Source organism: Aotus nancymaae, unplaced genomic scaffold (assembly GCF_030222135.1).
Source record: "Aotus nancymaae isolate 86718 unplaced genomic scaffold, 86718_ANA_hifiasm-v0.15.2.pri h1tg000008l, whole genome shotgun sequence".
Classification (NCBI taxonomy): Eukaryota; Metazoa; Chordata; class Mammalia; order Primates; family Aotidae; genus Aotus; species Aotus nancymaae.
The window spans coordinates 46064424-46135839 of record NW_026988419.1 but is presented as its reverse complement, the minus strand read 5'-3'; the positions used below and the strand labels follow the sequence as shown (position 1 = coordinate 46135839).

Sequence of the window (71416 nt, the reverse complement as noted above, 5' to 3'; positions counted from 1 at the left end):
AGATAGAATAGAAAGATAATCCAGTGTTTCGTCTAGTACGACTGCTCCAAATTTATTAGTGGTAACTGTGATTCATAAAGCATGATTTCAAACACATGTTCTCACACTTTGTAGTACTGATACTGGTTTATATTCTATCAACATGTGCATTCTGATAAATTCTATTAAACATTATTGCTGCCTGCTAATCCACAATCCACAATTCCCCAAAAGTAATGTGTTGATAAATGTATGCAAAGTATTTTTGAATGTATTCCTGAGAGAACACCTTCTGACTACCCACTGTTTAGGACAGAATCCTCTGTTTACAATTATGTATGGCTCAAAATTGGGGGAATTTTCCATGGAATAGCTTTTTGGCTTAGTATGTTTAAATTCTTTTGTTTCTTCCTCTAAACTTGTCCTTCTAATATGAGGCATAGAACAACAGATTCATACCACACTATCACCTCTGGATATGAACTTTGATGTCACAAACTTGGGTGAGTCAGCGCTGGGGTGTCTGGCAATACAACTGAACCTCCACTTACCTGGATCCCAAAAGTGCCCTCAACCACTCCAGTGCCTCTGACAGGTTAAGTATGATGAGTGAAAGTAAGAGTGGAGATAGTAGTCTTTACTACACTCAAAATATTCTTACATATTTTCTAAAATCTATTACTATGTGAACAGAACAGTGCCCTTCACAATCTTGGAAGGGGTTTCTGCAAATGGAGGGCCCTGAATCTACACATCATGTGCTTCACAGCAAACACCTTGAAGAGGGAAGGGATCAGGTAGGCAAGTCAAGACCATTTAGGAATCTGCTGAAATAGCCTAAGAAGTGATGCTAGGTTCCTAAAGGAATGCCAGTGACAATGGCAAAGGTAGATCCATTAAAATTTCCTCAGGAAGCTCCACCTTTCAGGACCGGATGTATCAAATGAAGTTAGTAGAGACAAGAGTCACAGATGACTTCCATTTTGTCCTTGAGGGTAACTGGGTGAATGGGAAAGGAGCTGATTGACTGTGGGGGGAGAGCTTTCACTTTCTTTTGGATATTTCAAGTTATAAGTTTGGTGAAGATTCTAGGAAATTTTCTCTGCATCTCTGAATCAATCTTGGGTTTAAATGCTTGTTAGATGTGATGCAGGCAATAGAGATTTGGGAAATTCCAGGCAGTTCTTGAGGTTACAGGTGAAGAGTATGTAAGGTGATAAACTATTTCTCCTGATGTCATTGTTAATAACTTAATATATAACTAAAATAGCAATTCTATTTAAGTATCAAGTTTTACAAACTGATGTGTATTTGAGTTGAAGGAAAAAAACAGTGACCTCGCTGTCTACTTTTAAATTTCATAAATATGACTTTTTCCACTTTACCTTTGAAGTTGAGTATACATTCAATTTTTTAAGTATAATCTTACCTAAAAATAAGTGGTAAATAATTTTATGTTAATTTCTTCCCTCATTATTCATTACTCAATTTTGATTTTTATTCTATATTGCATTTTCACAGCTTTAGCACAGTGTAGAGCTCAATAAATATTTGACAAACAGGGGAGCAAGTTAGTAGATGAGTCTAAATTGTGGCTATCTTTCTAGTAAACCTTAGTTTCCTCCTCTGCTGTATGGGTTTGACATTGGTCAAGTAACACTTCCTTTATATGTCTGATGTGATATGTAAGATGGTACAAAGTAAAAGCATCGGCTACATAAATGTTAGTGATTGTTCTATGATACTAAACTTGATTAAATTATAAGGAGTCACTCATGTGATTCAACATTATTAACCAATGGGGAAATCTTTAATTAGGATCTAATTATCATTATTGCTATCGAACATGTACACCAGTGACAGTTATTAGAGTACGGTCTCCAGATGCCAGATCACTCCTCACAGCCTCTTTTGTTACACTTTTTAATCAGAAAGGAGAACTATTACAAATGTTAGAGGATTTATCAGGATTGAGGTAAGTGTTGCTTAGCTGCTCTCATGCATAGATTGTCTCCCACCCTCACATTACATGTCATATAACAACAACTGCATGGTTTTCTAATGAGTTAGCAGCAACTGTATAAGAAGCATAAAAAAGAGGGCTTTACAACCTCTTATCCAGTGGTTCATAAATCAAAGGAAACAGTTATCCTTAAATCATGCCCCAGTAGCAGTTTTGCTCTGAATTTTTAAAATCTAAAGTTTTAAAAGTATACAATGTTATTTAGAAAAAAAAATGTTTCCAGAAAACTTTTCTTAATCTTTTCACTGATACTTCAGATGTAATTTAAAAAAAAACAAAAACTTGTAATGGAATGGACCAAAACATGAGTAGGAGCTTTCCTGTTATCTTGGAGACTTGAGTCCATGGAAGAGAAGTCTAGAGAACCTTCAATATCAGGACAGTCACCTCCTCAAAAAGTTTGCTGAGAGGTGCCTTTTCAGCAGAATTGGTGCTAATCACCCACAGCACCCTAACCCCATTAATGTAAGAGGGGGACTGGGAAGCAGATGATGTGCCCTCTGGAGAGGGGGTGTTGATGGAGGAAAGCTGTCACCTCCCCTCACTTCCGAAGGTGGTGGTGAAGAAATCGCTTTATTGGTATCACCTAGGAACTTGTAACAATTACAGACTCTTAACTGCTGCACTAGACATATTTAATTCACGTTTGCATTTTAAAAAGTTCCCCTAGGTGATTTGTAAGCATAGTAAGGTTTGAGAAGCACAACTCTCACAGTCCATCTCTGCTAAGATACCTTTTAGGATCTCAACTACATGCTATAGGAACTAGATTAAACATCTGGAAAAGGGATCTGCCTTTCCACATGTGCTCTATGGTCCTTTCTCTCCTTGGTGCATAAGAAAACCTTTCTTTCTACCACTGTTTCCTTCACTGGAACATTATTCTAGGCTAATTGTTCTTTTTTCTGTTCCTTGAAATTTCCAAGGCTGTTCTTACCTTGGGATGTTGCATTTTTGTGTGCTTCCCTTTCTTGCCATGCTCCTGTTTCTGGTCTTTGTTGAGTTCCTGAGACCTTCTCTCACCCCATCTAAATTGGCTTCTGATTCTCAATCCTTAGGTACTTTCTAATATGTTCTGTCTTTATTTTTTTCTGTTTTCTTTCACTATCTGAAATTAGCTTGTCTATTTATCACCCTTCCTCGGTGGTAAGGTCCTTGAGGATAACGATACCCCCCATCCCTTAGAATAGAGGTTTAATCGTGTGGTGAATAGCAAATTTGTTTCCTTAACATTTGTATCTTATTATTCCTGTAGTTACTTATTTACTTCTGTAATACTTTCCTGAGAGCCCAAGGAAAAGTTTTCAAAACATATGTGTATACACACACAGTCTCTTGAGTTAAAAGTGTCAGAAGCCTGGAACCTCAGTGTAATATACTCAGTGAAAATTATTTCAGAAAAGAAATAGTTCTTATTATATGAGGTACCTTTCCAAGAAAAAAAGAGAACATGTCTACAGAATAATATTCATGGAAATGAACTACTATGTAAACTTTCTGGAAATTTATAATAGGGCTCCAGCCACAACAAAGATCTTATAAAATTTAAACTAAAATAACTTTATACAATCCATTTCGTAATTTAAATAATCCTTTGAACTCATGTACAAAGACAAAGTTAATTTTTGGTGCATTGTGTGGAAAACTACTAGGAATCATACAGCTAAATTACCATAAAGTACATTAAAGGTATATTCCTTCATATTCCTCTGGTCACTTTTCCTCCAGACAATACTTTTTAAAAATTAAATTATGGCCAGGCGCGGTGGTTCATGCCTATAATCCCAGCACTTTGGGAGGCCGAGACGGGTGGATCACGAGGTCAAGAGATCGAGACCATCCTGGTCAACATGGTGAAACCCCGTCTCTACTAAAAATACAAAAATTATCTGGGCATGGTGGCGCTTGCCTGTAGTCCCAGCTACTCGGGAGGCTGAGGCAGGAGAATTGCTTGAACCCAGGAGACGGAGGTTGCGGTGAGCCAACATTGCACCATTGCACTCCAGCCTGGGTAACAAGAGCAAAACTCCATCTCAAAATAAATAAATAAATAAATTACATAATTGTCATTGAAGTGTAGGACTCTCTGGCTCCTGGTTAATTAGGTACTGTCAATTTTATATTATCCTATAAAATGATGAAGACATTTGGATAGCTAGAGAATAAATACAGATATGATGTATTTCAGATTTTATATACACATATATACACATACGCATATATATACATACATATATACACATATATTCATATATAGACATACACATGCATATATATTTTTTAATTTGTAGAGATGTGATCTTGCTATATTGCCTAGGATAGTCTCAAACTCATGAACTCAAAGAATCTTTCTGCTTCAGCTTCTCAAAGTGTTGGGATTACAGGCATGAGTTACCATAACCAGCCCAGATTTAATTTTAAAACATGTTAAACATCATATAAAAGACTAATTATCCAGAAGAAATTTGGGTGAATTTTACACTGTTTATAACATAAAGTAATATAATTTAAATCTTTCAATTATCAAAATAATCAATTGAAGTTTAAAAATATTATATATGAGAATTATCACTATCGTATTTTCCTATTTTTTGTTCATGATATCCACTCAGAGACCCAATCCAAAGGTCACTTACTACAAAGACCAAAGGTAGATAAATCCACAAAGATGGAAATAAACCAGTGCAAAAAAGATGAAAATCCCAAAAACCAGAATGCCTCTTCTCCTCCAAGAGATCACAACTCCTTGGCAGCAAGGGAACAAAACTGGACAGAGAATGAGTTTGATGAATTGACAGAACCAGGCTTCAGAAGGTGGGGAATAACAAACTTATCCGAGCTAAAGGAGCATGTTCTAACCCAATGCAAGGAAGCTAAGAACCTTGAAAAAAGGTTAGATGAAATGCTAACAAGAATAACCTGTTTAGAGAAGAACATAAATGACCTGATGGAGCTGAAAAACACAGCACAAGAACTTTGTGAAGCATACGCAAGTTTCAATAGCCAAACTGATCAAGCAGAAGAAAGGATATCAGAGATTGAAGATCAACTTAATGAAATAAAGCAAGAAGACAAGACTAGAGTGAAAAGAAATGAACAAAGCCTCCAAGAAATATGGGATTATGTGAAAAGACAAAATCTACATTTGATTGGTGTACCTGAAAGCAATGAGGAGAATGAAACCAAGTTGGAAAACACTCTTCAGGATATTATCCAGGAGAACTTCCCCAACCTAGCAAGGCAGGCCAACATTCAAGTCCAGGAAATACAGAGAACACCACAAAGATAATCCTCGAGAAGAGCAACCCCAAGACACATAATCATCAGATTCAGTAAGGTTGAAATGAAGGAAAAAATGCTAAGGGCAGCCAGAGAGAAAGGTCAAGTTACCCACAAAGGGAAGCCCATCAGACTAACAGTGGATCTCTCAGCAAAAACTCTACAAGCCAGAAGACAGTCGGGGGCAATATTCAACATCCTTAAAGAAAAGAATTTAAAACCCAGAATTTCACATCCAGCCAAACTAAGCTTCATAAGCAAAGGAGAAATAAAATCCTTTACAGACAAGCAAATGCTGAGAGATTTTGTCACCACCAGGCCTGCCTTACAAGAACTCCTGAAAAAAGCACTAAACATGTAAAGAAACAGGTACCAGCCACTGCAAAAACATACCAAATTGTAAAGACTATTGGCACTATGAAGAAACTGCATCAATTAACAGGCAAAACAACCAGCTAGCATCAAAATGGCAGGATCAAATTCACGCATAACAATATGAACCTTAAATGTAAATGGGCTAAATGCTCCAATTAAAAGACACAGACTGGCAAAGTGGATAAAGAGTCAAGACCCATTGATGTGCCCATTGATCTTTGCATGAGAGTAGACTCATCTCATGCAAAGATACACATAGGCTCAAAATAAAGGGATGGAGGAAGATTTACCAAGTAAATGGAAAGTAAAAAAAAAAAAAAAAAAAAAAAAAAAATCATGGGAGTTGCAATCCTAATCTCTGATAAAACAGTCTTTAAACCAACAAAGATCAAAAGAGACAAAGAAGGGCATTACATAATGGTAAAGGGATCAATTCAACAAGAAGAACTATCTATCCTGAATATATATGCACCCAAAGCAGGAGCACCCAGATTCATAAAGCAAGTTCTTAGAGAACTACAAAGAGACTTAGACTCCCACACAATAATAGTGGGAGACTTTAACACCCCATTGTCAATATTAGATCAACAAGACAGAAAATTAACAAGGACATCCAGGACTTGAACTCAGCTATGGACCAAGCGGATCTAATAGACATCTACAGAACTCTCCACCCCAAATCAACAGAATATACAGTCTTCTCAGCACCACAGCACACTTATTCTAAAATTAACTGTGTAATTAGAAGCACTCCTTAGCAAATGCAAAAGAACAGAAATCATAAACAGTTGTGCTCACAATTCCTTAGCACTCTACAGTAAAATCAGGAAGAGGAATTGTTAAAATTATGATTTTGGAAGAAGTTTTCTTACAAACAAAACATTATAAATCAGTGCTGGTGTCATATTTTCAAAAGTGATGCCACATTTATATGGTTTTATTTTATTTGAAAGTAACTACCTAATTATTTTGATACAGATTATTTCAGTATATTTGGTAGAACTATTATAATAATTTGCATTTTTTTCAAAATAACTTGTTTTATGAAATTTTGCATTTCAGAACCATGACCATTATATTCTTCTTCTGTTTCTTCTGTAATGGACGTTTAAAATTTTAGCATCTTCTAAATCATTAATTTTATTAACCATAATGAGAAAAAACTTATAAGAATCAAGCCATTATTTTAAAGAATTGGTGACATAGGTATGTAAAATTTCAAGGAAATTATATTTTTGTGGCTTTATAATGTGTAAAAGGAACCTATTATTCCTTGCTTGCACATTTCTCCTAAAATTTTAAATCATTGGAAGGAAAGAATGTTTGTCATTGTACCTTGATTATCTTGTTCATACATATTTTAGAGACAGAATCTTGCTCTGCCACTCAAGCTGGAGTGCAGCAGTGTGATCCTACTTCACTGCAGTCTTAAATTCCTGGACTCAAGGATCCTCTCACCTCAGCCACCCCAGTCTCTAGGACTACAAGTATGTGCCACCATGCCCAGATAATTTTTTCTATTTGTTTGTAGTGACAGGGTCTCGCTATGGTGCCCAGGCTGGTCTTGAACTTCTGGCTCTGATCCTCCCATCCCAGCCTCCCAAAATGTTGGGATAACATGCATGAGCCACAGTGTCTGGCCCAGATATTAATGAATTATCATTGAACATGCCTCAAGTCCATTACTGACAGTTTAAGTAAAAGCAACTATTCAAAACATTTAAATTTTCTTTGTCCTTTTGCTGTTTTGTACTACCAGAAGAATATACTAGCATAAAGCTACTATTAGAGCATCTAGGGCTCAAATTGATCTTTAGTGTTATATCCTACTATGCTTTCTCAGTAATTTAAGTGTTTGAATCATACATCTTGGAAATGTGTTTTTATTATGAAACAGATGGCCACAAAATAGAAAAGTTTATTTGCAAACTGAAATTAAACTTCAAAACATTAAGCCTCTTTAGTGATTTAAACCTGTGTCATGCCAAATTGTCTTTTATGTGAATCAATGTTTCCTACTTTTAGCTTGAAAAATGCTCTCTCCACCCAAGACAGATTATTCACTCACATAATAAGGACATTTCAATTTTACAGAAATTGGTCAACTTCTTCAAAGAACACATAAAAATAGAACTTGCTTCACAGTAGTCACTTTTTTTTTCTATAAAAGGAATTCCATTAGCTTTAAATCCTCTGATTGCTTTTGAAAATATTCCTGCATTTACCTCTAAATATTTCATTTAATGTTTTCTTTGAATAAAATTTATCATATGTATAAGCAACAAACATTACGTATGTAGTAATTAATCATATTAGTCATGAAGTATTTGCTAAATATATTATTGATTATAAGTTAACCATACCTCATACTAAGAACAGTGTTTTGCCTTTATGAGCTTCAGAAAACATTCTTTAGCAAACTTATCAACAAAAGATAAGTTTAAAAATGAGTTAGCACAATATTCCTTCAATTAAAAAGCTGAGAGTCAGACTAGGAGCAAGGAAGCACCAATTTTTCTGTACTTTTGGTTCCTCACTTGTTGTGTGACCACAGATGAGACAGTAAAACACTTTAAACCTCATTGTCATCACAAAGATAATATAATTATCTCCAAAATTTCTTTCAGCTCTTAAACCCCGTGACTCTGATGAAGGGCTAAGATAAATTCAGGAATTGTATCTAGCGTCTGTGCCTAGATTCTTCCCCACTCAGGAATGTTACCATTATCAATCATCACACACATCAGCTGTGTCTTAATGACATTTAAAAATGTTTGCCACCGCTTTGAAAAAAATCTCTGAAACAGACATTCCCGGTTCCAGCTACTTTCTCCCTCCCCTCATTCATAATCTTCCTTCTTGAATTATGAATACACCCTGCCTCACTTGCCATTCTCTCGCCAACCCAATCCAACTGGCCTTTGTCACTTAAACTCTCCTAGCTACAATCACTAATGCCTTCCTATTGCTAAAGCGAAACTGCATTCTCCATTCCCAAATTAGAACATTCCTCATTCTTTCTCAACCTCCTTTGCTGGCATCTTCTCCTAAGTTTAAATGTTGGAGTCTTCAGAGCTCTCTCTAATGTCCTGTATTTACTCAGGATGCAATCCTTGGTTGATATCAGCAATTCACATAGCTTTCGTCTACATGCTCATGACCCTTAAATATGTATTTGCACCTAACCTTCTCCTCTGAGGTCCCAACTTATATTTATAATTGCTTACCTCAAGGATGCAGGCTGATAAAGTCTCCATTATTTTGTTGATGTGCCACCTGAGATATGTGGCTTCCCAGTTACTGTGGCTGGGGAAGAGCGGCTGGATCGTGCAGCAGCTTCTCACCATCGCTGGCTGGAAGTAATGGTCTTCACTTTCGCCCACATTTCATTGGTCAGAGAGAGTCACAAGGCTCTGACTAACTCCAATAGTGCTGGGAAGTATAGTTTCCCAGACACCCAGAAAGGAACCAGATAGCGTGGGTGAGCACAACTAGTATGCACCACAAAAAAAAAAAAAAAGTTTTTTACTTCTTTTTCTCCCTCTTTCCATAACCATTAATTCCTAAATGTTTCTTTAGTATGTCTAATTTTCTCCATCTCTGTCTATGGCAGACGAGCAATGCACTACCCAGATCAGCCTTCAAGAAAGGGCTTTTTGCCTCAGCTGCTCACAATGCTTTCAGCAGACAGTCTGCAGCTGTCAGCTTTTTGAGGGTCTGCCTCAGCTGCACTGCCTCAGCTTAGGCACTATCTAGCTCAAGCGCACGCCCTTCCTGAGATGGCCTACATTTTATGATTTATTGTGGCAGAGTGTGACCAGTGCTTTCCAACTCTCCTCCCTCTGTCAAATCTTGTTTTCCTTCTTTGGGAAAGGGATTAGGGTGAGGAGAAATGAACAAACTATCAACACTTTAAATACAGATAAGATCAGGCCCCTTCTTTGCACATGTGTTAATGTTTAATACATAGCCTGCATAACAAATTCTATTTAAATGTCTCTTTTTGGAAGAAACAACCTATGCAAGTTGATAATGAGAAAGTCGGTGATGAGACAGGGTTTACAAGCCAGACCACTTTCAGCACAGTTGCAGTGGGGACCCTGTCTCTGGCAAGTGGAATATAGACATCTCTGGGCATAAGGTGGCTGGATGCTCTGTTATTAAAACTCTCTAGTGAGTCATGAAGGTATGCCATTGCGGGTGGGGAGAGCACATGCTAGCTGGTGTGAAGTATCAGACCTTTAAGAAGCACTGGAGAAATAGTTACCATAAGGACAACAAGAACAGATGGCTATTGCAAAGCTCATTACAACCCAAGAAAAAAAAATAATGAAAAACTATGGGCAATTGAATACAAAGCATGAAATCCAACGCACCTTTACAGTAGCTTACAAAAAAGCGCTTATACTGCAAGAAGGCAGAGGAAGCTGAGGACCAGGAGTAAATGGTGTAGTAGAGCTCCAGATAAGGTTAAATGCCCCACTGAGGCAGGTCGGTTATGACAATATCAAGACATGGCTGGAAAAAATAGGACCCTGACACTTGAGAACATCTGGTTGTGATCGTCCCTAGAAATTTTGAACTCCAGACTCTTCTGAACTCCAAAAATGCAGAAGTGGGCCACCCCTTCTTCATAAGGGCTGCCCGTCCACCTTACTTGAAGGTAATGAAGAGCCCTCACCCTCACAAAACCACACGTGCCTCCTGTTATGGCCACCAGGCATAAACACTCTGGTTAACTCATAGCATAAGCCAGCCAGAAATATGCTAGCTCTAATAGGGCTTAGTACCTTAAAGAAGCTGCAAGACCTAGCCATTGTGTATTGGCAGGTACTGGAGGAGAACCCGTGAGTTTGACTCCTGAGAGTACTCAATCAGGCATGCCTGAAAATAAAATTGGGCAGGGAAGAGTTTACTGATATGGGAGCATTCTTATGAAATAGGATTTAATGGACTCCAGGTGACGGTACATACAGATGACTTCTGGAAGCACAGAAAAAGCAATGACCAATGCTATGTAAAGTTGAAATATAGGCAATATTTGCAGATAGTAGATAAAAGGATTTGAAAACCCATGGAAATGGGCATGCTGAAGTAAATGTACTTTGTAAAGCCAGGAGCCCCACCTGATGGTAATGTTCCATGGGAAGGCCTATAAAAGACTCCAGTTACCAAGGTCACAAACAGTGTACTGGTGTGGGGGCACTGACATCAGTAAAAGTTCAGTGGTGGCTCTCTTCTATAACCCAGGGTCAATGTTAGGAGAGGCTCTTATTACTAAGTTCACTAATAGCAGTGGGTTGAACACCAAATAAAGGCCAGGTGGCAGTACTTAACTGCCAAATTCTAAGTGAACACAATTATTGTAGTAAGTGGCAGGGTCAGAGTAGCAGCTAGGAGGCCTGACCCACTGAGATGGAAATAGTTTATTAATTGTCACTAGGGGCAAAACAGATGGGACTACAACAAGGGTACTCTGTTTAGCTTACACTATCAGGAGAAATCAAGGATGAGTGACCAGGAGACCAAGGGCAACTGCCCTAGTTAAAAGTCATAGTCTAGTGCCAAGTTGCTGGACCTGAGGTAGTTTTCAGACCCAGAACCCACTGACTGAGGAGGCCAAGACTCTGGCAGGAAGGAAATTAAAATACCATAGCAAATATACTTAAAAATACATTTCCCACTCCTCCCACAAAAGTCATTTACTTGGGTGATTTTTTTGAATAATCAGCCATCCAGATTTGCCCAGAACTGAGGGACATCTTAGAACATGAGACTCTTGTTGTAAAATTAGAAATGTCCCAAGCAAACTGAGATGAGTTAATCACCCTAGTGCCATGCAGGAGACCTAGTGCCATGCATTAAAAGTGGGACAGCCAAACACTTCAAGGGTTGTTGGACACGTAAGAAATGACACTCATACTCAATACTTGAAGCATCATTATGGCCCCTCTAGAGTGGGGCCATATAGAGACCAGGTAGTAAATGGAATCCTGGGAAACATCTGGCTTTTTTTTTGGGCCCACTGTTTCTTCAGATCTATTCAGTAGTCCCTGAAAGTATAATTGAGAATAACATACTAAATAATTGGTATAAGCCTCACATTGGGTTCTTGGCCTGTGGCATAAAGGTAATCATAGAAGAGGGGGAAAGTGTAAATCTTTAAAATTGTTATACAAATTCAGCAAATACAATAAATCAAAACCAATATCACATCCCTAAGCTGATGGTGGAAATTAGTGTCACCCTCTTAAGAAGCTAGAAGATGTGAAATTGTTTGTCCCTATTAAGTGTCCATCAAATTCCCTAGTATGGCCCTTGCAAAAACTGGAAGAATCCTGGAAGATTAAAGCAGACTACTGCAAACTCAAAAAAAGTAGTAGTCCCAATTGCAGCAGTCATGCCAGATGTGGTATTTTCGCTAGAGGAGATCATTATGTTCTCAGGCACGTCATATAAATCCATTAATATGGTGAATATATTCTATTCTGCTAAGGTAAGAAGGGGCTGTTGTTCACACAGAATAGGCAATATTATATGTTTGCAGTTTTGCCCTAGCACTATGTCAACTCTCCCACCCTCCAAACTATTTGAACATCTTGCAGAACAGTACATTGATTTACTGCATCAATGCTGTTATCTCAATCGGGCCAGACGGGCAAGAAGTTGCTATCATAATCCTTGTTAAGATACAAGTGCTCCGCAGAATGAAAGGTAAACCCTATGAAGATTCAGGGGCCTTCACATTATTAAAATTACAGGGTTCCTGTGAACAGGGATATGCCAGGATATTCATTCCAAAATAAAAGACAACTTACCACATTTTACACTTCTCACCACAAAAAAAAAAAAAAAAAAAAAAGCTCAACATCTTTGAGTTATGTGGGTGGCATATTTCATTATTTTACATGTGGGATTACCACTGTGGCCCATATGTGGGATAATACCAATGGCTGTCAGATTTAGGGGAGCCCAGAACAGGAAAAACTCGGCTACAAGTCTAGACAGTGGTGTAAGCAATTCTGCTGCTCGGCCATGAAACCTGGTAGACTCTATAATATTAGAGGTATTGGTGGTAGGTAAAGATGACCTTTGGAGCTTCTGGAAAGCCCAACATGCAGAATCACATGTATATACCTGAGGCTTTGGAACAAGGCCATCTAATATGCCTTTGAAAAACAACTTATGGCATGCCCTGGTGGAGAGGAAGCACCTGACCATGGGCTATCAATTGATGGATTATTTATCCACAAATGCCCATCAGCAGCTGGGGTCTGTCAGATAGATCCATTGCATCATAAAGCTGGCAGCAAACCATCATAATACAGAATTGGCAAGTCAGAAGTTAAGATGCTTGCGCAGAGAGCCCAGACTCCCATCTTATCCACCAATGTTGGACAGTGTCCCTTCTTTGGCACCTATCTACAACAAGCTGACACAGAAAAAACTTGGGCTTGGTTTTTGAATGGGTCATCTGGATATGTGGGTGCAATATGAAAATGGATGGCAACTGCCATTGGTCAGAGCTAGTCCCCAAATCTGCCTAACTCCAATGATGCTGGGAAGTGTCGTTTCTCAAATGCCTGGAAAGGAGGCAGATAGTATTGGTGAGCACGAGTAATATCTAGCACAATAAGCATTTTTAGACTTGTTTTTCTTCTTTTCCTTACTGATCACTTTCTAAACGTTTCTTTAATTTGTCTAATTTTCTCTATCTCTCTTTGTGGTAGATGGGAGATACATTGCCCAGACTGGCGAGAGAAAATTTTTCCAATGGACAGAGCTTTTGGCAGTGCCTTCTCCCACATGTTCATCCACATGCCTTTACCCTAGACTTACTTGCCTACAATCTTTCAATTTCTCCTAGGCCCTGCCCAGCCTGTCAGATTATTCACCACTGCCCAGAAGTATGTTTTATGCTGATCTCAGGCCATTTCATCTTCCTCACAAATAAGATAAACTATTCTTAGAAATCAGAAAGGTTTTGTACAATTTATTTTGTCTAATTAAAATGAAAATTATTTAATTTCTCCTTGTTGAGTCACCTAATTTACATCTCCAACTCTGAGCAAAGCTTGCTTACGTGGTCAAGGAATCATTACTGTATTAGTTAATTTCTATTCTCCTTTAATAATCATTGATATTTGATATATTGTATATTACTGCAATAATAAAATTAAAATTGCAGAATGATTATTAACCAGTTTAACTAGTATAAGAATAGTATCATGTTATATCTTTCTCATAACTGAAAAACGAATTTTATAGCATTGTTTGTCTCAACTAGCATTCTAACTTTTTACTGTTGATAGCCATATATGTTTTGTTTTCTAAAACATTATCTATCCTTTTTGAAGAGTTATTTTAAAAAGGAGAGTGAAAAACAAGCAATGGGGAAAGGATTCACTATTTAATAAGTGGGTTTGGGAGAACTGGATAACAATATGAAAAAATTGAAGCTGGACCCCTTCCTTCATACTTTATACAAAAAATAACTCAAGATGGATTAAAGACTTAAATAGAAAACCTAAAACCATAAAACCCTTAGAAGAAAACCTAGGCAATACCACTTAGGACATAGGCACGAGCAAATATTTCATAACAAAAACTCTGAAAGCAACTGCAACAAAAGCAAAAATTTACAAATGGGATGTAATTAAACTAAAGAGGTTTTGCACAGCAAAAGAAACTATCATTAGAATGAACAGACAACCTATAGAATAGGAGAACATTTTTGCAATCTATCTATCTGACAAAGGTCTAATATCCAGAGTTTATAAGGAGCTTAAATTTATAAGAAAAAATAACCCCATTAAAAAGTCAGCATAGGACCTGATCAGATACTTCTCAAAAGAAGACATTCATGTGGATAACAAATATATGAAGGAAAGCTCAACATCACTGATCGTTACAAAAACACAAATCAAAACCACAATGAGATATCATCTCATGCCAGTCAGAATGACAATTATTAAAAAGTCAAGAAACAACAGATGCTGGAGAGGTTGTGGAGAAAAAGAAATGCTTTTACACTGTTGGTGGGAGTGTAAATTAGTTCAACCATTGTGGAAGATATTATGGCGATTCCTCAAAGATCTAGAAGCAAAAATACCATTTGACTCAGCAATTCTACTAATGGGTACATATGCAAAGGAATATAAATCATTATATTATAAATGTACATGCATGTGTATGTTCATTGCAGCACTATTTGCAATGGCAAAGACATGGAATCAACCCAAATGCCCATCAGTGATAGACCGGAGAAAGAAAACATGGTATGTATACCCCTTGGACTACTATGCAACCATAAAAAGGAATGAGATCATGTCCTTTGCAGGGACATGGATGGAGCTGGAAGCCATTATCCTCAGGAAACTAACACAGGAACAGAAAACCAAACACTGCATGTTCTCACTTAAGTGGGAGCTGAATGATGAGAACACATGGACCCCTGGTAGGGACCAACACACACTGGGGCCTGTCTCAAGGGTGGAGGGAGGGAGAGTATCAGGAAAAATAGCTAGTAGATCCTGGGCTTAATACCTAGGTGATGGGTTGATCCGTGCAGCAAACCACTATGGAACATGTTTACCCATGTAACAAACCTGCACATCCTGCACATGTACCCTGGTACTTAAAATAAAAGTTCAAGAAAAAAACATAAATTAAAGAAAGGAGAGTGAAATATCTATGGGAATATAAATAATATTTGATTAATTGGAAAACTATTTTGCAGTTTCCTTAACTCTGTCTTTCAAGACAAATAGGCTGATAAAATTCTGAATAGCTGACAATTATATGTGGCCATCCATTTGTATATCAGAAGAAAGACAAACTTTCATTCAATTTTCAAATGCAGCTGATATTGTAATTAACTCAGTTATTGTTTCTGAACTACATTTGATTAATTACTTTCTGTTTGTGATTAACCTGAATTTAATGACTTCTTTAAATGAAAATGCTCTTTTCAAAGAATTTTGCTGGATATCTTCAAGATTTGTTTAATAGGCCTATGTATTCTATTATGACCATGATAAAAAAAAAAGTGATTTTTTTTGTTTGTGACAGATAATAAAAATCAATATAGCATTGTTGGGGTCCGTGAGATCGGCACGTCTGCCAGGGATCTCTTGACCAGCAAGAGGGTCCTAATACCTGGAAGAGAGAGTGCACGGAAGAAAAGAGAGATAGAGAAAAATGGATCTGGAGGTCTGATAAGAGCTATGCTCAGATCAGCGATTTATTCTTTGTGCACAGTTGCTTATATACGTTTTTTCATACAGTGTCTGATGTAGGTCCCATTACAAAAGTTTTATCAGGAGGGAACAGAAAATTACAAAGTAAGCATGGGAGGGGGTAGCATACAGGTTTGTCTAAAGATCGCGGAACCCAAAACAAACAAAAGATTCTAATCCTATTAAGATTCTTATCTTCTTATCAATGACTACAGTTACAGTTAATAACATCAAGGCGAGCAATAATTTGAGGGGTAGCATTTTTCTAGTAACATGTGAGCGATCACGGGATTTAGTGAATGCAGGTAGACAGAGTCATAAAACCAGCCCAGAATGGGAACTTCAAGAGACAATAGTCTCATAGATAGTCATGCAGGCCTCACCCAGACATGCTATTAGCTCAGTGGATCAAGAATAGGCTTCTGCAAACTCAGGCCTCTATCACTTCCTTCTTTTTTCCTCAGCTCGACTGCCCTCAGCGTGGGGAGAATATGTCCGGGCTCTAACTCCGTCATGGCAGAGACACGGAGGGGTCTCTACGCTGGTGGAGCGATCTCCATAACTCAGCAATCCCATTACTGGATATATACCCAAAAGATTATAAATCGTTCTATTAAAAAGACACATGCACATATATGTTCATTGCAGCACTGTTTACAATAGCAAAGACCTGGGACACACCCAAATGCCCATCAATGATAGACTGGACAGGGAAAATGTGGCATATATACAACATGGAATACTATGCAGTCATAAAAAATGAGAGTTCATGTCCTTTGTAGGGACATGGATGAATCTGGAAACCATCATTCTCAGCAAACTGACAAAAGAACAGAAAATCAAACACTGCATGTTCTCACTCATAGGCGGTGTTGAACAATGAGAACACATGGACACAGGGAGGGGAGCATCACACACTGGGGTCTGTTGGAGGGGACTAAAGGAGGGGCAGCTGATGGTAGGGAGGTTAGGGAGGAATAACATGGGGAGAAATGCCAAATATAGGTGATGGGGGAATGGAGGCAGCAAACAACCTTGCCATGTAAGTACCTATGCAACAACCTTGCATGATCTGTACATTTACCCCAGAACCTAAAGTAAAATTAAAAAAAAAAAAAGTATGAGATCATTTCCTTTAAGTGTAGTGAGCTGTTTATAGATAAGTAGGCAAATTCCAACGGAGAATTTTATATACATTTGTCAAGAGTATATGTGCTTTTTATGTTCTATACAGAACATTTTTTATATTCAACATTCAAATATTTTCTGATAGTAAACAAAAATACTTTTTCACAATTGAACTCCTTCTATTATTAAAGATAGCTCAGCACTTTTTATATTTACAGAATGAGACACAGGCTGTCTTAATAGATGATGACATTTTTGTCTAATTCTCCCCATACAGTTATTACATCTTTCAGACAAACTAAATTTAGCTGTGTCCCAATTGACAGTAAGATTGAAATCCTCTGGAAGTAAAGTTGATCTCTTGTTGTCCAATCTTATTTTAGTACCAGGGGTCTTCTTTAGGTTGTGGTTATTACATTTATAGCCTTTGGTCAGCTGGCTTTGACTAGTGTGGTATTTTCCACTGATGCATGGACTTTCCATTCCAGTGGGACACACAGTATTCTTATGAACAATAGGAGGAAGAAATGTTTGAGATGGTATTTTCCCAAATGATGCAGTGGGTAGATCTTGAAGATACCTAGGGAAATATTGGCTAATTTTATATTCATAGGTTAATTTTCTTGAATTATCTAATTTGTTGGAGCATAGATTATCGATTGTTATATTCTCATAGGCATCTTTTGGGCTTTGAAGTGTATTCAATTTATCAAAGTTACACTGAGGTATGCTAGGTAAAATTCCAAGTCTATTTTGTTTTAAGACTAATCCAGTACCAGGAATAAAAAGCTCTGGTTCTTCTTGCTTTGATAGATGAATGATGTCTCTGTTTGAAACAGACTGATGTGCTTGTCCATTCATTGCTGCATTTTTCCAAGTTAAAGGGTTATATATAACTTGTCCATCAATAGGGCATGAATTGCACTTGTGGAATAACCAATTGTCAATACATTTCCTGTGAAACTTTAAAAAAAGATAAGCTAATCAGAGCTATAATAATCTTGTTTATAATATTATTTAAATAAATTTCCACCAGTTTTATAATTGTGTGATTATTAAAAATATTTAGCAAAATTGAAAAATAATTATTTATCAGGTTTTATGAAAATATTTTGAAGAAGTTCACTTCTAAATATAACTGATGTAGGGACTGATTTCCATTTTTGATATTAAAATGCAAAGACTTTTATGGATAGCACTCTTGTATTTTTGTTAAAAACTACTTAAAGCTATTAATTTCACTGCTGTCTAATTATTTCTAAGGAAAATTATTTAAAAAGTCATAACTGGGAGGAAGGCAGCAAATCACGCTGCCATGTGTGTACCTATGCAACAATCTTGCACATTCTTCACATGTACCCCAAAACCTAAAATGCAATTAAAAAAAAAAGTTATAACCAACTGGAGTTGAAAATGGATCTGATGACAGTAAGATATAAAATAACCAGCTAAATTTTTGGAAATAAAATAATAGGCCATTTTAAGTAGGGATGACTCTAAAGCTTCATTACTGAAGCTTTATTTGCTAAAGCGACTTCATTCAGAAAAAAACTTGGTTATCAACCACTATATAGTTGATTATCAATTATATAGTGATCAAGTAGTAGTATGGTGATTCTAGTAAGTTCGGAAGAAGTAATAATTATATGAATTTAGGCATTTCTGTTTCATCTTAAGAATCATAAAAATACATAGCAAAATATTAGTATTCTATAAGCTTTTTCTTTCTACAGATAACTAAAGTAGATAAAAAGAATCTAACTTAAATTGCCATTTTATCTTTCCTAGCTAGTATATACAGAAATGAGTACTAATCACTATAAATACATCCTCAGGGAGCAAAGCTGCATTCTCAATAGTCTCTGCGGTAGTTCTTTCTACATGTGCTATGCAATGTGAACACCTCTGTACAGAGTTCAAAAGTAGAAGGGAAGACTTAAATTATCACTTCATTTGTGAAAATTGATCCTACAGGGAAAGTCAGACTAAAATGATGTGACTTTTACCTTGTGAGTACATGGTAGCAATCTTATATGTTGACCAGGATGAAATGCCTTCAAGCAAAGTAGACACTGGTAGCCTGGGGCAAGCAGCTTACTATTCTTAGTAATCAGTCGGAGAGGCAATGATCTTACAACGTGTTTTGGTGTGTAAACTTGGCTGAATGAGAGTAAGTAGAAACATAAGTGTTCACATGTTATTATAGATCAGGAAGTGATCAATAGCACAGGTAAATAACTTCTATATAAATAATGTAATCAAACCCTAGGTTTTCTTGAACTAAAGATAATAAATCTCATACATTATAAAGTTAAAAAAAAAACTATTTAATTGATCCTGAACAATATAGATCCAACTTCATAAAGAACAAAGTTTTTGGCCAGGCACAGTGGCTCACACCTCTAATCCCAGCACTTTGGGAGGCTGAGGTGGGTGGATTACCTATGGTCAGGTGTTTGAGAGCAGCCTGGCCAACATGGTAAACCCTATCTCTAATAAAAATACAGAAAAATTAGCTGGGCATGGTGGCAGGTGCCTGTAATCCCAGCTACTCAGGAAGCTGAGGCAGGAGAATCACCTGGACCTGGGAGGTGGAGGTTGGAGTGAGCCAAGATCACGCCACTGCACTCCAGCCTGGGTGACATAGTGAGACTCCATTTCAAAAAAAAAAAAAAAAAAAAGTTCTACATGGTCATATCAAATAAAAATGCTAACCTAGCTCTGGGCCAGCAAGGGGAGCTGTGGCAAGGAGGCAAGCCAAGAGATTACCGGACAAAGAAGGTCCCTCTGGAAAAACGGCTGAACCCGGGACGGTCCAGCTCTGTGGGGGAGGGGCGTCCTCCATCGGGAAACACCCTGCAGTTCCGGGGCAATTTTCCATAACCAAGACAACCCGCCACTACAGAGACTTCGTCACTACAGGGGCGGGCCAGCATAGCGGAAGCAGTTCTAACTACACTCACAGGACTGCAGGGAAGCTCACACGGAAGCTGGGCGGAGCCCACAGCAGCTCAGCGAAGCCTCTGCAGGCTGAGTGTGACTAGACTGCCACCTTGTGGGCAGGGAAAACGGTAGCAACACAGCTGAAAAACATAAAGTGCTAAACCCCTGGGCCAGAACACCTGGGGAGAAGAAAAGGGGGTTTATGAGTTCAGCTGCTGCAGACTTAAAATTACCAAAATCAGAAAGACAGCAACTACAAAGGCAATAGGCGGATAAATCCACAAAGATGGGAAGAAACCAGCGCAAAAAGGATGAAAACACCCAAAAACAGAACACCTCTCCCCCTACAAGGCAGCATAACTCCTCACCAGCACGGGAACAAGACTGGATGGAGAATGAGTGGGATGAAATGACAGAATCAGCTTTCAGAAAATGGATAATAAGAAACTTCTGTGAGCTAAAAGAACATGTTCTAACCCAATGCAAAGAAACTAAGAACCTTGAAAAAAGACTTGATGAAATGCTAACGAGAATGGACAACTTAGAGAGGAATATGAATGAATTGAGGGAGCTGAAAAACACAACACGAGAACTTCGCGAAGCATGTACAAGTTTCAACAGCAGAATTGACCAAGCAGAAGAAAGGATATCAGAAGTTGAAGATCAACTCAATGAAATAAAACGAGAAGGGAAGATTAGAGAAAACAAGGTAAAAAGGAATGAACAGAGTCAACAAGAAATATGGGACTACGTGAAAAGACCTAATCTACGTTTGATAGGTGTACCTGAATGTGACGAAGAGAATGCATCCAAGCTGGAAAATACTCTTCAGGATATTATCCAGGAAAACTTCCCCAACCTAGCAAGGCAGGCCAAGATTCAAGTCCAGGAAATACAGAGAACACCACAAAGATATTCCTCTAGAAGAGCAACCCCAAGGCACATAATCATCAGATTCACCAGGGTTGAAATGAAGGAGAAAATACTAAGGGCAGCCAGAGAGAAAGGTCGGGTTACCCACAAAGGGAAACCCATCAGACTCACAGCAGATATCTCAGCAGAAACCCTACAGGCCAGAAGAGAGTGGGGGCCGATATTCAACATCCTTAAAGAAAAGAACTTTCAACCCAGAATTTCATATCCAGCCAAACTAAGCTTCATAAGTGAAGGAAAATTAAAATCCTTTGTGAACAAGCAAGTACTCACAGATTTCATCACCACCAGACCAGCTTTACAAGAGCTCCTGAAGGAGACACTACACATAGAAAAAAACAACCAGCACCAGTCACTCCAAAAACGCACGAAATGGTAAAGAGCAGCAACACAATGAAGAATCTGCATCAACCAATGGGCAAAACAGCCAGCTAACATCAAAATGACAGGACTAAACTCACACATAACAATATTAACCCTAAATGTAAATGGACTAAATGCCCCAATCAAAAGACACAGACTGGCAAATTGGATAAAAAGCCAAAACCCATCAGTGTGCTGTATCCAGGAAACCCACCTCACATGCAAGGATACACAAAGGCTCAAAATAAAGGGATGGAGGAAGATTTACCAAGCAAATGGAGAGCAAAAAAAAGCAGGAGTTGCAATTCTCATCTCTGATAAAATAGACTTTAAAGCAACAAAGATCAAAAGAGACAAAGAAGGACATTACATAATGGTAAAAGGATCAATACAACAAGAAGAGCTAACGATCCTAAATATATATGCACCTAATACAGGAGCACCCAGATACATAAGGCAAGTTCTTAAAGACTTACAAAGAGACATAGACTCCCACACATTAATACTGGGAGACTTCAACACACCATTGTCAATATTAGACAGATCAACGAGACAGAAAATTAATAAGGATATCCAGGACTTGAACTCAGACCTGGAACAAGCAAACCTAATAGACATTTACAGAACTCTCCAGCCCAAATCCAGAGAATATACATTCTTCTCAGCACCACATCACACCTACTCTAAAATTGACCACATAATTGGAAGTAAATCACTCCTCAGCAAATGCAAAAGAACAGAAACCATAACAAACAGTCTCTCAGACCACAGTGCAATCAAGTTAGAACTCAGAATTCAGAAGCCAACCCAGAACCGCACATCCTCATGGAAATTGAACAACCTTCTCCTGAATGTTGACTGGATAAACACTGAAATGAAGGCAGAAATAAAGATGTTCTTCGAAACCAACGAGAATGAAGACACCACATACCAGAATCTCTGGGACACATTTAAAGCAGTCTCTAGAGGAAAATATATAGCAATAAGTGCCCACATGAGAAGAAAGGAGAGAACTAAAATTGACACCCTATCATCAAAATTGAAAGAGCTAGAGGAGCAAGATCAAAAAAACTCAAAACCTAGCAGAAGACAAGAAATAACTAAGATCAAAGCAGAAATGAAGGAGATAGAGACACGGAAAACCCTACAAAAAATCAATAAATCCAGGAGCTGGTTTTTTGAAAAGATCAACAAAATAGACAGACCACTAGCCAAACTAATAAAAAAGAAAAGAGAGAATAACCAAATAGATGCAATAAAAAATGATAAAGGGGATATCACCACAGATGCCACAGAAATTCAAACCATCATCAGAGATTATTACAAACAACTCTATGCACATAAATTAGAAAACCTGGAAGAAATGGATAAATTCCTGGACAGTAGTCTCCTCCCATGCCTAAACCAGGAAGAAGTCAAAACCCTGAATAGACCAATAACAAGGTCTGAAGTCGAGGCAGCAATTAAGAGCCTACCACCCAAAAAAAGCCCAGACCCAGATGGTTTCACAGCCGAATTCTACCAGACATACAAAGAGGAACTGGTACCATTCCTACTGAAATTATTCCAAATAATCCAAAAAGAGGGAATCCTTCCCAAATCATTTTATGAGACCAACATCATCCTAATACCAAAACCTGGCAGAGACTCAACAAGAAAAGAAAACTACAGGCCAATATCCATGATGAACATAGATGCAAAAATCTTCAATAAAATACTGGCAAGTCGATTACAACAGCACATCAAAAAGCTTATCCACCATGATCAAGTAGGATTCATCCCGGGGATGCAAGGCTGGTTCAATATACGCAAGTCTATAAATGTAATTCACCACATAAACAGAACCAAAAACAAAAACCACATGATTATCTCAATTGATGCAGAGAAGGCCTTCGACAAAATTCAACAGCCCTTTATGCTAAAAACCCTCAATAAACTAGGTATCGACGGAACGTATCTCAAAATAATAAAAGCTATTTATGACAAACTAACAGCCAATATCATACTGAATGGGCAAAAACTGGAAGCATTCCCTTTGAAATCTGGCACTAGACAAGGATGCCCTCTCTCACCACTCCTATTCAATATAGTACTGGAAGTTCTAGCCAGAGCAATCAGACAAGAAAAAGAAATAAAGGGTATTCGATTAGGAAAGGAGGAAGTCAAATTGTCTCTATTTGCAGACGACATGATTGTATATCTAGAAGACCCTATCGCCTCAGCCCAAAATCTCCTGAAACTGATAAGTGACTTCAGCAAAGTCTCAGGATACAAAATCAATGTGCAAAAATCACAAGCATTCCTATACACCAATAACAGACTTAAAGAGAGCCAAATCAAGAATGAACTGCCATTCACAATTGCTACAAAGAGAATAAAATACCTAGGAATACAACTAACAAGGAATGTAAAGGACCTCTTCAAGGAGAACTACAAATCACTGCTCAACGAAATAAGAGAGGACACAACCAGATGGAGAAACATTCCATGTTCATGGTTAGGAAGAATTAATATCGTGAAAATGGCCATACTGCCCAAAGTAATTTACAGATTCAACGCTATCCCCATCAAGCTACCAATGACCTTCCTCACAGAACTGGAAAAAACCACCTTAAACTTCATATGGAACCAAAAGAGAGCCCGCATAGCCGAGTCAATTCTAAGCAAAAAGAACAAAGCGGGAGGCATCACACTACCGGGCATCAAACTCTACTACAAGGCTACAGTAATCAAAACAGCATGGTACTGGTACCAAAACAGAGATATAGACCAATGGAACAGAACAGAGGCGTCGGAGGCAACACAACATATCTACAACCACCCAATCTTTGACAAACCTGAAAAAAACAAGCAATGGGGAAAGGATTCCCTGTTCAATAAGTGGTGTTGGGAAAACTGGCTAGCCATATGCAGAAAGCAGAAACTGGACCCCTTCCTGACACCTTACACTAAAATTGACTCCAGATGGATTAAAGACTTAAACATAAGACGTAACACCATAAAAACACTAGAAGGAAACCTAGGCAAAACCATTCAGGACATAGGAGTAGGCAAGGACTTTATGACCAAAACACCAAAAGCATCGGCAACAAAAGCCAAAATAGACAAATGGGACCTAATCAAACTCCACAGCTTTTGCACGGCAAAAGAAACAGTCAATAGAGTGAATCGGCAACCAACAGAATGGGAAAAAATTTTTGCAGCCTACCCGTCTGACAAAGGGCTGATATCCAGAATTTACAATGAACTAAAAAAGATTTACAAGAAAAAAACAAACAAGCCCATTCAATAATGGGCGAAGGAAATGAACAGATACTTTACAAAAGAAGACATACATGAGGCCAACAAACATATGAAAAAATGCTCATCATCACTGGTCATCAGAGAAATGCAAATCAAAACTACATTGAGATACCATCTCATGCCAGTTAGAATGGCGATCATTAAAAAATCTGGAGAAAACAGATGCTGGAGAGGATGTGGAGAAATAGGAACACTTTTACACTGTTGGTGGGAGTGTAAATTAGTTCAACCACTGTGGAAAACAGTGTGGCGATTCCTCAAGGACCTAGAAATAGAAATTCCATTTGACCCAGCAATCCCATTACTGGGCATATATCCAAAGGATTATAAATCGTTCTACTATAAGGACACATGCACACGAATGTTCATTGCAGCACAGTTTACAATAGCAAAGACCTGGAACCAGCCCAAATGCCCATCGATGATAGACTGGACAGGAAAAATGTGGCACATATACACCATGGAATATTATGCAGCCATTAAAAAGGAGGAGTTCACATCCTTCGTAGGGACATGGATGAACCTGGAAAACATCATTCTCAGCAAACTGACACAAGAACACAAAATCAAACACCACATGTTCTCACTCATAGGCGGGTGTTGAACAAGGAGAACACATGGACACAGGGAGGGGAGCACTATACACGGGGGTCTGTTGCGGGGGAGGGGGGATAGTGGGGGGGTAGGGAGTTGGGGAGGGATAGCATGGGGAGTAATGCCAGATATAGGTGACGGGGAGGGAGGCAGCAAATCATACTGCCACGTGTGCACCTGTGCAACAACCTTGCATGTTATTCACATGTACCCCAAAACCTAAAATGCAATAATAAAAAAAAAAATGCTAACCTAGAATTTTTGAGTTTGAGTTGCACTTTAACATCAATAAAAGCAGACCATATACTCAAATTATAATATTTTAGTCTGAGCCCACAGTTAGGCAAATGTTTAGAAAAGTATAAACAAATTCACTCTGTCTTCTGGTAGGAAGTGAAGTGTATAGTAAGCCACATTAAATATTATAGACTACTATGACAAACTGGTAGATCATAAGAGATAAGAAAATTTGTTTGCACTTGGGGTATATTCTTACCACTTCAATATTGTTAGACTATGTTAATGTAACTCTAAAAGTACCAGCTCCGTTTTTTGTACCAGAAGTGCTGACTGACATAACTAAGATGATAAACTATGAATTAACTGCTTTTGATGCCATCGCAACTGGTAAAAGAGATACAACAAATCTTTAAAAAAAAAAAAAAAAGCTTGGTTAAAAGGTCAGATGTATCCCTATCATTCAAAAGTCATTCAGAACAAAGTTCAAATATATTCTTCAGAAAAGTCTGTACTTCTGATTAGTCTACAGATATATCCTCATCATATTACAGAAATTACTTTTACCAAAGTCATCTGATTTAAATTAAGATGTGTGTGTGTGTGTGTGTGTGTGTGTGTGTGTGTATATATATATTTTTTTTTTTTTCTTTTTTTTTTTTAGTCAGAGTCTTGCTCTATTACCAGGCTGGAGTGCAGTGGTGTGATCCTGGCTCACTGTAACTTCCGTTTTCCGATTTCAAGCAATTCTCCTGTCTCAGCCTCCCGAGTAGCTGGGAAAACAGGCACGCACCACCATGCCTCGCTAATTTTTTGCACTTTTAGTAGAGACGGGGTTTCACCATGTTGGCGAGGATGGTCTCGATCTCTTGACCTCGTGATCCGCCCACCTCGGCCACCCAAAGTGCTGGGATTACAGGCGTGAGCCACCGTGCCCGGCCAAAATGTGTATTTTTAGAACTCTTTTAAGGTTGTTACCTACTCTTCTTTTTCCTGAAATTCTCTTTTTATTTATTCCATTTTCTCTGCCTAAAATGTCCTTCTTCCCCTAATGTTCTCCTTCTCAGCTCCCTGTCCCGTAATATGTCCTAAGTCCAACCATTAGTTATGCAACTTATCATTCTAACAGGAAGAAGTATAATACCTGTGCAGGGAAAATGGAGTTTCAAAGCCTTTGTGTAGGCTCATTTTATTCCCCATAAGAGCTCTGGTCTCCAATGTGTGTGGAGTACTCACAGGCATGGGCTATATATCAATTGGGGTTTGGATAGAAACTTACATATACATTTGTATGTATATATGTGTGAAGGTATGGGTGTATTATATGTGTGTGTGTGTGTATATATATATATATAGTGAGATATATATTTAGTGGGCACATTTCTTATTTGGTTGATTCACTGAAATTATTATTTTTAACTTCTATTTTATCCCATCCTTTAGAAGTTGTCTGTTTTCTATGCATTTCATAATGTACATGAACTTTTAATATTATATGACATGCTAAATTTTCTTTCTTTCCTTTTTCTTTTTTTTTTTGAGATGAAGTCACTCTTGTCCAGGCTGGAGTGCAGTGTTGCCATCTTGGCTCACTGCAGCCTCCAGCTCCCAGGTTCAAGTGACTCCTGCCTCAGCCTCTTGAGTAGTTGGGATTACAGGTATGTGCCACCATGCCCTGCTAATTTTTTTCATATATTTTTTTAGTAGAGATGAGGTTTCACCACGTTGGCCAGGCTGGTCTCCAACTCCTGACCTCAGGTGATTCACATGCCTTGGCTTCCCAAAGTGCTGGGATTACAGGCATGAGCCATCACCCCCGGCCTAAATTTTCTTTAATTGAACAGTACTATTACAAAAGAGACCCCTCCACTAATAATGTTTTGAATCAATGTTCTGAAATATAACCAATCTGCTCAGCACTCTTCCTCCAACAGGGTGAAGTAGAGAGTAGACAGAAGGGGAATGAAGCAAAAAAGAACTTCTTTCCCTAGAGGCTAGTTATTTCAAAGGCAAATTTCAGATACCTTTGAATCTTTCTTTTATAACGTAATTTATGTCAGTTTCAATTTTACATTTACTTCAATGATTATTTGATTACTAAGGAAACTACTGTATTCCCTGTATCTAGTATAGTTTCTGGCCAAATTAATAATAACGGCTAACATTATTTGAATATTTATTGTGTATTAACTGATTTCATAATCACAAAATTCCTACAATACTGGTTTTAACAATTATTCCCATTTTAAAGATGAGGAAAATGTGGCAGATAGAAGTGAAGTAACTAGTCCACAAGTCACATAGACAACATGTGGTCGAACTATGATTGGATTCGGGCAGTCCAGCTCTACAGCCTTGCTCTTCAGTTGAATGCTATAATGTCACCTAGTATATAAGTGCTCAATAACAAGAATAAAGGAATTAATAAAACTTATTCGAATTGAAAAGTTATTCAAAGATTCTGTCACCCAAGACATATAAATTTTACTAGTAACCTCACCTTTGCTTTTCTTGAAAATGTGGTATCTTTTCTTCTATCTCATTTTTAGTATCTGCGTATTGTACAACTTCTTCTGCTCTTTTTTCTAGTAATCTCCATTGTTGGTTTCTTTTCTGTAATAGGTAGAAAGTAGATGTTACTTTGCAAAGTCATAGATATTTTCATTTTGTGGATAAAAATTAGTAGGTTGGCCGGGTGCGGTGGCTCACGCCTGTAATCCCAGCACTTTGGGAGGCCAAGGCGGGTGGATCACGAGGTCAAGAGATCGAGACCATCCTGGTCAACATGGTGAAACCCCGTCTCTACTAAAAATACAAAAATTAGCTGGGCATGGTGGTGCGTGCCTGTAATCCCAGCTACTCAGGCGGCTGAGGCAGGAGAATTGCCTGAACCCAGGAGGCGGAGGTTGCGGTGAGCCGAGATTGCGCCATTGCACTCCAGTCTGGGTAACAAGAGCGAAACTCTGTCTCAAAAAAAAAAAAAAAAAAAAAAAAAAAAAATTAGTAGGTTGCATATCAATAACATAAAACACAATATTTCTAAGCATGCATATTATTTTTAACACATTAAAGTATTTACAAATTATTAGTGAGTCTCATATGCTATTGCATAGCTACTATAAGGGCATCACTTTTTAAGGTAAAAATAATAACAATAATTGTGGATGTTTTATCTTGTCTGGTAAATAGAAGGTAGTATTATTCAGCATCTGGAGATAGTTTTTAAGTGTATACTTTAAGTGATCCCGGTAAAATTCTATGTTTCATTATTATGTAAGAAACTTTAAGAGAAAATCATAAATACTTTGGTGTTACATTCTAAGCCAATTTGTAATGTTGAGAGGTTTTAAAAACTAATTTTCAAGTTTGATAGCTATAATTTCTGTTCCAAAAATTTATTTATGTCATCACATTTTTCTTATTGTGTTAGATTTTATAAATTACCAGGGAAGAACTGGTTGCCTTGTGCATCCTTATGAAAAAGAGTTCTAAAAATATGGCTTCAGGTTTGTATTGAAAACCATTCAGCTCTATTCCACAGTGTTATGTATTCTTTTTATTCTTAGACTGACTTAGCTCTGTAACAGAACAAATAGAAACACCATATTAGATTCAGGATGGATACTGTACCTTACGAAATGTAAATGTGTGTGAAAGATGGCAGCAGCTATCAAAACATTCCTGGCATAAGTGATATTCTATGCATTCGGTACACCTAAAAATATAAAACATCAAAACACACAAGAAAAAAATCCAATTATTGTGATGGTTTTGGGTGACAAATTCTGACCAAAACTTCCTGGGAACAATCTAAACATGACAAGGATCATTTCAAGTCACACTATGTATTAGTTTCCTATTGCTGCTATAAAAATTTACTAAAAACTTAGCTTAAACTGTACAAATTTATTATCTTACAGTTCCATAGGATAGAAGTCTGAGATGCATTTCAATGTGCTAAAACCAAGGGATTGGCAGGGCTGTATTACTTTTGGGGGGCTATCGGGGAGAATCTATTTCCTTGCCCTTTCCACCTTCTAGAACAGGGGTCCCCAACCCCAGGTGCCAACCTGGTCTGTGGCGTGTTAGGAACTGGGACATACAGCAGGAGGTGAATGGTGGGCAAGCAAATCTCCACCTTCTGTCAGATCAGCAGTGGCATCAGATTCTCATAGGAGCGTGAACCCTATTGTGAACTGCACATATGAGAGATCTAGGGTGTGCGCTCCTTATGAGAATCTAACTAATGTCTGACGAGCTGAGGTGGAACAGTTTCATCCTGAAATCATCCCCCAACAATCCCTGTGAAAAAAATTGTCTTCCACAAAACTGGTCCCTGGGGCCAAAATGTTTGGGGACCACTGTTCTAGAGGCTGCCTACATTTATTAGCTTGTGATCCTTTTCCTCCATTTTCAAAGCAAACAATGTAGCATCTCTCAGCCTTTCTTTCAGAGTCACATTTCCCTCTGACTCTCTTGCCTCCCTCTTCTACTTTTAAGAAGACATATGATTACACAGGCTTATCCAGGCAATCCAGGATAACCTTTCTATTTCAAGGTCAGCCGATTAGAAACTTTAATTTCATCTGTAACCTTAATTCCCCTATGACATACAACCTGACATACAGGTTCTGGGCATAAGGATGTGGGCATTTTAGGAAGTCCATTATTTTGCCTACCACATGCCCTTTCCACGATGCCTTCTCAGGCTACCTTAGCTTTCATTTACCTCTTTCTCTAATTTCCTATAGGATCTACAGCCTATTAGATATTCTGTCATTTGGTTATTCAGTGCTGCTTTTCAGTTGTTGCATGAATGTCAGAGTTAGAGTTAGCAGCATATTTCTTGAAAACAGGAATTATATTCTCTTTTCCCACAGAATGGAAAAAGGTAAACATATAAAATATCTCAATAAAACTATGACAAGTCAAAAAAAAACCACTTTCCATAAAAGCCCAATCTCAAGGTTATATTGTTTATAAAAATTTTGTCAAGAGCAGAGGATTTTTAATTACTTGCAACATAATTTACCAAACTGAAAATATTCTGAGCAGTAGTCAAGTAAACTGATTTTTTATTCAAGTTATGAAAGGTTTAGAAGATTATTGCCAAGAGAAATTTAAGAAAATATGGCCCTCAGACATCTTAAAAGAAGCAAATGCAAATTTATTCATTATTGCTCTTTATACATACAGGGAAGATTTTAATAATTAACACCAATGGATTGGAGCAATGGTGCAATTTATTCAATACATCAAAATATGCTGGGCTAGAAAAAAGCATCGCTGTATTTTAATATATATCTAATAATTTTGGAATTAACCTCTTAAAAGGTGAAGTAGCTGAATTCTGAAATTTGAATGAAGAAGTAATGAAGAAACTTTCTAATTAATCTTGTCTCCTACTCAATCTATTCCTAAAAGAATTGGAAATAGTTTTTCAGGCTGATGACTGAAATATCAGTACTCGAGGGAACGGAAGGAGGATGGAGTCACAAACATTGAAAATGCATTCTTAAATTCGTAAAAGAGAATGGAGACAGAGATTAGTAATTGTTAGCCAAATCCATAGAGGAGAAGTTATGAGACAAGAAAAGATATTCTCAAAGGAGAGTGTAGGGCAGTGGGCAGGGGGCTGGATAGTGGGTGATGTGTTTACTTAGTAGGAAGAATAATGCCCCAGGACAGAAAGAGCAGTCTGAAAGCTCTGAGTGACACAAGTGCACTGTCATCAACAACATACCCGAAAGCAAGATTTATACTAATGCTGCATGTAAACCATTTGAGAAACAATGATTGTAAGGACTCAGAATTTTACACTGTGGCCCTCACATGTCCTTGTTCCCCCACATGTCCCAGTCCCCTCTTTCACATGTGATGTTAGTTCCCTGCTGGTCCTATCTACCCCTCTTGAGAAAATTTTAAATTCCCCATATGATGGCTGCTAATACCAAAGATCAAGTCCTTCTTTTTCCTAGAATCCTCTTTAACCAACATTCCTGAACCTCATTGAATACCTCTTACTAAAAGTTTATAAAAATTCTGCACTTTTTCCCCAAGTGAGAATCCTCCCTAGGAGCCTTCTCAGGCCAGCCATTTTCCAATAAACACTTCTGTTAATAATTAACTTTCTTCTGTGTAACACATACAGAAAACAAAACTAAATTTAAAGGAGAAAGGTATAATTTGCTGTTGGATGTGATAACATTTTATGGTTTTATGAGAGAATTTTAATATACATAATTTAAATTGAGCTCATCATAATGTAATTTAAGAAGGCTGAAAAGTAAACTGATACATTTCAAAAAAAAAAGTAACAAAGATTGAAATAATGTTTTCTTCTTAATGTACTGTTAACTTAAAATTTTAATTAAGAAAATGCAATTTCCCAGGCATAGCAATTAATTTATGTTTTATCATGACAACTGTGGGAAAGTTTGGGGGTTACAGTGAAAATTGTTTGCTCTAATAATTATCACTTTTTGTAGTTGTTGTTGAAGTATAAGGTATGAAAGAAAACAAAAGCTGTACTTATTGCAATTTGGGAGGGGGGACTGGATTAAATATTTAGTCAATCTAGTTAATATCCCTCTGGCCCAATCTTAGGAATTTTTGGCAATAACCTCATAGGTAGTTCAAAGAAAGGTACAGAAAGTGAGAGATCCAGCAAGGCTCTGAGCTTGGAAACTCATCTAGGCTAAAGCCAGCTATCCTGTATCCAGAACTTCTAGGATGGAGTGCTACTTCAGACTCAATCTAGACCAGAGCTCAAACCAATACCCCTATACAGGAGAAGAAAATAAAATGGTTGGAGTTCCTGAGATACTAGACTGAGATAGATGGTCAGTCTGCAAGTCCTAAGTAAGCAGTAGTCAAACAGTCACATAAGTCAAACAGTATATATGTAGGAAGAGGGAGGCTACAGATCAGGTACTCTAATGCTCAAAGTTTCTGATGTAAAAAAATAAGAACACATGCTTATAATTCACAGATGACACTTACTTATAACACTTCCCCTCAATTGGAAATTGTTTGCAGTTATTACAGGGAATTCCAAGGTGTTTGTCCAGTCTCTCTTTCTCTGCTGCAGTTACAAGTTTGCTAGCATTTTTGAATTCCTCCAAAATAAGTTTTAATGGTGCAAACTCTTTCCTGCACAGAGGACATTTCAACATGGAAATGTTTGATGTATTCTGATAATTAGCTAAGATCTTCATGCATTTTATATGAATACTATTGCCACAACCAAACCTATGAGAGAGAAAATTCAAGTTTACCATTTGTATACAGCCGTTTTATAGATTCATTGTATATATTATATATATTTACATAAATAAAATTTCCTGTGCTACCATCTTTATTCCACATAAAAATAGATTCTGAACTGATTTTCAGATATAACTTGATTACATACACATGCACAAACTCACTCACTCACTCTATTAATCAATCATCTTTAATACAATAGAATTCCAAACTTAAATTTTCCTTCATTCCAATGAAATGGTGAAAGACTTTGCATCTTTAAAATATTTTCATTTGTAAAGTGAGGATGAATATAGGCTTAACACAAAGGAAAATAATATTATTATTTTAATAAAATGCTTCACTGAGAAGCATTTTGGGAAGTAGTTAATAATTTTACCATATGCAATAGAAGCAGACAGATTAACAACCACGATATGAACAAAAGTTTTGTTAGATGATCAGGAGAAAAAAAGAATAAAAAATTGCAATGGCAAATGACTGTCCAAATTTTTCAAGCCCTACCTTATAGTGCTGTGAAGAAAAGTATGAATATTAGACTCTCAATAAACATTTGTGCATATGTGAAAATTGAATTATTTAGGTTTAAAGATAGAATTTTGAAAAACTGAAAATAATTTTTGTAATTTCAAAGTAAAATAATCTTTACTTGCAGAAAACTCTTTATAAATATAATATGCCATAGCATTTATTCGTGTGTATAAAATAAAAACACAGAAATTATTCTACTCTTGTTATTCAAGGTGGGAGGAGGAATAATTGTGGAATTATGTTTCAGTTTTCACCCTTGAAGTGTAGCTCAGAAAGATTTAGAGTAAGAGCATATATTCAGCTCTTACTAAATATTACATATACATATATGTTAGGAAACAAAATAATGTTAATTAAGTATAAATTAGCAGTAGGTAAAGTTGTCTATTTTTTTCCTATCATGTCTCCTAAGGTAATAAATCACAAATATGTTTTAGAATTTTTCATAAGTTTTAAGAATCCAAAGAAAAAATACATCACCTACAAACGGTGACAGGAAGCTTTTTCTCTAAAAGTAGCTCTTGACAAATAGGGCAGATATCCTCTGAATCAATTTCCTTCTGTTTAACGTATTCATCTTCTTTAACATGTTCATTTTTGTCATTTGTTCCTGGTTGGGGAGTTTGAACTCGATGTATCCCCCGAAGCAAGTCATTTATCTCTCTTTCTACAAGACCCATCTGTAAAGCAGCTAGTGAAAAATCCCAAAATATTAAAATTCAGTCACAAAACTGGAGATACAGAGAGGTAACAACTTATGCTGAAAGTTAGAATTTTCTTTCAAATATGAGAGAGACAGTTTTGATTGAATTATTACACTGACACTGACCACTTCTTTATATTTTTTTCAGAGCCAAAATGTCAGAAGAGAGTCACTTAAAAAATATATAAATTATTTTTTTTCTTGTTACTAAAGAAGAGTCAATGCAAACAGTGCACTTGAATACGGCACTGTTCATCCTTGCATTGATGTTACAATCGTGTTGTATACTTTGATCTGTTCTCTTGTCCATAAACAAACATTTTATCAACATATAAGAATATTAAAATAATTAGGACATGAATATATAAGGAGGAAACAGGGATATCTGAGTAGCTACTCTATTTGTTAGATGAGTAAGTGAATGAAAAAATAGTGGAAGAGCAAGACTTAATTGTGCCTATTTTCTGTTTCTGTTTGGTGTACCTACAAAATAGTGTCTCATTAGTCTTGTCCTCAAGAGATTTGGTCAGTGTTTCTCAGGACACTCTATTAGTTACTATATTGCCTGTACCATTGGCATGTGCACTTTTTGAATTCTAAATTTTCTCCATTCTGCAATCCTTAAGGGAATGATGTTCTAAGTGCCTATAGTTTTGATCAGGGAATCCCAGATTCTTTATTCATTGGCCCATCCCTTTGCTCCTTCCAACATGCCATAATTTAAATGCTAGTTGTTATTGGTCCCCTGCCTTCTATTCAATTTGTGTATCTTTTATATATATATAAATTTTAAATTATTTCCAAGATAATGAAATGCTCTGTTATTCTGGAAAGACTCCCCCCCAAAACTAAACACTAAAAATACTAAAAACAGCACAGTTACATATCAATACAGAAATCGCTGTTCCCTGTCTGAGGTGGTGTGGCAAGTGGACTGACGGAGGGCATCATACGTTAATTAACCATTACTTTGAGGGAGAAGGGCTATTTGTCACAGAGACACAGCAACATCTGCTCTCTAAAAAAGGGAAGAAATATAAAAAAACAAAAACAAAATATTGTGCTTTCAGGAATGAAGATGCTCTGGGACAACAGAAATACTGAAGAATAAAATTTCATAAAAGAAGTTGGCCACAAACCGTTCTGTGTGGTAAAATGTGAACTGGAAAATAAAAGGAAGAAACAACCTCTTCTAAAGTGAATTTGGAAAAATTAATGTATAAGACTATACAGGAATATTTTGAAAGAAAAGAGCAAGACAGCTAACCCGAACGGATATCACAATGTGGTGTATAAATAATAAATGTAATAATATATGAGAACTCTCTAAATACTGAACATTTTTAAGAAGAAAAGAAGGATTATCCAATACTGTAACTGAGATGACTGGGTGACAATATGGAGGAAAATTAACTCAAACCAAATACCAGCCTCCAATTTGTACCAAAGCGACTACACACTGATGCTATTATGTAATGAAGAACAAAAATAATAATAAAATGAGAAGGAAAAACTCCAAAGGACTATCGATACCATGGAAGAAAGACAATTTTTAAAGGGTTGAAACAATAAACATGAAAAGAACATATGATCTGATTTAATAACACAAAAATTCATATATATAACAAAATTTAATAAATCCATAAAGAAAATATTTATAACAGATTAGAAAAATATTTGAAAAAGAAATGCTTATAATATTTAAGGAATGTTTGCAGTTTTATCGATAAATAACCAAAGTACAATTCACATGAAACACAAATCATAAACAAGGCAGTAGAAGATGTTCAATTTTTTTAAAGACAAATGAGTTAAGAATAAAGCACAGACACTAAATAAAACTGACTGAATAAACAATAATAAATGTTATGATTTGTTTGCCTTATGTTATTTCTTCTGTATTTAAAGTAGTTATTTGAAGGCATTTTAGATCTTCCATAAAGGAATGTTAAATAAATATACTGGAGAATAGAAACTATTTTCTTATTTAATTTACCAGGCATGGATAGATTATTATGAACCTTGTATCTGGTGTTTTTCCTGCTTTGTGTGGCTTTCTTTCCAAAATTATAGAAATATTACTAACATGGCAAAATATTTCTGTCTTTATTTTCATATTTCTTAAATACACTGTTAATATCTTTCTTTGTATGCTAAGTACTATAGTTAAAATGTGCCAAGAACAAGAATCCAAAAAACAAATAAAACTTAAAGAAAGTGACATATTGCTGAAATCAGTGTAAATCAGCAAAAGTATTCTGAAATGAAATTTGGCAAAACATATGGGAGAAAGACATAAAAATATTAACACCTCTACTCCAAAACACAATAAGACTTTAGGCTAAGGAAATATTTGAAAAGAAGAAAAAGCTTCATGTACAAATTATATAACAAGTAGTTAGAAATAAATTAAATGCCTAATAATGGAAGAATGTTAAATTGCTTATAGTATAGCATATTCAGTGAAATATTAGCTAGCCTTTGATGACTTTCATTACAGAGATTATATAGCATTGAAAATACAAAGTAACAGTGTCTGATAAAAGCAGAACACAGAATTCTGAGAGACTATTAGGCTGTTTTATGGCATATATAAAAAGAAAATAGAAAATAAAAAGTTTATATCTTTCTTGTAAGAATTTAGAAAAATTTCCTTTAATGAGGTTTAAATTTTATTCATAAATATTTAATTACAAAAAGAATAGGTAGTATTTACTAGTCATTGAATTTAAAATAAATTATCAGTTGGTAAATCTAGGTTTTGTTGGGAAAATATTTGTAGAAAAAAGAATGTTCAGTGTTCAAAAATTGACACTTTTTATAATAAAATTCTCATAATCACCTTGTTGGTCTTCAAAAAGAAAAGAGAGTCTGAGGTGGGTTTTTTTTTTGTTGTTGTTGTTGTTGTTGTTGTTTGTTTTTTAGCTCTGTCACCCGGGCAGGAGTGCAGTGGCATGATCTCAGCAACTCCTCCCCTGAGATTCAAGCAATTCTCCTACCTCAGCCTCCAGAGTAGCTGAGATTATAGGCGCCCCCCACCACACCCAGCTAATTTTTGCATTTTTAGTAGAGACAGGGTTTCACCACACTGACATTGGTCAGGCTGGTCTGGAACTCCTGACCTCAGGTGATCCACGCACCATGGTCTCCCAAAGTGCTGGGATTACAGTGAGCCACCTCACGGGGCCTCAGGTTTCTTATATGCAACAATAGAATATAGACAATTGCCTCCAGATTCCTTTCAGAAAAGAATCCCTGAATGATGTTCAAAACTCTAATCTTCTATCACATGTAACATTCCCTCCACACTTATTTAAATACTATACGTAATCCTAACGAGTAAATTATTTATAGTTTTCTTTGAATTATTTTTCATGTAGGTTTATTCTAGCTTTAATTTAAATGACAAATTTCAAGATCACTAAGACTTGCTTTCTTTGAATATTATTATACTCTCTAGTATTACATTGTACACATGGGATTTTCTCAATGTTTACTATTTAAAATTTCTTTTAAATACAAAAGATATAAAAAATGTTTATTTTAGAAGAAAGTACAAATTGTCAAATTACATAGGATTAATTTTAAACATTAAAAAATTCCCTACTGTAGACTGAATGGTTGCTTTCGTCAATAAGTGCAAAGAATAATAATACAACATAAAATATTAGATTGATCAATATAAAATTGCTGTGTTTTATATAAAAAGCATTCATATACCAGCAATACATATGATTCAATTTATAAAAAGTACCTAGCATAGCTCCTGGCAAATGTGTGGTATAATAAATATTTGTTGAATTTAATTGGGTAGAACTGCACTGTTGAATATGGTAGCTGTTAGCCGTAAGTAGCTATTGTGTACTTGAAATTTGACTAGTGTGACTGAAAAACCAAATTTCAAATTTTTTAAAATTAAAAATTTAGTTTTTAACTTAGAGCTGATAATCTATAGTTATGAATATATATATAAGTATGTAACAATTTGGATATGTGAATCTATTTTTCAACTAAAATTTTTTAGGAAGTCTATATACAGATCAAGTACTTCCACTGAAAATATAGTATCAGAATTGAGATGCACTGTAAGTATAACAAACATGCTAGATTTTGAAGACTTGGTATTAAAACAGTAAAATAGCTCATAACTTTTATATTGATTACATGTTGACACAATAATATTTTGATATACTGGGCTAAGTTAAAAGATATATTAAAATTAGTTCTCTGTCTCTTTTTACTTCTTATAACATGGCTACTAGAAAATTACATTTGTATGTTATATTTCTATTGGATAACCTCAGTATAGAAGCTTGTGACAATAATATGGAAAAATAGTGTAGAGAATGACTAAGCCTTTGGAGTTGGGGGGCAACATTTAACTGAATACAATGGAGAAGTACAAAAGAAAACAATATGTATGAAATCATACAACCTAGTCATCAAGCAAGAATGGAATGAAAGAGAGAATTAAGAAGAGGGTGACATTTTAGAAAGAATCTGTCTATCCACAGGGTGAAAAACCAAGTGCAAATTGCAGCCATTAAAAACAAAGAGGCTACACAGAATGATACTAAGGGCTGAGGACAGTGGAACAAAGTTAAGAATGAGTATGGAGAGATAGAAACACTAGAGAAACATGTAGGATGTAAAGCAAGCAGGATTTGTGGCATGTGTAGATATATGGCAGAAGAGGACGAGAGGGAAAAAAATCACAGAGAATATCAACGTTTATAGCTGTGAAGAGAAAATAAAAAGGAAAGCCAGTATGTGAGGTAGGAAATCTAAGAGGGGAGCACAGAGAGAGAAATCTAGGATTTAAGATGCCCATGGAACCTCCAAATTGAGCTGCCCAGAATGCAACTGGAAATATTGGTCTGCTGGTAAGAGTGGGAATCATTGATACAGAGTTAATAGTTGCAGACATGGAAAATGGGAGACATTGCTAATAGAATATATAGAGTAAAAAAGAGAACAAAAGAAAAATCCCTGTGAAGCACTAATGATAATTTATAATCTGGTATAAATTTTAAAATATGTCTACTGTGATTGTAATTATATAATAGCTGGAGGAATAAACTTGCCTAAATAAAACCAATACTCATTGAATAGAAAAAAAAATAACCTAATTATCAATTTAATTCTTCATGAATATCAGAAACATTTGTTAATAGTTTTTATAAATTTTACTTTAATTTCTGGGGTACATGTGCAGATCTTGCAGGATTGTTACATAGGTATACACATGCTATGGTGGCAGTTCTTAGATGGGTCTAGCATAAGTCAAACAATTCCTCAACTGCAGTTAATCCTTTCACCATGACAGTATCTTTATTATAAAATGTACAAATTTAAGTGACCTATGATGCAATTATTTTTCTTTCTCTCTTGCTTTTGAGAACTCTGGAATTTAAACTTATATAACTATATAACTGGCTCTAAACTCAATTTAAGTACTCACCTAAAAACTACTTTTTACTCTGCTTTTCTTTGCAGAAAATTTCATTTAGCAAACATTTTTGAATAATATAATGTGCCATGCCAACTGTCTATTTCTGGTATCTAAAAAAAAATCACATTTGATATTTTTCTCACAATTAAAATAATTTTAGATATAGAAACAACTGTAACCTTTTCTTAGAATACATAAATGTTTTTCTACTTAATAATTAGCTATTGCTTCATACCTGTTTTTAAGTGCCTATGAGTTTGAAAATGACATATAAAGTTACATTTTTTTAAAGATAAAAAATGTTCCAAGTATCTTTAGTTTAACAAGCTGAGCTACTGATAGTTTCCAGATTCCCTAGAAAAATAACCAAGTTTAGAAAATGTTAAATAAAAAATTCTCATTTTTTTAATTTTATAATTATCATATTAAATCAGTAAAATAAAATAACAAAACAAAAAACTCAAACCTCAAAACTTACATTCATGGTTCCTTGGAAGCTTGAATTTTTTCAACAAGATCCTAACATTCACAAGAAAAAAAATCAAGACATTTATTTTTGACATAACCTCAAAAGACATTTAATATATTTAGAACAGAAATTGAATTATGAGTTACATTACTGAAAGTGTTATGAATAAATCTAAAACTCATCAATTTTCTGTTACAATAGTTGTTAAACTTATATTTTAAAATAACCATATGTGAAAAAAGTATGATTAATGAAAACAAAAGACATTTGGTGTGAAGAGATTTGTGAGAAAGAGTCCATGTATTTCTAATGACATACAGTCATTCACAGGGAAAGGATAATGAGGGGATTTAGGTATTTATGGTACTGCCTTTAAACTTCTCTGGAAATGGAGTAAGTTTCTGGATAGGGTACCAAATGGCTGTTTTCCTACATATACCACTTTAACGGACCAGACTTCACCACTATGCAAGGTATGCATGTAAGAAACCTGTACTTGTACCCGCTAAATACATAAAAATAAAACAAATGAAAATGTAAAAAGTGATTCATAGTTATATGTTAATTGAAAAGAAAAATATTTTGAAATTTGACTGCCATAGGCCAATATGGAAAAGGTGAATACTTTCAATTCCTATTTATGCATGTAGAATAGAAAAAAAATCTTTAAATTTTACCAATTAAAATGGAATGTGAGCTTTAAAAAAAAGTGGGAAACACCTATTATTATTCAAAAATACTAAATATACTTTAATATATAAAACACTTTGATTATATTTCCATTTACTTAATTGTTACAATATTGTATAACGTGAGTTATATAAAAATCAAAACAGAATACCCTTACCCTAACATAAAATGAAAATGGAAAAAAAAAAAACAACCTATTTTAAATGTAATCATAATACCAAATTGTAAGTTGTGAAAGGACCATATTTTATCTTTATGTCAAGTAGAGTAAATAACTTGTGTTACTAGATACTTAATAAAAACTGATCAAAATGAAAGAGCAAAAAACTTGGTAGGTAAAAACATTAGAAATAACAACTATATGTTTTTTTACTTGTAAAGAAAAGCATTGGAAATATGAAACTCATAATCTTTTCTTAATTTCTTATTTTTTCATGTTAAATATCAACTAAATTAAAATAATATTAATAATGTATTAGTAGGAGTATAGATAGGCAAAACAAAATGAGTTGATCTGGATTTAAACTAAAGAAAATTTGTTTTATATTTCTAGAGGTTAATTATCCTACAAATAGATTCTGACACTAGAGAAAATATTTCAGATTTGATAGACATAATCTTCAATAAAGTTCTACTTCTATCTTGAAAGATTTATAGTCAAAGTCAACAAAATTATACACTGGGGAAATGACACTCTATTCAATAAATTGTGCTGGGAAAACACTCTATTCAATAAATTGTGCTGGTAGCCATATGCAGAAGAATCAAAGTGGACCCATAGCTTTCACCATATACAAAAATTAACTCAAAATGGATTAAAGACCTAAATGTGAGATCTTAAACTACAATAACCTTGAAAAAAATCTAAGAAACACTCTTCTGGACATTGGCCTGGGCAAAGAATTTATGATCAAGTCCTCATAAGCAAATGCAACAAAAAGAAAAATAGTTTAATAGACTTAATTAAACAATAATGCTTCTGCAGAACAAATGAAACAACAGAGTAACAATAAAGCTTCTGACCAGCAAATGAAACAATTCACAGAGTAAACAGACAACCTAAGGAATGGTGAGAAATATTTGCAAACTACGTTATTTGACAGAGGGCCAATATCCTGAAAAGCCAATAACCTCATTAAAAAGTGGGCAAAGGACATGAACAGACATTAAAAAAAAAAAAAATACAAGTGGCCAACAAACATATGATAAAACGCTCGACATCACTAATCATAAGAGACATGGAAATTAAAACCACAATGAGATACCATCTTATACATGTTATAATGACTATTATCTAAAAGTCAAAAAACAACAAACATCGATAAGGACTGGAGAAAAAAGAATGCTTAAATACTGTTGCTAGGAATGCAAATTAGTATGACCTTTATGGAAAACAGAATGGAGGTTTCTTAAAGAACTAAAATTAGAGCTACCATGATCCAGCAATCCTATTCCAGGGTATATACCTACAGGGAAAGAAATCATTATATCAAAAAGATACCTGAACTCATATGTTTATCACAGCATTATTCACAGTAGCAAAGATATGGAATCAACCTAACTATAAATAATTTAGGCTGGATAAATAAAATATGCTATATATAGATAGGCCGGGCACAGTGGCTCATGCCTGTAATCCCAGCACTTTGGGGGGCCAAGGTGGGCAAATCACCTGAAGTGGGGAGTTTGAGACCAGCCTGACCAAGATGGAGAAACCTCATCTCTACTAAAAATACAAAATTAGCTGGGTGTGATGGCACATATCTGTAATCTCAGCTACTCAGGAGGCTTAGGCAGGAGACTTGCTTGAACCTGGGAGGCGGAGGTTGCGGTGAGCTGAGATGGCACCATTGCGCTCAAGCCTGGGCAACAAGAGCAAAATCCGCCTCAAAAAAAAAAAAATGTGGTGTATGTGTGTGTATATGTGTGTGTGTGTGTGTGTGTGTGTGTGTGTGTATCTACCATGTAATACAACTCAGCCATAAAAATTAATAAAATCATATCTTTTGTAGCAGCATGGATAGAACTAGAGGCCATTATCCTAAGTGAAATAATTCAGAAATAGAAAGTCAAATACTGCATGTTCTCAGTTAAAAGTGAAAGCTAAACAATGGCTCACATAGACATATAGAGTGAAACAAGAGATAGCAGAGACTATTCACTATTGGGGTGATGAGTACACTGAAAGTCCAGACTTCATCATTACGCAATATATGCATGTAAGAAACCTGCACTTGTACCCCCAAATATATAAAAATTTTAAAAAATGAAAATTTAAAAAATGATTCATAGTCAAATGTTAATATAAAAGGAAAATATTTTGAAACTTGATGGCCACAGACCAATAATGGAAAAGGTGAATACTTTCACTTCCTATGAATACATGCAGAAAATGGAACATTTACTATTCAAGAAAATGTGATTTTGGAAACACAATTTGTTGAAGCACAGCCATATCTCAAATGAACCACATAATTATCATCAGTGGTGGCATCAGGATTTTTCCCCATTTTTAGTTAGATTTCACATTTGTACATGAGAATCTAAAATTGATTTTTTTTCTATTTAAAAGCATTAACATTATAAAATGCTTCTCAATTTAAATGTTATTCAATTTTCAGAATAAAGGGAAATACTGAAAAATTTATTGTTAAGCCATGACCATTTTAACTTTATATTCCCCTAACACCACATTTCTTTAATTTTGTTGTTATTCAAACCATGAAAAAGACAAAATATGTAACATACCAAGATGTTCCTTTGTGGAAGGTCTTCATTAAAAAGTCACTTACCAGCAGATATGCTTACAAAGCTCCCCTCCTTTCAGAAATGTGGAACAGTCACAAACATGAGGATTTCCCAGAAAAACCTTTCAAAGAAAAATGCTTACATTAAAAAATCAGTAAAATTTTAGAGTTAAAGCAAAACTGAGTTAATAGAAGAGATTTGAAGAGGTAATTTAGTTTAGGTGATTCCAAAACGTTGAATAGATTTCTTCTGGAGAATCTTAACTCTTGATACCAGTCTGTAAGCTGATTTTTCATTTCATTATTTTTGTTAGCAACTTAACAAATTAAAATGGTTTTAAAGTGACCTGCCCTTAGGCAGGTGAAAATAAATCTAATTTCCAAAATCAAAAACCAAAAAAAGCAAAAATCAACCCATTAATTCCTTACTGTAAGGAAATTCTACTTCGGGGTGCAGCTAAGTACCTTTTGTAAGGTAACTCATTTTGGATTTTGTTTGATATATTTGAGTCGGTGAATTTATTTAATTTTATTGAAGAGGATAAAATTTATTCACCAAGACTAGTTTGGCTAAAACAATTAAATACAGTAAGTATTAAAGCAACCAAGTTAAAAAAAAAAAAGATGCTTTAAATACGCACAGGCTAGTAAACTGCATTCAGCTCTTAAACTGCAGGACAATAACGTAAAATTTTATAAGTGAACTCCTAGGAGGTAGTACAGTGGCTGATTTTTGAGTGGTTAAGAATGGAATATGCAAATATGAAATATCTGTGGTCTTTTAGCAAACTTAAATTTTTATTCATTAATACCTTTCCAAGGTATTGCCATTTAAACCACCCTTTAATAGGGCCTTTATACAGTTTCAGGGTGAGCAAAGAGTAAAGGGAAATCGATTTATTTATTTAGCAAATATTTCCAGTATGCTAGCAGATTGTAGAATTTTCATTTCGTTTGATTTACAAAACTAATGACCACTAACAACGGTTCCAAGAACACATGTAATGCAAACCAGATATTCATATAAAGCCTCTGACATTTTCAAGCCTAAAGATCAAGAGCCATCATCTTTTACAAGAGTTGCAGTTTGAGATCTTAACCTCTAAAAAAGAAACTTCTAATAAATACTATTTCCTTCTTAATTTGCACGTCTTTTAGAGCCTGGAACACTCGCGGGGAGGCGCTTTTAGGGGTGAGGCAGCAAGTATCTGCAGGGATTGTGATGGTGGCTACACACGTTGGGTATGCCTGTGGGGGGAAGTGGCTGGGGGGTGGGGAACCCGGTGGGCGGGGCTGGTGGCGAACAGCAGGCGGTAGGGACGGTAGTTACTCGGAAATTGTTTTCCGACTCCTCCTCCCTCAGCAGGAAGCCTGTGGGGCCCATCTGTCGCAGGAGGTAGATGCTGCTACTCAGCGCCTGGTCTTGGTGCCAGCTGAGGCTCTCGCTCAAGTGTCTTCGCCTTTCAGCGGCCTTATAGCCTCCGCGAAGCATCCTAGCTGGATGCGGGCGGAGGCGGCCCCTCGGTTCAGCTCACTGAGGCGCCTGTCGGTGTACAAGACAACGGCGTTCAGGCTGGTTGCCTTGGTGACGGTGGTTGGGCTCCGCGGTGTCCCAGCTTGCCTTGCGCCGAGGAAGAGCGGGCAACAAAGGTGCGGGCTGGCGGGGATTCCGCAACTCGCCCCAGCCTCCACTGCATTTTGAAGTGACGCCCCTGAGGAGTGTTTTTAATAATTATCTGGCCGAGTTGGAAGCTGGCGGCCAAAGGCATAGCTGTCAATTTTCTTGCATTCCTTCTTCTGCTTCCTCGGGGCAGAGATGGTGAAATCTGCGTGTTAGGAAAGTTGCAAACCCTATTGCAATCTGGACTCTGGATACTAAAATTATCCTGTAGTGATACATCATCTTTATCAGAAAACCAAGGTTACAGAGCCCAGAGCGATTTTTGACGTTCAACAACATTCCACAAACGTTTTCTGATTGCTCACTATGTGCACAGGTTAACCAAGTCTCCGGGGAAAGATGTAGAAGTCAGGAGGTCTAAACCCTAGGAAGTGCGTCACCCATAGAGGCGCCGTCTGTAGTCCCAGCTACTTGGGAAGTAACTAGATCCTTAAGTCATTGCTGTGTGTGTGTGTGTGTGTGTGTGTGTGTGTGTGTGTGTGTGTGTGTCGGAGGGGGAATGGTCTTCAAGTAAGGGGACGTTTTTTAATTGCATGTTTGGAGGTGGTGGCACAGAATCCATTGACTATAGGTACATGAAACTTACAAATCTGTATACTAAGGAGTAAGAGTTTCAAGGTATGCAATATTTGTACCTCCAATAATTTAAATTGTCTCTGAACTTTGTTACCACGTTTTAGGGAGAAAACTGTAATAAAGTAAGGGTCAACATTTTGAGTCATAATTACTAAAAATAAGCCATATTACTAAAATCTCTATAGGAAATTAAAAGCAGGAGATAGCACTACTTAGAGGCCCAGTAACCTTTGCCTTGGTGGCCAAAGATAGAGGATATTTGTCCTATTTTATCATGGGTAGAAATCATAAGTAGATTATGTCAAAAGCAGGAGAATTCTCAGAAAATGGCAAAGGCACAAAATGTAAGAAAATGATGGTAATGACAGGTTTCACAGGTGAGACACCTGGATAAACATCATACAACCCTTAAAATCTTAGGTCTAAGTTTTTTATTTACTAGATTTTATTTTTACTCTCTTATTCTGACTAATAACTCACATTCATACTCCTAACTTTAGCATCAATTTAATGGTACTAGATTTTAAAGTAATACATTGTAACATTAGAAAAAACTCATATATAGAGAAAAAGAAATTATAAATTGGCTTAAATTATTTTACTTATCAATATGTATACTTTTAAAATTCAATAAATTAATGAAAATCCATATTTGCTATATAACATGATGAGTTGGGTTTCAGAGTGAAAACACTTTATTCAGCCATCAATTTTTTCTCTCTCCTTATATATATATATGTGTGTGTACATATAAAATAAAGTTATAGAATTTTTAAAAACAGCAAAAATTGTTAAAGCTGTTGTGTTTTACTTATAACTAGGTAGTGACACTTGTTTACTTGCTCCATGTATAAGTGATAAACATTTTCAAAGGGTCACATGTTTAAGACACAAGTCATTATATCAATGGAATATAGGTTCATAAATTCCATTTGGAGGGATGGTAAAAATAACGGTGTTTATGCTTTCATAGAAGTTAAAAAGTGAAAGCACAGATTGCTAGACAGAATTTCAGTCTAGTTGTAAGACATTTGTTTTTATACCTGTCAGTTATGACTTTAAAAACATTTTTATAGTCAGGTGACTATCCCATATGTTTGCTTCATCTCGTAAGAGTTTGCGATATGGGTAACATTTTGCAAATATTAAATTGGAGAATTGAATTTCCTCCTTAAGGTATATCCTGTGGCATATTACTCCAGGTGAGAGGGAGGTGGTTACTGTAAAAAACAAAGATGTGGGCCAGGTGTGGTGGCTCACGCCTGTAATTCCAGCACTTTAGGTCAAGGCTGGGGGGATTGCTTGAGCTCAGGAGTTTGAGACCAGTCTGGGCAACATGGTGAAACCCTGTCTCTACCAAAAATGCAAAACTTGGCTAGGCATAATGATGCATGGCTGTAGCCCCAGCTACTTGTGAGGCTGAGGGGTGAGGATCACTGAGCTTTGGAAGTGGAGGTTTGCAGTGAGCAGACATTGTGCCGCTGCACTCCAGCCTGGGTGATAGAGTAAGACCCTGTCTCAAAAAAAAAAAAAAAAAAAAAAAAGATGCTCGAGTTTAAACCTGAGTTTCTTGGATTAATGTTTAGTCTCTTTAGCAATACAATTGTCATGAAAGACAGGTATTAATAAGTTATGAAGACTCCTGTTAAGACAGAAAAAGGTGAACCTAGTGTATTAGACCTTGGAATTATAGCGAAAAGAATGCTCTAGGAGATAGGAACAAGAGCGACAGAAGTCAGCTTGCCAATATCCAAATGGGCTTGTGTGTGTTGGGTTGAAGGTGGGAATATGTGGAAAGATGAATTTAAACATTGAGATGAGTTTAAGATAACTGAATACCTGGGGCAAGTGTGTGTGCATAGCATACTTCTGTAATGGTGTTACAGAGTTGCAGGCTACTAGGAAACTTCAGCTTTTTGCCATGTCTAACACATGGCATGCAGAGGTGCCGTTGGAAGACAGGTAAATGATCTGGTTCTCTAGGATTAAAAACATGAAATGGATACAAGAGTTTGTGTTTATTTCTAGAGAACAGGCACAAAAGAAAGGCAGAATACTGGTATCTGACAAAGAAGATACAAAATACATTGACTTTAAGACTGGAAGCAAATGGAACTAGGGATTCCAGAGGGAGGCACCAGCACAACCACCTTAAGAAAAGTCAAAAAGTCGCAACTCAGTGTTCATTAACAAGGAGTAACTCAGACTGTCTCTACTGTGGAAGTGACCGCAAGAGTTTAGGGGACACTGGGTGAATTTAAGGTTGTCATCTTTTGTTATCAGACACATGTTTACGGAGCTTTAATTTTTTCATACACTCATATATCTTTCTGAGGTGAAATAGGGAATGAGTGGAAATCTAAAATTCTAGGTATTTTATCCTTAATAGTGACTATAATGGTCTTAACATTCCACTTAGCTTGACTAAACTGCAGACAGGTTTTCTCCTGACTATAGATTCCTGACCTCCCTTTTCTTGTTTACTTTAGAAAACTTGGAATTACAAATTCTTTCTCTACCCTTTTAAGATGTAAATATTCTCCCAGCCTCTTGCAGGTGTGACAACCAGTCATGTCTTTCTCAAGGACCTGGGAGCCATCCTCTGAAACAGAATCACCAATAAAAATAGTGCTCTCATACCCTAGTCTTTGCAGCAGCATAGGAGCCTAATTTGGATAAGTGCCAATTAGCAAATACAGGTGACCTAAACACGTCGGCCAGCTCTACCCTCCAGTCCTCCAGTGCTTTTCCAATTGTTCACCTCAGTGCCTACAAACTGCCGCCTTTTGTTTCAGTCGTCATGTTTAATCTCACTCCCACATTCCAGTAGACTTTAATAAAGACTTCCTTGCTTGTTTAACGCCATCCAGAGCAGTTTTTCTTTGAGAGTGAGCACCATTTATCTAAAAGACTATTTAGTAATTAAATCGGGCTAAATTATATTTTGCTAAGTCATTTTCTTGTGATCAAAGAGAGTGAAGTCTACCAAAAGTGACTGGATCATTTACAGAGAAAATTTTTTAAACTTTTTGCACATACAAGTATAATATGAATAAATATGTAACCCACTATGAGTGTGATTGGGACTTTAAGATGCCAGACTAAGTAGATAATGTTAGTTTCTCCTCCACTGACTAGCCTAAAAACTACAAAATAATCAGGTTTCAACCTCCGACAATGAAGAGAACTAAAGAGAGATGAGGTAGGCAAAATTTTCAGAATGAAAATTTTGGGGTCACAGATCCCAGTGACCCCAATGGCACCCTTGTATAATTTCTTCCTCTGTGAATATGTAGTGTTATGTGGTAAAAGCGATTTTGCAGATATGATTGTGGTTACTAATCAGTTGACTTTGAGTTAATTAAAAGGGAGATAACTTTGGTTGGTCTAGTCTGAGCCCGTGAACTCTTTAAAGGCAGTTTTCTCTGGCTGGTGACAGAAGGAGAAATCAGAATGGAAGCTCAATGTTTTTGGCCAGCTTTGAAGATGGAGGGGGCCATGTGACAAGGAATTCTGAGGTCTCTGGAAGAAGAGAGTGGCCTCTGGCTGACCACCAGCAAGGAAATGGGGTACTTAGACCTTGAGCAGCAGGGACTGGATTTTTGGTAGCAACTTGAATGGGCTTGAAAGCAGATTATTCTACAGAGCTTCCAGAGAAGAGCACAGCCTGGGTAACATACCGACTTCAACCTTGTGAGACACTGAGCAGAGAGCCTAGCTGAGACTGACTGAACTTCTCACCTGTATATCTGTAAACAAGTAAACAGATATTGTTTTTAAGTCACTGAATTTGTGATCATTTCTTTTGCAGCAATAGAAGAAGAAGCTGGATCCATTGGCAAATAAATAATTTCAACATAACCTACTAAAAGACCAAATATGGATGGAAGAATGCTGACTGATGAAACGGGGAGGAACTGATGGCGAGAACACGGAACAGTTTTGCACTGGACAACAGAATCATCTACCAGCATTACGTTGGACAATAGAATCACTCTAGCTTGTTTTAATTACAAAGGAATTTACTATAAAATATACGTTAGCTTGTAATGTGACTAGAAGCCCAAAATTTTTAAGTTTTATATATTGGTAGCATGTTTCTTCCTGGAAGATTTTAAATTCTTCATTTTTAAGACTTCAACCAAGATAATTTCATAAATTGTCTTTCATTGACTTTTTCTCTGATATGTCATTAACCTAATATCTTAGTCTATGATGGTATTGATTATTACTTCTGTTCTAATGCTTGAGGTTCTTTTTGAGGAACCCAAATTATCTGTACTTTGTTCCTATTTTATTTGCTTGTTTTTAGTTAGTCTTATCTATTATTTGTTTTCCTCATTTTTTCCCTCAATCTTCTGCTTTCTAGGAGAATTTTCATGTTTTTCCTCCTTATCCTGATGCATTAAAAATTATGTCATTTGCATATCTTACAACACTTTTAAAAATTATTGGTTTTTTTTGCTATCTTTACCTGTTGCTCATGCAGTTTTTAAACATCTTAGCCACTTGTTTAATTGCAGATAGTTATTACATCACCTTTTTAACTTTTTTATAGAGGCTATGTTTTAGCTAATTTTACTAATAATATAAAACATGTTATAAAATATTACTAACATCTTTTTTTAAAGCAGATGCTTTACCTCTTGAGTGGTATGCTTTTTTGTTATTGTTACAGAAACTTTTCCTAATTGCATTTTCCTTTTTATTCATTCTTAATAGTGTTAATCCCTTCTAAGTTTGGTATTTGCCCTTAAAAGAGGGTAGATGGAGTCTTCTTGTTTTGCCTCAGTTTCTATTTGGGATTATTAGACTCCTCTTGTAGCATTTTAGGATTGTGGAATTGTTCACTGTTCAGTAATCTGGGAAGAGGAAGAAGCAAGGACTGTCGTCAATACCACTTGGAGAACTTGTCTCTGTGAGGTTTCTTCGTCTCTTGCCCACAGCATCAAGAAGAGGGCTGATATTAAGGGGCAAAACTACTTACTAATGACACTAGTATTTTATTTTGTGTGGCTTTCTTCATCTGTAGGTTCTTGAAGCCGTCTTGCTGTCCCTGTTGCTGCTACAGCTCACATAGTCAGGGTCTGAGTCCTTGTTCTTTGTAGACAGTCTCCTTGATTACTAGCACAGTACATCAGGGTTGTCCAGTCTTTTGACTTCCCTGTGCCACATTGGAAGAATAAGAGTTGTTTTGGGCCACACATAAAATACACTAACATTAATGATAGCTGATGAGCAAACAACATTAAAATAAAAACCGGATAATGTTTTAAGAAAGTTTATGAATTTGTGTTGAGCCTCATTCAAAGCCCACCTGGGCTGCAGGTAGCCCGTACGCCAGGAGTTGGACAAGCTTGGCATGGTGCATCTTCCAGATTCCTCTTGCACAATTCTCTTCAAATAATAAATAATGCAGATCAGTGTTCCAGGTTTTCTCCTATACTTTGCATGCAGTTCATCTTTATGTCATAAAGGAGTCAAGTAGAGTCAGATGCTTTTGTTTTAGCTGCCAACTGTATTCTGGGAACTACATTTTTTTTTTTTTTTTGAGACCGGGGTTTCACTCTGTTACCCAGACTGGAGTTCAGTGGCATTATCTTGGCTCACTGCAACCTCTGACTCCTGGACTCAAGCAATCCTCCCACCTCAGCCTCCTGAGTAGCTGGGACGACAGGCCCACACCACCACCCAGCTAATATTTTTTATTTCTTAGGTGGAGATGGGTTTTTGCCATGTTACCAAGGCTAGTCTCAAACTCCTGAGCTCAAATAACCTCCCAACCTTGACCTCCCAAAGTGTTGCAGGCATGAGCCACAGCACCTGGCTTTGGCACTACATTTTTTTTTTTTTTTTGAGATGGAGTTTCTCTCCATCCCCCAGGCTGGAGTGCAGTGGTGCGATCTCAGCTCACTGCAACCTCCGCCCCTGGGTTTAATCAATTCTCTGCCTCTGCCTCTCGAGTAGCTGGGAATACAGGTGCGCACAACCACGCCTGACTAATTTTTGTATTTTTAATAGAGACGGAGTTTCACCATCTTGGCCAGGCTGGTCTTGAACTCCTGACTTCATAATCCACCTTCCTTGGCCTCCCAAAGTGCTGGGATTACAGGCATGAGCCACCATGCCTGGCCAGGCACTACAATTTTATGAGGAGTTCTTAGAACACTTAAAAGGGAAATAATACAATTTTGATCTATGTCATTTAAGAGTGCTTGATGTTTTAGAGAGGCAGAGTTTGGCTCATTATAAAAAGGAACTTTCTAACAGTTTCAGCTTTCCAAAAATGAACTGGATCTCTTAACACTGCTTGGAGATTCTTATCACAGAAAACATTTCATGGCGTTCTCAATGCCCACATTCAGGGATGATGGGTAAGTATCCTAAATATCCTATCTAAAAGACATTTTAGCTTTAAAAGTCTATGATTACTTTGTTTTAAATTGTATGACAAAGCTTTAAATGTTGTTTTAAAGCTTAAACAAATTGTCTCTTATTGTTTACTTGCCATAGAAACTGTCTAATTTGAGATTTATACAAGTTTCAGTACTATTCGTGAATCTTTTCTATAAATATAATATATGGAAATATTACCTTGGTTACCATACTAAAGAAAATCAACATGAAAGCATTTTAAGAGTTTTCTAAACATATACACAGCTTCCAATAGTCAATGTATAAATGTAAGTATCTTACTCATTGGAGAATCTTCCTTTTGGAACTCATGGGCCTTAATATCACCAGTGTAAATATTTGATGTTATGGTCTATGTAAATAAAAAACGAATTAATATTAGATAAAATCGTGTATTATTTTGGTCTTAATTGTTTAGTCATTATCTTGGAAAGTACATCCAGTCTATTTCTTCTCTTTACCACCCAGATGGTGATTTTTCTGATGTCAGTTTGGCATTATTCTCAGCTGCACAACAGGAGTGAGTAGCTGATCTATAATTAGAATATATTATTGAATATTGCCTTTGTAACAAATGACAACACCTCAAATCTCAGAGAAGAGTCAAAAGAAGATGATTATAAATAGAAAAATATGACATTCCTTAAACAAAAGGAATGGAAGAGAGAGAGGGAGAGAGAGTGAGTGTGTATGTGTGTGTGTGTGTGTGTGTTCATAGTTAACAAGAATACATTGTACTTTGACTTGGTACAAATCTTTTTTTCTGAAAAATGAATTTCAACTTCTAATTTAGATGCAGGTGGTACGTATGCAGGTTTGTTATATGGGTATATTCCGTGACACTAAGGTTAGGAGTAAAAATAATCCTGTCACCCACGCAAAGAGCGTAATACTCAACAGGTAGTTTTTCAGCCCTTTCCACTTACTCTGTCTCCTCCCTCCAGTGATCTCTAGTTTCTATTGTTCTCATCATTATATATTTATAAGTACCCAATGTTTAGCTTCCACTAATAAGTGAGAACATGTGGTGTTTCTGTTCCTGTGCTAATTTGCTTAGGGTGATGGTCTCCGGGTGCATCCATGTTGCCGCAAAGGATATAATCTTATTCTTTTTCATGTCTGCATGGTATTCCACTGTGTATATATACTACATTTTCTTTATCCAATCCACCGTTGATGGGCACCTAGGCTGATTCCATGTCTTTGCTATTGTGAATAGTGCTGCAATGAACTTATAAGTGCACATATCTTTTTTGTAGAATAATTTATTTTTATTTTTTATAAATACCCAGTAATAGGATTGCTGGGTCAAATGATAGTTTCATTTTTAGTTCTCTGAGAAGTCTCCTTGGGAGAAATCTTAAAGTGACATGATGCCCCAGAGCAAATATCCATGGGAATATTATGACACCTTTTGATTTTCAAAAGTCATTTCTTGAACTCCACTGATGTAGTTCTACATTGGTCTATGCAATGTTGCCATAAGTAAGACAAAGAAAAAAAAAAGAGGGCTGTACTGCACACCTATGCCTACCTCTTGGTAACTCTCCTTCTAGAATCTCTGGTGAAGAGGAGGTAGCATGCATCATTTTACCTCTACTTACAGCTACTTGGACGAAGAGTGGAGACTACATTTAATGAGAGTTCATAGGCTAGTCTGACTTCAGTGGCCTGGCTTATGAAGATGATCTAGGCTTCCTTTGTTGGAAACTGAACTAAGTTTTGAGGGAAAGGGCTTTTTTCTGATGGGGGGTGATGTCATGGGGGTTTAGGAATAAGCAGATTTGTGAATTGCTGCATGGTCACGCTAATGACAGAGCACTAAAGTTTTTTAAACTTCTGCTGCCGAAGTCACCAGAGTTACCATGAATATATAACACTCTCTAGTCCTAACCTCACTGAGGTTCATTTCTATAATATTCCCTCCTCCCAGACTGTTGTGCGAACTCTCAGTTATTTACTACAATAAACCTGCTTGTTTGAATTAGTTTAAGTGAGTCTCTGCTTTTGGTGACCCAATGAGTAAGGATAATAAGGCTCTGCATTAACTTAATGCTTGTAGAGATGTAAAAGAAGGAATGGGTTTAAGGCATAGAATCAAAATGCCTTAGAAATCCACAAGATATGGATGATAGGGAAAAGGACGAGTCAGAGATGCATCCCAAACCCTAGCCAATAGGTAACACAGACGACAGTACAGAGATGGGAAAACATATGTTGAAGTCCAGGTCAGACATGCTAAGATGATGGTGCCTCGGCCGGGCACAGTGGCTCACGTCTGTAATCCCAGTACTTTGGGAGGCCGAGGTGGGTGGATCACGAGGTCAAGAGATCGAGACCATCCTGGAAAATGGTGAAACTCCGTCTCTACTAAAAATACAAAAAATTAGCTAGGCATGGTGGTGTGTGCCTGTAGTCCTACCTACTCAGGAGGCTGAGGCAGGAGAATTGCTTGAACCCAGGAGGCGGAGGTTGCGGTGAGCTGAGATCGCGCCATTGCACTCCAGCCTGGGTAACAAGAGCGAAACTCCGTCTCAAAAAAAAAAAAAAAAAAAAAGATTATGGTGCCTGTGAGATTTTTAATGGAGATGCATATTTAAAAGTTGGTTATATAAGTGTAGACTCATCTTCACGCACTACTCTTTTTTTTTCCAGAAAAGAAGGCTTAGCTGATATAAAAAATTTATATTCAATTATTTATAATTAAGGATTTTGACATTGAAGGTTTAACTGGTAAAGTGGCATAGACTGCATCAAACTAATAAAACATCATGCTATTAATAAGGTTTCCTTCTTTTAAAATAACCTGGTTTTGGGGGCACAAATTTTGAAGAACTATGGTGTCTATCCTAGTGTCCATAACGTCTCAGGTGATTTAGGTGTAGAAGTGCACGGCTAGACTCTCTAAATATCATCTTTGGTTCTATTGCATTGGAACACTTATAAACCAATATCTTTAGCATACTTTGGCTTTCCTCTCAGTGACCCTAGTGGCAAAAAGATCTGTTAGCTGAACAGGCATACGAGGTTGCTTCTTGGTAAATTAAACATATGAATTTAATTAAGCTACTTTCCAAAACCCCACAGAAGCTATAGTAAAGGAATATTATGAAAGACATAAACCCACAAGTACAAAAGGAATCAGAGTGGAGACAACAGCAACATAATTTTGGAAAATGAAATGACAGATGAGCACTAAGTATTGTAGCGAACTTGTGAAAGCTCTATACTAAACTGGTGTTGAAAAAGGTGAGAACCAGTTCAATTGACCTTGAAGAATTTTAAAAGAGCCAAGGATTTATGGGATTAGCTACCTCTAGCAGCTGAGGGCCCAGTGGGATGATATTTTATAAAAAGGAAAACTGATTGAAAGCTGCTTAGGAAGGAGTTACATTCCCAGTTCTCCTTCCTCACGCTGAGCATTTAGGTAACTGCCTCCATCCAAGTAAATCAGCAGAGATTTGCTCTCTGGAGGAGGCCAAACAAAAGGACATTGAGGGATACAAAGCATAATTAACATCATACTAAAAAAAAAAAGGTATTAAGTTATCATGCATATCGGAGGCTGAATCTCAGTCCCTCCTTATTCTACTCTATAACTAGATCACTGGTTATCAGAAATTTGCCTTCCAAGAAAAAAAGGTAAGAGTCTTCCCTAGAGGATCTGATGAAAGATCTAAATATTAATTAAAGGGGCTCCCTGATGGCATCGTCCAGCCAGATTACCTGCAGTGATGTTTTCAGTCAGAAAGCCCCACCTGCCCACTCAGTGTTTCAAACTGGGGTTTTTCATTACGCACTTTAAAATATGAGCTAGTAATCAAGCCTTGGATATCTAAGGGTGACCTTTAACATAAAAAATACAGATCAAATACTTAAAAGTAAAAAACTATGAGGAAGAAACAGATTCTGCAGAGAGAAAATTATTAAAAATTTGCCATTGCACTCCAGCCTGGGTAATAAGAGTGAAACTCTGTCTCAAAAAAAAAAAAAAAAAAAAAAAAAAAAAAAAATTGCATAATCGTTTCAGAGAGATGTCTATTGAAACATAAAGGAACAGAATGATATAATAAAGAAATATTAAGAGAATAGAAAAGAGATTTTAGTAATTTAAATTATTACAAAGAAAACTCAAGATGATTGTAAGAACTGAGAAAATTTCCCCCCAAATAATCAAATGGAAAAAAAAGAACAAAAACACAAAAACTAACTCACTATCACCATCACCACCAACAAAAAACAGAGTAAGAATTCAAAGGAGGAAACATTGCAAGAGAGTACAACATGTTCACTACCCGATTAACAGAAATTCCAGAAAGAGACCAGATAAAAGAAACGGGAAGTAATTGTTAAAAAACAATTTTAAAACATTTCCTGGAACTGATTCTAGGACTCCTCAAGTGTAACACATCTGCTGAGTGCAGATGTATAGGTTGGACATGGAACCACTCCAAGGAAGCACTCTGCATAACTGAAGTCATGCAGTTCACACCTACAGGTGGTGGCTCTGTGTCCTCAGTACCAAGGCTCATGGATGTGAAATTTCATAATCCTGGGGAACGACAGAAGATCCAACACTCTGTGGGGTGTGTGTGTGTGTAAGAGAGAGAGAGAGAAGGAGAGGAAGAGAAGGAGAGAATGAGAGAGATGAAAGAAGTGGGAGGGAAAGAGGAGGGAAGGAGACGGAGGGAGAGAGGAAGGAAAGTGGAGAAAGAGAGAGAAATTCTGGAATCAGAATTGAATTTTACTTATCAACAACAATGAAACCATGAGACAAAGAAAAACGCCTTCAAAATTGTAAGAAACAGTAATATCTAACTTAGAGTTCTATACATAGCCAAGTACTATAGTTATTACCTAGGTGACAAAATTATCTGTGCACCAAACCCTCGTGACATGCAGTTTATCTATATAACAAACATGTATATGTACCCTTGAACTAAAATAAAGGTTTTTAAAAAAGCAAAAGTATAATAAAATCTTACATGTTTGAAAATGTTTCTTATCTGCATAATGGTAAGTTTGGGGAAGGGAAAATGGGATGCAGAGAGGTGAGGACCACTTTTATCTCAACAAACACTGATTCATTTAGCTACACTTAAAAAAAAACTTTGATTAAAATAAAAATGAAGAAAAAGCTACTCATTACTTTTAAATAACCAAATTTTTATAGAATTTGGTGAGATATTATTTGAAAACCAACAGCATCTGCTTTAAATTATTTCAAGTAAATTTTTACTAAATTGGCACCAAGGACATCTTGCCTTCTGGCATATTTATGATAAGTATATCACGTGAGTCTGTGTGTATGCATGTATTATTTATTCTACAGCTTAAGGGTGAAAAGCTTGAAAATAGATTTCTTGGAAGCATTGGGATTCTACTTTTACTCCACTAGGTGGCAGCATAGCACCGTAAACCTGAATGCTGTTGGGCTAGCAATTATTAAATCGTTGCTTGTTCATAAACACGTTTTTATTCATCTTTCCAAAAATGATGATGTGAAATTTAGATTTAATAATGTAATCATCTTCTGCATTGTAATCACTATTCTCTACTCAAATGTTATTTTCCCCCCTACCTATTCAGATTAATGTCAGCGGCTTAAATTAGTTAAACTTTGGTGCTAATCTACACCAAGGGAATAGAAAAAGAAAACAATTGCTGACAGAAATGACAGCCATAAATGTGTTTCCTGCAGCTGAACTTTGGGTTTTTTTTTTTTTTTTTTTTTGTAGGTTAAGAGAGACATTTGGCTGATGGGGAAGATCAAAAGTATAACATTTCCACCTTCTGTTATCTAGTTTATAAATACACTTTAAAGGATATGAGCAATAATTGACTAGCTTAGTGCCATGGTGACTGATAAGTGTTCTTGTTAAGAGGACGTGTTGAGTAATTATTGTTAGATATTTTTAACTTACTTATCCCCGCTCTGACTAATCAATGTAGTATCATTGGCTTTGTCTTTGTGTTGACTTGACCTTAATTCATCTCAACATCAGCTATACATATGCATATATATATATATGTGGATGTATATATACACACACACCTATATAAACACACATACACACACATATATAAACATCTACAAATACAAGGAGCATATTTATCTTTATCTTCTGTTTATAATAATTAGAAAAGTAGCAGAAACATAATAGGTATGCAATAAATATTTGTTAGTGGAATGAATTATTTAAAGACACAATTCGATAATATACTTGTGCAAGAGATTTAATTATTAAGACTTGGCCACTTATGGATGCAGGTAATTAGGCAATGAGAAAGTCTCTTGGAGTTTCCAATTTAGAAGTCTTGGTGGTGGTATTCATAACTACATGGGATTCCAGGGAGAGTTGTGAGTTCAGCAGGATAGATGATGAGCTCAGATTTTGCCATTTTGAGATAGTGGAGTGGATAGCAAACAGAAGCTGTCTGACAGGCATTGGCCATAAAGCACACACATTTTGTAAAAATATTTGAGCTGGAAATACAATAATTATCATGATGCAGAATGGGTCAGAGAAGTAAATAAATCCACCCAGGCAGGGTTTGTTCAATGAGGAGACAAAAGGGCCAAAGGCAGAAACCTTGAAGAATAACATTTTAGGAGTACTGTGCAATAAAAGAGAATCCCAAAAAACAAGCTGGAAAGAAAATCAAGCAGCAAGCATAAAAAATAGTGGATTTCAAGAAAAATAGAATGGTACATCACAGTCAAATGCCGCAAAGTAGTCCAGCCATGTGAGCAATAAAAGATAGTCACATTATTTATGAATTATGAAATTGTTGGTGACTCTGACATGAGCTGGTTCTATGTAGTCATAAGAATAGATTATTATTTACAGTAAGATTGAGGATGACATGGGACACGAGAGAGTGAAGATAGTGAGTACAGCCTGCAGACTCTATTTCAATGGAGTATGACTATTCAAAGGGAATAAAGAACATGGCAGCTCAAGATTTGCTAAAGCCAGCTGCCCCAAGGTTGAGATTTTATGGAATAATCAGCAGTCTTCAAACTGAGATATGTACACTTCTTGAGGTCCACAAAGACTTTACCGAGTACATAGGCTTGGAATAATTTAGAGATTAATATCTAGATCCTCCACTCCTACATACACTCTTTGCTAATATCAATTGGCCTTAGAGCATTAGTGAAAAGATCAGACTTGTTTTTTTCTTCTACTTTCCTTTTGCAACTACACTTCTCTTGCTTTATCAAACAAAATCATATATTATCTGATCTGATGTTGATCATCCCAGGTTATAAAATCATGGAAACATCAAACAAAAAAAAAATTGTATTGATGATGAGAAAGTGAATCTCCCCAATGATTCAGAAACAAATTTTTTGAATGTCAGGGGTTTCTAATTATTTGCTTTCAAAACAATTGAAGGAACTGATATATCATTAAGGTATAATTTTTCATAACACATCCCTATGTGACTTTTGTCATATAACAGGAAAAGATTTCCCAAGTTGATTTATATTGCTAATACCTAAACTTCCATCTCCATCTGTCCTACCCCATATTGTTACATGAACAATTTTTCTCAATACTTATAAAAACAACCAAACTAGGAATTAAATTTATGCTGAACACTGTCCTTCAGCCTAAGTAATATCGAGTCATTGCTACATAAACTAATTAGAAATGAAACAAAAAAAAAAAGAAAAAATCTCAGAGAGTACAAAGAAAAGTGTTGGGAAAGAGAAGAGCATTGGCAGTCAGAACCGAAGGAAGACTGAGTAGTATGGGAATGAGAATATATGAGAGGCGAGGTCAGTAAGGGGCTTGAATTCTGTGCTGGGCTGGGTAGACAGGGACATAATGGAATCAATGACTTCAGGTTTGGGAACTCTCTAGGTTTCCCAACTGTCTGTGACTCTAATTTTCCCTCAGGATTCATGATTTTAGAAAGGCATTCAGGATTGTGACTGTGATGGGCTGAATCCTGAAGAGAACACTCTGATCAGATGGTGGGAGGAGATTCAATCTGTCCGAGAAAACTCATCTCTTGAGAAGTAAGAGCCTGACTGTTTTCTTTACTGCAGTACTTTCAAAGCTGAGAAGTCTCCCTGGCACAGGGTGCTCAGATACTTTATGTTGAATGAATTAGCAATGATTGGAAATAGCCAAGACTCCTGAGTCTTCACTTAGTGGAACTAGAGTGGCCTTCTTAACAGAGTCTATTTGCATTTATGCATTATGTGTACACTCTATATAGAGAAGAACAAAAGGTGAAATATATATTTATGTTCATATAATTCAGTTTGAAAGCTCTCTTTCAAATAAATCTCACATGTCTTTCATTAGCTAAAGAGAGATATAAATGTTACATATAATCCCCCAAAAGAAAATAAACCACAACTCAAATCGTAATATTATTAATTAAAATAAATTATATATACTAGCATTATTTGCTATGGCAATATACATGAAGAAAGAAAAGTATTTGTGTGTTTGGGTGACAGCAAACCCAAAAAAAGGCTAAAAGTGTCACTTAAACTTGGTGTCATGAGGTGATATTGTCAGAGACTTAGCTTTTAATAGGCCAGAATGATCATGTAAAGTTAAGATAAGCAACAATCTTAAACTGACATTCCTGGAAACATAGGAATGACTTTGAAGTTAAAAACTGTTTTTAGAAGAACAGTCTTGGGTACTATTTTCTGCCAATTAAAATGTCTATAATTCAGAGCAAGAATTGTTAGTTATAATGTAATAATCCAATTTTAATTAGTTTTAACCGAAAGTGGGGATTTACTGGCCCAAAAAAACTGCATCTTGGAAGCTTAGAGTACACCTAGCTTTAGCAAAGCTAGATGCAGGGGGTTAAATGATATCATTAAGACAATCCTCTTTCTTCTTTTCTTGGTCTTGTTTTCTTTTGTGTTGCGTTTATTTCTAGGTAGACTTTCCCTACTCAGAGAGCCTCAAGAGTGCAAGCTTGTATGGTACCTGAAGCTCTGAAGGAAAATATATTTTTTACTGATAGATTTAACCAAAACAGCTGGGAGGGCTTCTGTGGGCTTAGTGTGGGCCATATATCTAGCATGAAACATTTATGATGGTCAGTGCAGTGCAGTCCTCTGAGTGACCAGAGCTGGGCTTTTTGTGTCCCTAGGGAAAAGGTTGATGTCTTCATCCATTTGTACTGCTAAAACAAAATATCACAGTCTAGGTAACTGGTAAACAATAGAAATTTGTTGCTCTTGTTTCTGGAGGCCAGAGAGTCCAAGATCAAGGTTCCAGCAGATTTGGTGTCTGGTGAGGGCTGCTCTCTCTGCTTCCAAAGTGGTGACTTGTTGCTCCACCTTTTAGAGTTGAGAAACGCTGTTCTTATGTGGTAGAAGGGAGGGAAAGGCAAGAAAGTGTTCCCTTCAAATTTAAACCCTTTTATAACGGTGCTTTTTTATAAGGCAGAGCCATCATGAGTTAATCACCTCCCAGAGGCCACACCTCTTCATACTGTTGTATTGGAGATTAAGTTTCAACATGAGTTTTGGAAGGGACACCATCATTCAAACCATAGGAGTTGGTGATAAAGGCATCCCTATCTGAACCATTTAAATTAAAAATACTGACACACGCCGCCCGTCATCACCACCACCTACCCCAAATAGATGGTCTGTATTTGGTAAGGAGGGTAAGCAGCTCAGGGAACGTAGGTGGCTCTTCTCCTTAAGGTCAACTGGGATTTGAAGTTCCTTCCATTTGGTCGTTTCTCTGTTCCTTAATACTGAAGCTATCGCATTGGCACCAGCCCCTAAGAAAGGGGAAGGAGGAAGTAGAGGAAAGATAAAAGAGGAAAGTAACTTCCATTTAAGGAAATGATCTGGAAGTTGTTCACATTACTTCTTTTCATATCATATGGCGATTCCTGATGGCAGAAGAGGCCAGGAAAAATAGAGTTTGGTTACTAAAAGGAGGAAGGTCAGGATGTATAATAGGACAAGTAGTTGTCTCTGTACCATTTACTTCTGTTAACTTTCAGATATACAAACATTTAAAGATTAAATTTAGAAATTACTTTTACAGGAGGACATAGCTAAAAATGTGTCTTAATATGGAAAAATGGAAAAGGAAATTTCTGTTCCATATTAAAAGTATCCGTTGCAGTATAAGTGATTAGTATATTTTAAAGTCCTTCACATATGGCTGTACAATTGAGAGATGTTTTAATTTTTGACATTATTATGCACATTTCAGAAAGAATATTAACTTATTTTTACTTTTAAAAGAATGGATAATGACTCTCAAAAGAATTATAAATATTTTGGTTTTGTACTTTTAATATCATTGGCTAGTGTATCAATAATTTTAGAAAACAAAATTAACTATCTTGATTTTACAAAGAACCAAATTGTTATAATATCTACTGTAAAAGGGTAGATTAAAAATTCAGGTCTAATAGAATTAAAATATTTTATCTCTTTCTAAAGCCAAAAAATTACTGAACTGGGAAAAGTATAATTTAATATGTTACCTGCTTGCCAAAAAAATAAAAGATGCCTGCTTGGATTTTATCCAGGAAGACATCTGTTTGCCTGAAACTAATAATAGCACGATTCTAATGGTGTGCCAAACAAGTTATTTTAATAGAATGCTTTGTTTTGGGAGGTTAAGTTTGGTTACTCAGCAAAACTGCTGCGTTTGTTAAGGTATTATGTTTGAATCTTCAACTAGGGAAGCTTGGGAAAGTTGGTGGGAGATACTGCACATTTAAAAGATAAAAGTGAACTGATAGGGTATGCTTCATCTCTAAATTACTTTTCAAGATTAGAGAATGGATGCAAGGTAGTAGCAAATTCAAGTTTTAGAATTGATACTGGAGATTCTCCATTGTTTAAAAAAACAAAGATATTTATTTCAATGTTTAGTGCCTATTTCTCAAAACCTAGTCAAAGCAAAAGTTCTACTTAGTTCATTTTGGTCCCTTTATTTTTCACCTTTAGTATTTTTCTAAAATTATAAAACATCTAGATGGAGTGAAGAAGAAATAGTGAAATATTTGAATGTTTGGTCTACATGATTTAAAACATCTGGATGTTTAAAATTATAGAAATAATTGAATTTTTGATTTTATTAAAACTTGCTTTTGTATATACTTAGCACATTAGTAACTGATGTAACTGATTAGTAACTTTTTTTTATATTATACAAAACATTACTATGTGAACCAAACCAAAAGAAATAACGTTATAGGGAAAGTCATTTATACACTTTTTAAGCCTGTTGAATAGTTTTCATGATTGTTCTGTTCATTCGCATTGTGCCAACACTGTTTCCATTTAAGCATTAGGCCAACGGCTGATACTAGTTTAAGAAATATGTCCAAAATTTCTTCCAATATGACCTTAGGTGTTAATTCAGAGGCATCATCTAACCCAAAATGAGAAGCTAAAAGGTTTCTTTTAATAAGAAACATTTTAACTAGTTTCTACTGAAATGATTTTCTAATCCTAGGCTACTTTAAGGGTAGGGGTAGGGTCTTTAAAATATAATTTAATTATAGTTCCCCAGATGGAGTTTCAGACTATATTGAAGGTCTCAAGGAGAAATATTAATGCAGAAAGTTGTAATATATAGTACTAGCTGCCTTTACTAGAGAAATCCCCCAATTATTTTTTTTAAATTTAAATTTAATATACATGTAGTAAAAGTAACTTCTTTTGGGTGTACAGTTCTATGAATTTTGGAAAATTTGTACAACTGTATAACTATCATCACAATCAAGATAGAAAACATTTCCGTTATTGGAACAATCTTTTTCATGCTTCTGTAATCTATACCCTTTCTGAATCCAGAGTCTCTGAAAACCAGTGATCTTATTTCTATCCCTCTAGTTCTGACTATTTTTTAGAATGTCATGATTGAATCACATAGTGTGTAGCTTTAGAGCCTGGCTTCTTTCATTTAGCATGATGCTTTTGAGAATCATTCATGTTTTTGTATGTATCAGTCCTATTCCTCCTCCTCCTCTTCCTCCTCCTCCTCCACCTCCTTCTTCTTCTCCTTCTCCTCCTTCTTCTTTCTTCTTCTTTCTTCTCCTTGCCCTGACACTTAATTGCTAATGAAATCCAACATGTGTTTCTGCTAACTTAGAAGTGGTCTGAGCCAATCACGGCAATCCTATTTTCCTTAGTCAGGTACTCCATTTCTCATAACTCTTTTCACCTAGGAATCATCATGTGACTGTTCAGACAAAGGAGAAGCAAGGGGAAATCTGTTGGAGAAAATTTAGGAAAGATGTCTCTCTCCCGTATAAAAAGGAACAAACACAAATTTCTCATACTCCAGTCCCACTGATTTCTCCCTCCCCCTTCCAGATTCCCACTTCTAGACAAATTATATCTGGAGCTATGGTAGGAATCTTGTAAGTCTAAAGGAAAGGCCGAGGGAACTGTAGGATGCCCCAGAACTTTGTTATCATTAGCTCAACAACAAACCTTGAAACTACTCACCAGATTATTGATACATTATGTGAGATTATTGAAAGTGTTTGTTATTTAGTCACTTTATTATGTTATTTGCAGTAAATGGCATTTCTTGCTGAGAAAATTGCTATTGAGTCTAGAAGCCAGTGTGGGTTGCAATTGCAGCACACACTTACAGAATTTTGATTACCACAGTCAGAAAACCTCCACCACTACTTTCTACAGTAACTTCATATTTATTTGAAATGAGTTTGTACCTAAGCCTTTTTTGGGGGAATTCCAACCTATCCATTAACTTGAATGATTACAGTTCCGCCTCTGGGATTTGGCTTGGTATTCACTTAACTATACTTGCTCCAATATTTTCTGTACTGGTTTCAGATCTCTGAAAACTATATTATTCAGTGATTAAGACACTGCAGTTATCTTTTATAGTCAAATTCAGCATGATTTTTATACTATTATCTAGAAAAAAGGAGAGAATTAACTAGAAAATTTAATGAGTCTAGATCAGAAAGTCTTAGCAATGCTATCGTTAGGGTCTCACAATAGTTAATAGACAGTTAAGAATACATTTTCTTAGATTAGGCATAATGCATAACCTTAAATAATAGAAAATATCCTTTACTTTGTGGAACTGGGGAAACATGTTAATATCTTTAAAACAAAATAGAAAATGAATGAAAATAATTTCTGTAGGTAGACCTACATTTTTATTTGGAGTCTGTCCAATATATGCTATTATTACTTACTATTAAGGACTTGGCTCAAAGTTATTCCAGCCAAGGTCCTTGTAATTTTGCAGCAACTGCACAGGAAATCCTGTGCTTAAAGAATTGTTCTCTTTGGCATCAATGTAGGGATGTGCCCAGTGGGAATAGCCTGAGAAAGTAATTGGCCCTACAGAAATATTGGAATAAGATAATATAAAACTAAAAAATGTCTTTGTTAATGGAACATATTTATATTAATAATTTAGAGGAAAGAAGATAATTTCAGGTTTAAGTCTGTTTTATATCAAACTCTTTTTCAAAGAGGGCCAGTGTTATTAACTAAAGCAAGTGCCCATATTCAACTATGATCCAAAAATAAACTAGAAAGATATTTTAAATAAATTGTTCTTCTATATTTAATACATTTTATGAAATATTTCTTGAAATAGTGCTAAGAATAAGAAAGTACATTATCTAATGGATCTTCGAATTTTTCTTGAGCTTGTCTTGATTTATAACTTAGAATCAAAAAGGTCTTAGAGAATATCTATTTTTGTTGTTTCAAGTCCTCTAATTAAACCAGTGAGGCGCATACATTTTTTCTGAGTTGGAGGAAAAGAGGTGAAGTTACAAAGAAAGTACCTACAGTTTTCCATAATCTATTCTGACATCTCATCTGTGCCACAGTCCATGGGAGAGTGTTGCACTTCAGAGCCACCATCTGCCATGGGTACGTGGAGATAGAGTTTGAGAAACAACAGATCTACAAATCTGGTTCTACTATTTACTAACTATATGACCTTAGATAAACTATTTAATAGTTTAAATAAGTTTTATTTTCCTCATCTGAAAAATGGGGATCAAAATAGAAGCTTCCTAATAAAGCTGTTAGAACATTGGAGATGTAAAGTGCTTATCATGATGCTTATAGTATGTAGTAAGTGTTCCATGTGTGACTATCTCTCCTTATTTCTGTGTCTACACTGAATCACTGACTCATTGTGGTTGCCACTTTAAACTCTGTAAACTCTACAACCACCCGATCCTTCTCCTTGATTGGTTCATCATCCTATTTGAGTCAAGCAGCACAAACAAGTCTATGGTTAATATTGGTTAACTCTCCTCCCGTGACTAAAATAATTGTGGGCCACAGTCAGGATTCTGAAACAGAAGATGTGAACATGCTGAATTTACACAGGGAATGGGACCTTTCTTGGACACAATGTCCCAAATCTATAAATCTATAAACTACATGCATTTGGTAAGTCACTGGTCACAGTTAGAGTCATCTTTCTGCTGCCATTTCTAACAAGTTAATGGCACATATAGGAGTAGGTCCAAAGTGTACTTATTTCTACTTGAGGATCTTTTTTTCTAGGTGTCTGAATAGCTATTTTATATTAAGTAAGTTATTTTTTCATCCCTCTGACCACTGGTTTTCTCAAATAAATAGTGTAATTTAAGTAGATCTGTTGTTTCTCAAACTCTATCTCGACGTGCCCAGCCTGAGCAACAGAGCGAGACTCTGTCTCAAAAGAAAAACAACAACAACAAAAAACTATGCACAGATTTCAAAGTTTTCCTGCACCAAAATAAACTCATACTACAGATATTTTCTGTGTGGTTACCACGGTGCTTTCACAAAATCTTATAACAATCTATTTTAAGCTGATAACAAGTTCAATTGCATACAAAAACTATGTTTTCCCCCTCTTTATGTTATTAATATCACAAATTGCATCTTTTAATATATTGTGTATCTATTAACATTTTAATATAGTTGTAGATATTTCCATGCTTTTGTCTCTTAACTCTATGGCCAAAATTAAAAGTGATTTTTGTACCACAATTACAGTATTACAGTATTTTGTATTTGTCTCTATTTTTACAGGCTTTATACTTTTATATAATTGTATAAAAGTTGCTGTTGCTGTTTTGCCTCTTTTCATTTCAACTTGAAGATTAAGCATTTCTGGTAAAACAGGTTTTACAGTGATGAACTCTCTCAGCTTTTGCTTATCTGAGAAACTGTATTTCTCCTTTATTTTTGAGAAACAGTTTTGCCTAATATAACAGTCTTGGTTGGCAGTTTTTTCATTTAGCACTTTGAATATACCATCAATACCATCACACTCTCTTCTCATCTGTAAGATTTCTGTAGAGAAATCTGCTGATACTCTAATGGGGGTTGTTTTGTAAATCACAAGTTGCTATTTTCTTGCTGTTTTCAAAAGACTTTGTCTGAATTTTGACAATTTGATCATGATGTGGCAGGTGTGGACTTCTTTGGATCCTCCTATTTTGATTAGACTGGGCGTCATAAATCTAGATGTTTATTTTCTTCCTCAGATTTGGAAAGTTTTCTTCAATTAAAAACAAATTGTATACTTCTCTTCCTCTCTCCTGCAATTTCCATAGTGCATATATTGGTCCACTTGATGGTGTTCTATAAGAATTTTAGGTCTTCTTCACTTCTTTTTTTTCCTTTTTGTTACTCTGGGTAATTTCAAATGACTTCTCTTAAGTTTATTCGTTCTTTTTTCTTCCTGATCAAGTGTGCTGTTAAAGGTCTCCAGTTAATTTTTTAGTTCACTTACTGCAGTCTTCCTCTCCAAAATTTCTGTTAACTTCTTTTACATTTTCTATATCTTTATTGAAATTATCTTTTTGTTCATGTATCATTTTTTTTCAGCTCATTGAGCATCTTTTTGAAGGTTATTTTGAATTATTTGTTGGGAAATTTACATACCTTCATGTCTTAATGGTTGGTTTATGGAGGTCTTTTTGTTTGTTTGTTTTTTGTATCTTTGATTGGATTATTTTCCTCTTTTTCTTCATGTTCCTTGTAACTTTTTGTTGGTATCTTTGCATTTGAAAAGACAGTCACCTCTCCTAGTCTTTACAGATTGGCTTTATAAAAGGAAAAGACATTCACAATCAGCTTAGCTAGAAATTTTGAGAATTTCTGAAACATTTTCTTTGGATGTATCATCTCTGAGTATGTTGCTCAGCTTGTTCTTGATCTCAGTGGCCCCCAGGCATCTAGAAGATTATGGGTCTTATCAGCACCCTGAGTTTTACTAAACAGAAAACAGTACCTCAGACATCCCCCCAAAAGCTGGATCTTTGGATGCATATTTCTCTCTTCTCTTTTCCCTCTGAGGGAGAAGCCACTGAGCTATATTGGCTTCTCTTTGCTGTACCATGGGCCCTCTAGAACAGGAGCACATTGCTCAGCTATTTTTTCTTTTAATTGAGCCTTAGGCATCTAGAATATGCTGAGTGCTTTCCAGGCTTTGAGACTACAGAGATAGAAATCAGTCCCTTAGGCAGCTCCCCCAAAAGCCAAAACACCTGTCCTGTGCCTTTCTTTGCCCCCTGAGCAACAGACCATACAGGCACTATAAGTTTCTGCCTGCTGTGTTGTGGTCCCTCTGAAGTAACAGCATGCTGTTCAGCTCTAGTGTTCTTAGTGGCCCCCAGGGAGCCAGAGTATTGATGGGTTTCATTAGCATTTCAAGAAAGATCAGACAGATGCTGATCCCTTTGGCAGCCTCCACTAAAGTTGAAACACTGGGCATACATTTCCATCGTCTCTTTTACTCCCCAGGGAGAAGCCAGGAGCTGAGTGTTTCCTCCTGATCATGTGGTACTGTGTCAGGGAAAAGTACTGGGGGAAGAGAGAATAGAATGCTATGAAGTTTTCTACTAGCATTGATACCATTGGTTTCCTGCTTTCCTGGGGTTAAAAGAGCCTTTTTGACTGGTTTCTAGATTTCTCACAAAGGGAATTGGTACAGGTATTGTTGAATCACTTTCTCCATGAGAGGAAGAAGGGTCTGGGGCTTTTCATTCTGACACCTTGCTGATGTCACGTATAAAACTTATTTTGTGTGTATGATTGAGTATTAAAAATATTATGTGTAGAAACTAACATTAGTATTGATTCATTGTAAATAATTATATATACATTGAGAAATTTGGTAATAATGTTACTTTTAATCATTCTCAAAAGTTAATGTTTATATAAAGCTGCTAGTTTTGACGATTCATGGACTTGATGAATTAGGAAATAGAAAATATTGATAAAAATTTTATACATTTAAAGTATTATTATTAATAATGTATCTAATTCTCCAGTCTTAGATTTTAATGGGGAACTCCTGTAAATTTTATCAGCACTTGAATCCAAAACTCAAATCCCTGTTCTGTTACCCATTACCCTTTCACACCTAGCAATGGAATGACTTATGCCTAAGGGATACATTTGACCAACATACAGTCCTTTCTATGACAATGATTTTTAGACCAAATCACAATTTAGTTTCCTTAGTGAGCAGAGCTAGAATTCAAAGCAGTCTCAGAAGCAACTCTTATCCTTTATTCCAAGATGCAAAATGGAATTGGCCTAAATTTCCCACTCTATGTTTCTTTTCCACTGGAGTTTTCTCTAGTTTCACCTGGACCCAATCCAAGTAGAAGGAACCTCTAGGACCTATCTTACCCCATTAGCTTCAAGATACAAAATTCCTGCAAGAAGTAGAGACACACTGTACTTACTCACCACAAACTCAATGCAACGTTGAAAGGATGACTAATTGTTTGTCATTTAGTTCTCCCAGACTAGACGTTGCAAAATGGTGGCTAATGAGGCAACGTCAGCTGATAGATCTGTTTTGTTTGTAAAACAATGTGTTTGTAAAAAAATAATTTTGAATATGTTGCCTAATTTTTTAATTGGGTTGTTTTATGTAGCAATCTGGATTCCAGATTTCTCCTGAAAAATGAAAGATCCAAAAGAGTGAACTCAATTTCCTTAAGGTAATAATAGGTAGAAAGTGTATAGATCTGCCTTCTTTACTTGAGGAATACTTCATTATTTTGTCCAATTGCCCCTGTCCATTATCCTCATTTACATTTTCTTTCTAGTGTGGGTGGCCTTTTGGTCTTGTAACACTGACTTAACACAGCAGCACAGTTCTCTCTCTTAGGATAGTTTGAATAAAGGATGTACATTTAAGAGTGGGGATGGGGAGAGGGCAAGGAGATTTGAATGGGTGACTATCAATGTTCTGCCTAATGGAAACTCCTAAGAGACTGAATGAATTCAGTTGAGAATAAACCAATTGCAACTTAAATATAAATAATTGATATATTTGTCTTTGATTTAAAAATTTATAAAAGTTTACATTAGTCTTTGACCTTTTAAACATTTAATGGAGTTGAGAATCAATTTCCAATAATTACAGTGAGTACATTTTTTTTGGTGAAGGGCATTGAAAGAGAGTAATTTATTGCCTGTTTCTTCAGTTTCTTCAGTTTACCTTAGTACGGTTTCATTGTCTGGAAGGACTAAAATTTGCAGAAGTGATTTTCTAGTGCCATAGTAAAAACGATTAGCAGTGACAGTTTTATAAAATATATGCTTCCTACCAGAAGCAGCCTTCTCAGCCCACTTCCTTTAATGCTCTCTGGTGAGGATCTGATAAGCTTTATTCTACTTGACAGAGGTCAAAGGGCATTGTCTTCCCCTTCAATCCAGCAGCCAGCAACAAAACCAGGCATATGTTATCACCACCACACAGGAAGCTGCCCGCTTGCTTATGTTAAACAGAGCACAAATACAGGAAAAGTGTCAGGCAGGTTAAAAGCTGGTAGAGCTGTGCTAGGAGAATATTATGCTAATAACATTACAGACAGAACTGAAGATATATGATTAAATTTCAGCATACACTACTTAGAAATCCTTTAACATTGAAAGAAACAATATAAAAAGTGGCTGTGGCCGTATTACTTTCCTTAATTTGAAATGATGACCCCATTTTTTTTAAAAAGGAAAACAACAATTGAATTAAAAAGTTATGTTTGGAAATAGCACAATTTCTCAAAACGTACAATTAAAAAGTTCTTAATAATTTTAAAATTGTTCCCCTCTGCTTTGTATGATAAAAATTCCTAGTTATATTATTTCAAAAGAAAACTCAATCTCTAGTTTGTGATTAATGTTTTGTCATAAATACAAATTTGTGCCTTTTAAAAAATAAAGAACTTATTTCACTCAGGGAGGATTATGTATCTGGGTTTAAAGTGTTACCTTGGTCAAGTTGGGTATATTCTAGAGATACATACAATAGAGTTTTATGTTCCATATTGGACTTCTTAAAAAATGATCTGAAAAGTTTTGCATATGTATTCTAAATTCCTTCTATTAAAAATATTTAAAACTATGCATTACAAAACTTCTAAAGAGAAAGTAAACAAAAATAACATATAGACGTCTACATTAACGCAGTCACTGTGAACATTTTGATTCATTTTCTATCTATATTTT

At 36.0% G+C, this 71416-nt stretch overlaps 1 protein-coding gene across 1 annotated transcript; it reads right to left on the bottom strand.

The window, feature by feature from the left end:
- Positions 1-17010: 17010 nt before the first annotated feature.
- Positions 17011-44789, bottom strand: ZSWIM2 (zinc finger SWIM-type containing 2). Its single transcript, XM_064373275.1, has 9 exons — positions 44584-44789; positions 43299-43375; positions 39826-39866; positions 33673-33883; positions 32398-32646; positions 29026-29110; positions 27896-28008; positions 19029-19182; positions 17011-17985 (listed from the first exon to the last, which is right to left on the bottom strand). Exons 1-9 carry the CDS (start codon positions 44743-44745, stop codon positions 17185-17187), a joined length of 1893 nt encoding a protein of 630 aa, XP_064229345.1. The 5' UTR covers positions 44746-44789; the 3' UTR covers positions 17011-17184.
- Between the last annotated feature and the right edge of the window lie 26627 nt (positions 44790-71416).

What these genes read in the sequence shown, in the direction of transcription:
- ZSWIM2 (XM_064373275.1), bottom strand. Translation starts at nt 44,745, where the DNA reads ATGCTTCGCGGAGGCTATAAGGCCGCTGAAAGGCGAAGACACTTGAGC. An exon ending in AGTCGGAAAACAATTTCCGA is followed by an intron (nt 43,376 to 44,583) that starts GTAACTACCGTC and finishes TTTCTTTGAAAG; the next exon opens with GTTTTTCTGGGAAATCCTCA. An exon ending in CTTTGTAAGCATATCTGCTG is followed by an intron (nt 39,867 to 43,298) that starts GTAAGTGACTTT and finishes TGTGAATGTTAG; the next exon opens with GATCTTGTTGAAAAAATTCA.